Consider the following 72089-nt stretch of genomic DNA (forward strand, 5'->3'; position numbering starts at 1 on the left):
AGAAAATCCGATAGATAAAATTAGAGCACCAATAACTAATTTTACTTGGGAATCTCATATTAAAATACTATCAGTTCTCTAAGAAAATTTTTAACTTGGAAAACTACTTGGGGATCCCGACTTGAAATATTTTAAAGTATTACTAGATCCTCAAGACATTTCTAACTTAGGGAACTACTTGAGGCTCCCGGCTTAAAATATTATTAGATTCCTAAGAAAATTTCTAACTTGGTGAACTACTTAGGACTCCTTTTTAAATATTTTATTGATCTTTCATAAATTTGTCCTTTGAGAAACTATAAATTTCTAGGACTAATAAAACATTTAGATCCTAACATAATTAGTTCTCACACACCCACATAATCATGATTTTATCCTCAAAATTTCTAACAATCAAATAATTAAAACGTGTGCACTTATATATTTATTTTGCAGATATGGATCAAGACTCAGCTCATCGTCATGATTTTCTTGAGACCACCAACGCTTTTGATTATGAAGAAAGAGCACGAGCATTATTTATCTATTTTGTCTTTTGTCAATAACTTCTTAGGAATCGATATCTTATGGAAAGCTTTTGCATTGTAGACCTCTAAAGAATTTATCTTCTTGAACCAAGTATTTTCTAGAGATCTATGTTTTTCATATAAAGATCTCTCATTTTCTTTCCTTTGGATAACTTATGGATGAACATCTTTTGGTTTCTTTCATATCGTTATACTTTAAAAGCTTTAACAAAAAATCCTAGCTCTTTAGCCTAAAATTTTTTTGAGCCAAACTTGAAGTAACTTCTTGTATAATATTAATCATTATTGAACTAAATTGTTACTATAGTTCTTCAATTGCTTTATTTTGACATTCCATAATCTCCTCAATATGTTTATAGACCAGTTTTGCTTCAATCCTAAAAGTATCAGCCAAAGAAGGAATATTAGCATTAGAAATACTCACTCAAGATAAAAATTCATTTTTTCCTCTCACAACAGGTCTTGTTAGAGCGGATAGGGCCTCATGATCATGATTTTCTTCGTGAGAGACAAGATATAAAGCAAAGCCCTATTCATAAGGAACATTCAAACTATCTCCTACTGTTATAGGCACAAATTTCAAGTCTTGAGACCTATCAATATAAATTTTTTTAAAAATATTTTTGGATGTTGATGACATTCTTTAGGATGCATCCCACTGAGCATATGCCAAAAATATGTTTGAAGAAACGTAATGTACAACATACCACATATGTATGTACATGAATCGTTTATAATTATTATGCCTTATATTGACTTCCTCATTAGATTTTGTGAATTCCTAAACTCTCTTGATAGTTTACTAGATCTTCAGCAATACCATAAGAATAAATTGTGAAATAACATAAATAATTGTAGATAAATAAACTGAAGAATTTGAAATTAATTTGCTAAAAATTTGTATAAACAACTTATGTTTGAATAATACATGAACAAATAAATACAAGGAATTGAAATTCAATCGGTAGTTTGTGGTTTGCTGGAAGCTAAAGAAATATTTGCAGAAAATTTGTATTTGAATAGGCTTAAATGTAGCAATGTTGTTGATGTTAATGTTCAATGATTGTTTCCCTCTTTGTTGGGTTTACTTCTGCTTTTTATAGGATCTCCAAGGTCCACTTTTTTGAGGATATGCTATTGTCTGTAGATATAACTATAGAGCCTTATTAAAGTACAAAGTGGAGATAATTATGGACAACTTCTTCCACCATTTCTTTCACCTGCTAGATTCATCAATTGTTTACTTTAATTATTAACTAATTAATTAATTTAATTAATCAATTAAATTAATGAGTTTATTATGTGCTTATGATCTTAAGTCTTTATTACTAGGCTTGTGTCCGAAAATAATTATAGGCCAAACAGAGTGATATGTAGTTTAAATAATAAAATTTATTTTATGCATGTTATTTATTTAATGATAAAGTATAGGTTCTTGATATGGTACATTTATGTACCGATACATTAGCAGGTAAAGAGGTAATCAACGGGTAAATCTTTTTTGTGTTTTCTACAGTTTAACTTTTATGTATTTCATCTTATATCAAAATTACTATTTTAGTTTTTATGTTTATTTGAAACAGAATATAAAAGAAGAAAAAGAGAATTAGTAGGATAAACTATCAACTAAAAAATAATATAAGTGGCTTAAACAATAAAGATATATAAGAAGTGGACCAATAATTTTATATAATCAATTCTAAATACTTAATTTTTGTGTTTTTACTTAGGCATTAAGATTTTCATTAGAATATACGATTACTTATAATAACATTAACGTGAATCATTGAATTGCTTTTTCTTTTTTTAGTATGATATAAGTATTTCTATTAATTTTAAATGGTTAAAACCATTTATGATTTATTTTATACTTTCACTTAAACTATGTTAATTTGACTAAAATATTATATACATCTTTACAATTTATGAGTTGTATTTTAATTTGAGTTAAGTCTATATTTAATTGGCTTTTGAATTATAAACATGTTTGTTTCTTTTTTAAAAAAATTTAAGCAAACTTATTCTAATTTTAAAATTATGAAATTTTATTATAGTAAATTACTAAAATTTTTAAATTTAATAATCATTTTTTTTGTTATGTGAATAATAATGAATTCAAAATATTGAAATTCACGTACACTAATTATTGAAATTTACTGAGAAAATATATCAATTATAAATTTTAAGATAAAAAAGAAAATTAAAATTTTATTAATTAAAAACTAAAAATTAAAATTAGGTATAATAAATGAAAAAAATAAAACTTTAAATTCATTTAAATTAACATTAAATTAAATAAGATATTATGGGCAATAAATAAAGCAACAGAATATTAAGATGTATAAAACTAATGCAAAATAAATAAAATTTTTAGTTTAATAATAAACATAACCATTCCTAAATTGAATTATAAACAAGTATTGAAAAGTTTATGACGATTATTTAAAAAAATAATAATTTATAAAAAATTAAGTTTAGAATGTACTTCTATAAATTATACTTTAATTTATACTTCTGTTATAAAAAACATTTTTTAAATAATTGTAATTCTATTGTAAATGTGTTGTTAAGAAAATAATCAAGACTTTGTTAATTTTCATTACACTAGTACTTTAATTATTTGATATAAAACATATATAAAAATAACACAAAATGGATTGAAAAGTTATTAACTATAAAATTTATTATGGTCATTAGTAATAAAATATTGCATCAATATTAGTAATCATCGTATCCTAATATTTGTTTGATAGAGTCAAATTATCTTTATTTCAGTGTCTCAAACATTCTATATTAGTATGCTGATCACTATAATCTTAAATAATCTTGGTATCTTAATTTTTATATCTTGGTGTCATAACTTTTATGTGTTAGTGTTTTTAGCTTTTAAATTGTACAAATTAAATCTTTTCTTTGGACACTATTTCTTTTTCTTATAATTTAGGAACATCCCAATAAGTCTTTATATTGTTGCTTTTTTACATTTTGATTAACTAAGAAACTTTAGCCTTTTGACTTGGAAATGAAAAAGTAGTATAACTTTTGACATGGGTAAGGTAGAGAAAGATAAATGTAACTAGTTAAATAAGTTACCAAGTCATAAATTTAATGGCTAAAATTTCTTTAAATAAAATGAATGGCTGAGATTGCATTGTACCTGTATATATATGTACCGCAGTGTGACCCAAAATATAGTATATTAAAGATAGTTATAAGATTTTTTTATATATCTTAGAATCCTTTTATAGTTATATTTTTTATAGATTAAACTGATTTGATACTATGAAAAAGCTATTAACTTATCTTAATTATTATAAGTGATATAGAGTTGAAGTATGCATTATTTTATTATAACTAATAAATAAATTATGTTAAAATAAAAGTTATACACTGAGAAAAAAAGAGACATAATTTCAAGAAAATACTAATTCTAAAACTAATACTTACCTAAGAGAATAAGGACTAAGAATGCAATGATAGAAAAATACTAAAAAATAGTTTCTCCTTGTTGAGTTTCTTTTGTCTTTCCTTATTGAGAGTGTGTTTCTATTATTTTCCTTTTTATTAGGGTTGTTTTTTCATCTTTATTTACTCCTTTTCATAAAGCAATGGAACAAGAGTTTCAAGGTCTATCACTTTCTGGTGAGGAAGATGACGAGTTGGTTTTGGATGTGGGCGGGCAAGCTAATATTGTTCAGTCCCTTGAGTTTTTTTTGGTTGGTCATTGTTTTCATAGAAAATATATTAATTTCAATGTAATGAAGCACAAGGTGGTTGGTTTATGGAGACCTAGTAAAGGGACGAGTGCTAAAGAAATTAATCAGTATCTGTTCCCTTTCCAATTCTTCCATTTGATCGATTTGAAAAGGAATTTTAGACACCGGCCCTAGGATATTTGATAATCATCTTGGTTGTTCGTAAGTTATCACAAGCTGAAGGCCTTACTGGAATTTAACTTTTTCATGCAGCTTTTTAGATTTAAGTCCATGACCTACCCATTGGCTTTAAGTCTGAGCAGGTAGGTAAACAACTAGGCAATTTCATGGGTTCTTTTCTTAAATATCATTTATAATAATTAATAATGTCTAAGGAGTTACATGAGGATTAAGGTGGAGCTGGATGTAAGAAACATTTGAAACGTTAGAAATGGATTAAAAAGCCTCAAGGTGATTAGGTTTTAGTTAGCTTTAAGTATGAGAGGCTGACTACATTTTATTTTCTTTAAGGTGTTCTTAGACAATCAGATAAATTCGGTTCACATTCTGTTCACTACTGCAGCGACTAAAATCAAGCTGTTCTTAGATAATCAGATAAATTCTTTCACATTCTGTTCACTACTGCAGCGACTAAAATCAAGCTAGAATGTGGCTTATGGTTGAAGGCGCCAAGTAGAAGTATTGGTTAGGGAAGGGAGAGAAGGTTGAAGGAAGGTTTAGTTTCTTTGAAATTTGATTTGCAGAAAAACACTAATAGGGCTAGCTTTTCAGGATTAGATATAACTTCCTTTAGAAAGTCTACATTTTTAGAAGATTAGTGTTTTCACTCATGATACACTTCACGTAACTTAGGTAGTTATATGTTCCTATCAGAATATAACTACCTCTTCTAAAATGAGCCTTAGTAAAGATGTTGTGGGTTTAGAATAAGAGGGTCTCGAGTTACTTGAAGATAAGAAACGGAGGAGGGCTGGGCTCGATGCTAAGCGGGGCCGAACGCTGATGATTAAAGCTTCCACTAATGGCATTCAACATGCTATTATAGGTTTGTAGCAGACAGTTTTCCTCATGATAATGGTATAAATGCTTCTTCTAATTCTATTGATGTAACGATGACACCTGATCACCAGCCTTGCCAAGAACCATGGAATTCATTAGCTGGAACTGCTGGGATCTAGGTAATTATTAGGCAGTTCATTCTTGATACGAATTGGTTTCCTCTCACAAAGAAGATTATATTTTTAGGTGAAATAGTTAATTCTAATCAAATGGAGGAGATTACATTTAAGTTAGGTTTTGATGGTTTATTTTATGTTGATAGGAAAGGTAGGGGTGGCGGGCTTGCGTTTCTCTAGCATAAGACTGTTGTTGTTTCAATAATTAGTTTTTCTGATCGTTTTATTAACATGGAGGTTCATGAAGAAGATGGTGGCACTTAGAGACTTGTTAGTTTTATGGGTTTATCGATCGAACTTGTAGAGTGGATTTTTGGAATATGTTACGAGTGATGCCCTCTAAATCTTCCCTTCCTTGGGCTATTATTGGTGACTTTAATGATATTCTACATGTATCCAGAAAGGTTGCTCGTGTTCCTCATCCTAAAAATCTTATTCATGGGTTTAAGAGTGCTATTTTGGATTGTGATTAATCGACGTTCCTTTAGTGGGTCACCAACGTACTCGGAAAAGAGGAAGGCACGTTGATAATTTTGTGGCAGAAAGATTATATCATGCTTTGATGTCTTCATCTTTGCTCAACTCTTGAGAAAGTTAAACTTGACAATTTTGACAAAAAATATGAATTGTATTTGATTATGTGAAATTGATGCATTTTAGAGATTTTGGTGATAATTTGGAGCTTTAATTATACTTGGTTGAAAATTCGGATGCTTGCTTTACACATTAAATAGGTTAATTATTTGAATTAATTATTTAATTATATTTTCTAATGCCCCTTTGAGATGGAAATATGTAAAATACCCAATTGACATGATGGTTTTGTGGTTTGTATGTTTGAATTGAATTTTAATTATTGGTTGCATTAATTTAGGATTTATGTTCAATTTTTGAAAAATCATGAATTAGGATTAATTGTTATTTGATAGATAATTGTGATGCGTTAATACATAAATATATATATGTTTAGATGATATGCATAATGGATTTATTAAATATTGAGGATTAAAGCTTGAATTGATGGTTTAATATTGATTTTTGTTCTCAGGACATAAAGCTGAAAATTTAGGTTATTATTAAAATTCAAAATTCAAATTAGAAAACTCATATGGGGACTTACAGAGAATTCTAACAGCTAGTTTTTGGATATATTGTAGGCTGATTCATATATTTTAAGTAAGGCTACATGGGTGAGTCTAAGTTTCGCGATTTTGTATTTTTTGGTTGTTATTGCTCCCATGCCACCTGCCCTAGGTCGTAATCCGAGTGGAAATATTGCTCATTTATATATTCTTGATCATTTTATTTAGGAATGACTCTCATATCCTAGGAAACCATTATGGGCCTTTATAGGGCCAAAATATTACCATTGTTGAAAAAAATAAATGTTATAATATTTATTTATCTAAAATTATTTATAATTTCCTTTTGTAGCACTCATAAATGTGAATGATGATGAATGTTTATCAAAATTTATTATATGTTAGTGGAAACTGGTTCATTATGATTATGCACCAATTGATGCATGAATGATCAATGTGTAATATACACTTGCACTCTTCTTTATAGGGATGGGAATAAAATTATGATTTCTAATTCCCTTCTAATAATATGGTTTGAATAGATGATTGAGAGTTAACAATTACCTAGAGAGTCGGGTTGACAATGCTTGGTGTGAAATAGAGGTTCTTATGACTCAAAAAGTAATGAATGCTTGTAAGTTCTGCATGTCAACTAAGGTGAGTAATATAATATGTATGCTTGTGTGTTAGTCCTTTAGTCCCTTGAATTTCATGTCTATTATGTGTGTGACGACAAAATAAGCATGCATTATGATTGTGAGATAGGTGAAGTGTATGGTGTGTTATTATAAGATACGTATTTACAAGGACCTAGTCGATGAGGAAATCATCAGATCCACTAGTATGATTGAAAACTTAAGAATGTATGAGGCACGTTAATAAATCCAGATGTGATGGAAGGTACCACAAGAACTAGGACGAGCCTGGACAGGTGGCAAACACTTCTTGGTGAACCATACATAGTAACTAGAGAATCAAACATCGAGCTTTTAGGGTGACATGCACCTTTGTAAGTAGATCCTTAATTAAAGCTTAAAAAGTAGCGTGAGCAATATGTACGTTCTTTTTATTTTTATTGCCTTATGCATTAAAGCATCATAAGAATTGGAAAGAATGTGCTTGTATATTATTTAATATATATTGTGTGAATGTGTTATATGCTAATGCTAGTGTATATATGTTATATTGATAACTCAGCGAGGTCTAACTCCCCTCAATTATTTTTCCATATTAGCTCATGACTAGCAAGATGTGGTGCTAAACATTCTCTTCGTGGCACTCTTGATGGTCTAAAAATTTGATAGTCTTTGTACTCTTAGATTCACATTACTATTTTTTTTATGTAAATAAACTTTAAGTTGTGGTATTGGATAATAATTATGGTGTGAATTGTTAATAATTAGAGTTATATTTTCTTAGATAATTATGATTGCCTTTTACTCTGGAGCCTTATATATATGAGTTGAGATTAATTTTGTGAATGAATTATTGATGAGTAAAAATGACTTGGATAAAAAACGTTGGTACTAATAAGTTAATTGAGATTAGTGGTCTCCTAAACCCTAAGGGTTTAGTTGTATAGTGATGAAAGTATTATGTTTTGAATATATTTTATTAGGCTTGCTATAGGAACTGATAGCCATGTTCTTATTACTCAATTTTAGTCACTCCATTATGTAAGGTCGATGACAAGATCGTAATAAGTCTGGTAGAGTGAACTCTTAGTGCTAAAGGAAAGAAACTCTGAAAGGCATCGGTAGACTGTAAGAAGACTAGAATGGACCGACATAACAAAAAAAATCCTCAAAATCCCCTAGAGACCCAAGATCGAAGCCTAAAAAACTTAGTCAAGACTTAAAGCTCTGAGTGGACTGCCTCACCTCTCATGGGCTAAGTCTAGGACCGCGTGGGCTTAGCTAAGTCCATATGGCCTTAGCTATGGCCATATTGGCTTAGGCCCTAGCTAAGCCTATGTGGGCTTAACCTCCAGAAAGTTATCAACTTTCGAAACTGTGTCTTTTAGCAGTTATACACGTATAGAGACACATTCTATCATCCTATAAATCCTCTTAACTACCAAATAAAAATACACACTAAAACCTTAAATAATTCCTACTTTCTACATATATAGCCATCTTTTTCTCTGCAAAGAAATCCTAACCACTTCAACAAAAGAGAAAGCAATAAGCAAACCATAAAGCCATTATCTTTAGCAACCACTAGCCTTACTAACCTAAAGAAAACCCTAAAAGCCTAAGCCTAAACCCTTTTTACAAGAAAAACATACCTTCCTACCTATCAAGCTTTAACCAATAACCTCAAAATTTTTTGAAGTCCCTTCAAGCCCCTTCCTTTAAGCACCTCCAGCAACCAAAAACACTCAACCTTCATCAATACATCACTTTCCTTTGCAAAACACCTCATGTTTCCATTATTATCCACTTTACGCCCACCTTCAAAAATAGACATCCAAAGAAATACTCCCCCTCTTTGGTGCCTAGGAGTTCTTCCCCTCAAAGTCTCCTTTTTCTTTGATTCTTTAAGAGGTATACCCTAAGGCCAAAACTTGGATCTATACTTGCTTTTGATTATATTTCATTTGTTTTCCATCTTATCTTTAGTATTTTGTTATTTTTGGGAGGTTTTTGGCCTAGGAAAAGACAAAATACATAAGCTTTGAAACTTCTATAAGCTTGCCCCATGCAGGGTAAGCCTCTAGAAGCTTCAAAGCTTCCATTGTTTGGGTACTTTGGGTGCTTTTTGGGTTAAATCATGCATTTTTAAGGTATTATGTGACATTTTAAGCATGTTAATCTTCTATTTAGTATGTCTTTGGGATATATTAATGGTTTGAAGCATGCTTTAAGTTAATTTTAATATAAATGTGTTAGTATGCCTTCATTAGCTTAAATCTTGTTTTGTTTGTATGATTAGGAACATGCTTAGTGTAACGCCTGCATTTTCTCATCATCCATGTTATGTGCATTTACATTTAATCATTGGGCATATGATGGTATATCAATGATATTTTTATTTTATGAGAACATATATATATTAATTATAAGTAGAGAATAAGAAGCATGATATTAGATTATTAATTTAGATAAGTTGATTAAGTACTTGGGTTATGTGTATTAAGCCTTAAGACTTAATTGAACCAATAGTTGAAGGCTGGGTAAATAGATTGGACTTAAAAGATACAATTAAAAGTTAGTACCTATATATGGTTAGTAAGAATTAATTTAGGGTGATAAAAATAGTTTAGTAGGTGGTGGCATTAAGAGAGGAATATTGGAAATTGGAACCATGAGTAAGCTCATTTTACCTCTTCATTTCTCTAAAATTCGTACATGGCCAAAAACACAAAATTTGGAATAAGAGAGAGGAGTGAAATACCTAGAAAAACTTAAGATTAAGATAGGATTTTGCCAACTATTGAAGGAGCCAAGCTAAAGCTAAAGGATTTAAGCATATTAACAACCCAAAAGGTGAAATTGGTAAGTTGTTACTTGAGTGTTATTAATTTGTCATTAGGGTTCTTGATTACAAATTGGAAAAACTTCATTTGATGGTCTCATTGATTAATTAAAGGTCTGATTATCATGAATTAGTAGAGTATTGAATGATTGCATAAAGATTAAGCTTGATTTAAGTTTAAGTATGTTAAGATAGAAAACTGTCAAAATTCCAGCAACCTTGATGTTCTGTATGTTAGGCATAACATGGGTTATATAAGTCCAAATTAAGCTTAATTGGTGTCTATGGAAATTTTAAAGAGTCCTCTATAACTTTGTAGTTTTATGATTTTACTATTTTTGCCGTTTTGGTTGCTTAAATTGAGCAAACAGATTGCTGCTCGGGTACAACTAGCTGTATGACCCTTGCTCAGTAATTTGAAAATAATTAAATCTATAGAAGTCGGAATTGAGTAATTCTTCTTGGACATGAAACTAGACGCATAAATGGATATGTCTATTTAATATGAGATTTTTGTATTAAGCCAATTTTGCCCAGCAATAAATATACCTTGGTACTAAATTCTGTCTAGAAAACAGAAATGTTGGAGATTAGTTTTATGCAATTTATTGATGTTAATTTGAGTTAAATTGGTATTTAACTAGATGGGAAATGTTTATAGGATATTAAAACAGTAATTAAGAGTCTTAGAGGAAGAGTTAGACCTATGAATTAGAGAGGGGATGATCTTGTAATGCATTAGAACTCGCATTTACATGAATATTTGTAATATGCATGAAATGTGAATTGATGAATGTGTTGACAGGTACTCAAAGGCCTGGAAAGGAAGTTGTGGAGAAAGGAGGTTCTTATATGCTAAAGGAATAAGTATATTTTGAGTAAGTAAATAGTTAATATTTGCTATGTTCATAGATTTAATCAAATGTTCCGCAAATGGTTGCGCTTTGCTTAATATTGTTTATGTTTGAATGACCGAGATGGAAATGATTGGTGTTGAGTGGAACAATTGTTATTGCTGAAATATGATATAAGTGAAATGATTGAATTGTGATGTTAAGTGCATATGTGCATGTGAATGGTGGATTCCCCTGTGAAAAAAACATATATATATATAAAGCCTTGGGAGGCTAAAGCCTAGAGAGGCTATAAAAGTGTATAATGTGAGATGAGGCGGAGCAGCTTACGTGTGTGATATGTGAGGATGAGGCGGAGCAGCACATTAAAGGGGATCCACAAGCCGTGAGAACTAACCATAATTGTTGAATTGTATTTCTTCTATGATGGTTGTAATGAATTGAGTAGAATGGTATGACTTTATACCTAAACTATGAATATCATGGAAAGTTATGTGATTGGGTGGAAATTGTATTAAGTGTATGTGATATAGATTATGTTAATTATTTATTTACTGAGCTGGAGGCTCACCCCTCTCCAAAATTTTTCTTTTCAGGTTTGTAAATAGTAGTGCATCCGTTGGTTGTATGCGAAGTTTAGCTTTTAGCAGCCTGTCAAGTTGGGCCAGTTTGTGAAGTCTCCTCCCGATGCATTTTTGTATGCGCTATATGATATATATGGAAGTATGCCTTATAAGGCATAAGAAGATGTTTGTAATACTTGTTAAATGATGTTTAAGTATAATCATATGTTTATATGTTAATAACCTTGTGTCTGGATTCTTAACAACCTACATATTGACCTATCTACCTGTAGTATATATTCTACGACGCTTGTATGCTTCCTGGCTAATGTTTATTGGTTAACATGTGATGGGGGTGTTACACTTAGGGCTAAATGAGTATATTTATTTTTTGTTTATTAGAAAACGATTAGGTTCTTAGTTATGTATGAAAAGTTAGCATTTTTAGTATTAAAGTTGTAATTTTTTGGTATGTTTAATGCTTTAATCAACATCATAAGTGTTTAATGTTTTAATATCATGATTAAAAGCATAATTAGGATTAAATAAATGAGTTTATTTTCTATTTTGTTTCTAAAATGATTTAGCTTTAAGTTTTATATACGAAGTTGTATTTTTTTTTTATTTGAGCGCTTTAAGTGTTAGAGTTACTTAATTAGGTGTTTAGTGTATTAATTGCTATTTTAGTGCTAAGCTAACTTGATTTGTTCATAGTACAAGTTTGGCCAGTTAGATTTGGCCTAATCCTCCCTATTGAGGTTTCCTTAGATTTGGGTTAATTTACGCTTAAACTTGTTTATGTGTGTTTGTGTGCAGTTAATATTAATTAGGGTGTTAGAAGTAATTAATCCCCCTTTATTCATTAATTTGGTTTATATCCCCTATTTCCATCTTCCCTTTTCTTAGACTGGTTTAATTATGTTAGTATGGTTAGATTTCACCTTACATGCTAAACATAAACTAGATTAGGTTAATTGATTACCTCACTGACCTACTAAAATGAATTAATTACTGGCCTACTAAAATGAATTAACTTACCAATGTGAGTTCCGACATTATCCATTTTCTTTTGCTTTATTAACATAAGGTAAAATGAACCAACACTAAATATAAATTAAAAACTGGTTCATCTTTGGTCACCTTCACATGTTGGATAAAATCTATACTATCAATGTACCTCCCTTGGTTTAGTGGCACCAATGTGCCTTTTCCTTTAAGGTAGATGCATTCTAGGTAGTCTCCTCTTCTCTTCACCTATAGCTTTCTAAATAAAGATAAAAAATGTTTTCATAATAAAACGGGTAGCAACTAAGCTAGGTTAATTTGACTAGAAAAACAAAAAGCCATAGAGTCCTAATGGAGGCTAGAATTTGTGTTTGGGCTATTAGAGTGCCTAACCCCACTCTAATGTATACCTAACTTTCTAAACTTAAATCTCTATGCTTAAGGGATAGGGAATCTTAATCTCTTTGCAACGAATCCAAGTGACTTCCTATCTTAGTTTTCCTTAGCCCTCTTATTTCTTAATTTTTCTAGGTGTCGAAAAGATGATCTAAACCTATATTATAATTATTAGAAGATGTTCAGGCCTGTAATAAATCATTGCTTTGTTCTTAAGAAAAAGATACAATAGCGTACTCATGAAAAGACCATCGGGCTACATGGCAATCTGATTATGATTACTTCATAGAAAAATGCATTTCAAAACCATTCCTTAGAATTCTCTACTTTTTTTTTTTGTTTTTTATGTTTTCCTTTTTGATTTCTTGCAATTGCAACTTTTGCCGAGTTGTGAGTTTATTTGTAATTTTTCTTTCTATTATTAGTACTTTATGACTGTAGAACTCAATTTCTAACATTGAATTTTGTTATTTTATCATTTTATTGTGTTTGGATTTAACATTATAAATTTTTTAACTTAAGTTGTATTTCTTTTTTGTTATGTTATTTTGTAATATAAAACTTTATTTTCTTTATATATATAGTTCTAATATATATAACTTAAATGACATAGTATTGATAAGACTAAATATATTAAAATGTCAATAAAACTAAAATATAAATTTTTTTTAATATAAATCTAGCTACTACATGCTAAGTGGTCTCTGAAGCAGTAGATAAACAGAGACTCCTTGCGACCACACATAATTGGAAGTAACATTAGAGATTATTTGGTTAGCGACCACTTCTAAGTGGTCTCTAAATTAGCCACCCTTTAGCAACCACAAGACATGGTCTCTAAATTAGCTACCATACAACTGTATTCGCTAAGTGGTAGCTAACTAGTCCCCGAGTAGTCTCCCACATATATAAATTAATGACCAAGATGAGACTAGATAGAGACCACACCCGCGGTAGCTAAATAGCAACCACATCATGTGGTGGCTATTTTTAGAGATCACACTCATTGTAGTAGCTATTTTTGTTAGCAACGAGATTTTTAGCGACAACCATGTGGTTTGTAAGTGGTCGCTATATTAATTTAGTGACCATATCTGGTGGTCCCTAAAGTTGTATTTTTGTAGTACAACTTTCATTCAATAAAATATGTTTGCTTTCAAATTCATTATATGTTGTTTTATTTTTTCTAAGTTACATTTCATGTGATGAATTTAGAATAAAAAGAATAAGTCTTAAAAAAGCAAAAAAAGAATCATAGAAAGAGCAAAATCATGTCTAAATATTACACAAAAAGCAAACACTAAGGATAATTCAACAGTTAAATACATCATGACAATTGGCAAATCCAATTATTAACACTTGATAGTCTCATATCTTTATCATGCCACACTTGTACTAAAAAATATCCTGCTTAAGAATCCTAGACTTACAAAACCTTAGCCTGAGTAACCTAAAAAATAAATAATTTAAGACACGCTAGAAATGCTTCTTGCTTAATATCAAGGCATGATAAGGTTAACAATAATAGAACTCGCTAGTTCAACCCTTAAAGGGCGACCTACGGAAAATTTAGAGTAGCTCGTTGGGTTAAAAACCTTTAGAAGGCAACCTAAGCAAAAATAAGAGTATTCTATAAAAGAAACCCATAAGATGTATTCAAGACCAATTTTACTATCATATGCTCACTTTCTAAGTCCACTCATGCTTATTCCTAATTCAAAACTGTAAAACTTTTTTTTAAAAGAGCATCCACAACTGAAATCTCCTTTCAAAACAAACCTTATGCCCTGCTATACATGCTTATCCATGTTTATTAGAAAATTCTCTTTTAAAGTTCTTCCTTTATTTATGTCAGGATACAATCTGTGGGTCTGTGACCGGCACTAGGGAATGGGTAGGCTTAAGACCACCAAATTCCATAATAAGCCTGACAAGACTCTAACTCAATCAAATTAAAATTCGGATTCAATCCAAAGTACTGATTCACAATTAACCTTAACTGTCAATTCCTACATATTTAATTTGGTCTACTAGCATAATTAGGCAAAACCTGAACTTACATAAAATTACAACTGATAAGTCTAAAATTTCTACTGCGGAGAATCTAAAATTTTACAAGTCAAACATACCAAAATTAATTACATCAACTCGATGATGAAGGAGTCGGGTTGCTAGATAAGAACTGCGGGAAGACTAACAATCACCTAAAAAATAGTGAAATTGAGACTATCAATCTCGAGAGTGAGTTAAAATCATATATCCCCAAAATAAATATAAACACTTTAATAAAATATTTGCTTAATTTAAAATAAAAATACATGTCATGTTATGCTTCTGCAAAATAAAATAAAATAAAATAAATTTTTATTTCGTGCCACGGGACGGAGTACCTGAGTAGAACCCTAATCCTATCACTAACATCTCGACTCTCTCATTCCAACAGAACTGGCGCCTAGAGAGCGAAGCTCGACCAGGGTCCTTAACTCCAGTCCGGTCACTTAATTATCACTATCAGTCTTAGCCTTTCGGGTCTCTTACTCCAATAAGACTGACGCCCAAAGAGCGAAGCTCGACCAAGGTCCTTAAGTCTAGTCTGGTCACTTAGGTTTCCAAATAAGCCGGTGCCTAGATAGCAATGCTCAACCAGGGACCTTTACTCCAGTAAACTCACTCTACTCAACCCAAAGAGCAATGCTCGACTAGGGCAAGTCCTAAATTTACCTTTTTAAATTTACCCTTTTACCCTTTTATTATTAGTCTCGGATTCATACCGGTGCACACGCGGTCCTGATGCAACCCATCAAGTGACATGTTCTACTGCCGCCCTATCCCGAGTCAACTCACAATCAATAAAATCATAATGCAGAAAATGAAACTTATACAAATAGCGATTAAATAAATGATTAAAATATTAAATTATGTAATCAGAATTATTTCATAAATTCTTGGCATGACACATATAAACAGACATATGACTTTAACTCACAGCTTTGACGACCTCTTAGCTCTGCTCCGATGCCTCGGGTGGAGCGAGCCGAACTAACGGATTATCTAATCACGAAAAATAATTTAATCAATAACATTGAAATATTTGACAATTAACCCTAGGTCTAGACTCCTAGGACTAATTATCTAAGAATCTCAACTCGGAAGAATCCTACTGAAAATTCGGTAGATTCTTTCCTAAATTACGGACATTTACCCCCCGTATAACGGGTCCAGGACCTGCTAGAAAACACTTCAAATATACAACGATTAATTAACGAGAGTCGATCTACCAAAACTGCATTAATTTTCCCGACTTCGCAACACAACACAAACACAACTATTGGCAGACAGTCCGAAAAACTTTTTGTTTAACTAATAAACTTCACATAGTTTTTCTAATAATCAACACCATAATTAAACACATAAATTTTATTAATGAATTCTAAAATCAACAGGCCATAGAATTACCGAGATGCTTGATCGCTCGGTCGACTTGCCTCCAATCACCGGTGTCCGATCGACGATCCGAACGCACCAACGGACTTGAAATAACATGTTGATGACGATCCCAGCTCCCGATCTTCGGATTCAACTGATAGGCTATTTACATAGCTACAATCTAAGGCAGTGAACCAATCGATGCAGACTAGCACAAATGGTGAGTATCAATTCTCAGGAAAGGGTGATCCTAGACCTACTGTAGCGTCTTATATTATCTAACATAAACAAATCAACGAAGTGTTATGCTATGATTAAATATGAAAAAACAATTAATTAAATGTCAAATTATCTGAAAGGATTTAGGAAAACTCTCGAAGGAAGAAGCAAACATTAAGGGACCTAAGTTAATTGGATTTTAGTGAAGATAGAGATCAAATTGATTATCAATTGCAATTACCCGTGGACGAAGTCTTAACTGAATTCGGTCTCCCTCTCGAGATAACCGAATTCCTAAACCTAATAACCTAAAGTTGGAATCTCTTCTTAATGATCGATTATTCGATTAGTATTAAGGTTTAACCCGCCTCTATTAAGCTTTGTTAATTCTTAATCAGATTAGTCAATTACCCTTATCTCTAAGTGATTATTAACTAGTTCTTGCTATTCAAATTTTTGATTACTAAACGAATCTTTCAATTACATGAAGCAATCTAAACACCACAATTCATGACGTCTCATGAATAAAGTGACTTCTCATTAATAATTGAAGCAAGAAGAATCAAGAATTAACAATCAAAATATCATAACATCAAAATCAAACCAACAACATAGGAACCCCAATTGGGTTTAACAATTTAGATACTCATACTAATAAGCATCACAAAATAAGGAATAAAATCAGAAAAGTAAATTAAAGGCATGTACAACCTTCTTCTTCAAGTTGGATGAGAAACCCTAATTTTCCAATTCAAAATAGCAAACCCTAATTTGCCTCTTGAATGCTCGTAAATCTTGTCTTGATCTTCAAATTGATGTTGAAACAAGTGTAACCATTCCTTCAATTGATGAAGTTGATTTCCCAAAGTTGAGAATTGAGGCCTGGAAACAAATGATTTAAGTTCGTATAATGGAAATCAAGTCAGAAAATCAAACCCCAATTCACCAAATCGTTTTTGCCTATATAGTCCCTTCAGCACGGCCATGGTCAAGCCTGTGCTGATCAGCACGAGCGGAGTCCAGGCCATGCTGAACCTATGCATTCAGCTCTGTTGACCTTTTCTAGGCCGTGCCCTAGCCAGTGCTGAGCCACCACGGGCCGTGGTGGAGGCCGTGGTGGCTACGAAAACTGTGCCAAAATGGCACTCTTGGAGGGCAGCTACTTGACAATTCAGCACGGCAGAAGTCCAGGCCGTGCTCAACCTTGGAGTGCTAGTCCTTGCTCAATTTGATGGATTCTGGTCCGTAATTGTACGTATTTCCCTCGATTATTAATAATGTCCTTCGATAATGACCTGAAACATCAAAGGAACCAAAAGACAGGTGATTCTAGCATAAAACGAGATAATTATGCACAAGAATGTAAACAATTGGGCATGTAAATATGTATAATATGATGCCTATCAAATCACCCCACACTTAAGCTTTTGCTTGTCCTCAAGCAATCAAATAACTCAATACATGCACAAGCAACAATCACCCCTCAGAATCCATGCTAAAGTTCACAACTCAACCCTATTCAACATATAAAGAATGAAACTCAAGTAACTAACAAGTTATACACCTTTAAGAAAGAACTATAATGATATCATCTCGAAACACAACTTACATAACAAATCAGCATTAAAGACTAAGAACCATTGTCTCACAGGTATCTCTCAAATCACTCACAGTGTTTACAGGTAAATAAGAAAATTCCCTCAATGCAGCTGCACAAAACCTGTTTACCATAAGCTTGCTCATAAATCTCATCTTCGCTACCGCGAATAATTGAATACTAAAATCAAAGGGTCTTTTCAAGGGTTGTAATGAGCCTGAGGTAAAGGTACGATTATTTAGATAGAAGTGTAAAGTATACTGAAAAATTATGCACTTAATTGAACTGAATGCTTCAGGAACTGAGTGCTAAACAATAATAGTATTCACTAGGCCTTATTTGAAGTAAAGGATGCTCACAAGAGTTAGATTCAGAAGAGCTAAAAGCTAAGAAATAAGTAATAATTTTTTTCTTTCTTTTTTTTTTCTCTCTATATATTTCTTCTCTTTTTTTTGATATATACTATGTATATATATTACAACAGCTTATATAGGGACTGCTGTGGTTATTGACATAAACAATAAGAATAAATATCCAATTTGGATTGAAAGGAGCATCAAAGAATGACTGAAAAGATTAAGTGAATTAAAAACAATGTTAGGCACTATGATCCCATAAATGAAGAAACATAACACATAATTACTCAGCAAATAGGGTGAAAGGAAAGACAGGTGTAAAGAATGGTGTATGTGTAGTGATTAGGTGTGAATCATGAAGAAAAGGTTACGGCTCAAACTGGCTGACTAATGGAAACAGAGGGTAGGCTTTTGCCTAGATGTGGTGAAATCCTAAGTTGCCCAAATCATCTAATGGTATTCAAAAATTCATGTAACCGCAACAAGCATTATAGAGCAAGTTCTAGAAACGAAAGTAAGTACAACGCACACTCAAACAAGAAAATTCATGAGCATAATGTGCGATGGATGCTCAATTTTTGGTTCAAAAACTCACGTTTGAAGTGGCTAAAATTTTGCAATTGGTTCCGAGACTTATCAATTGAATCATCACATAAATTGAATACGAGATTGACATAATCAAAGTTCACAGTCAAAGGTTGTAAATTCGCAAGGAACTCAAGTAACACCGGTTTAACCCGGCCAAATTGACATGTTGAATACAGTGAAATTGCTTTCAAGAACAGAAGATAAAGAGGGATAATCAAGTACTAGTGTGTGAATAAAGTCATGAATTATGAAAGAATAAACTAAACTTGAATGTCATGAAAATCCTAGGTCCTAACATCCTAAGAATGGTACATTATCATTGCTTTTAAACGATTAAGGGATACCCACCCCACACTCGAGTATAACACTTTCCCCAGTGTTAGAAATTAAAACTGGTTATAGCACATAACTAGCGCATCATAATCCTTGAAGATCATACTTAGTGTTCATTTCGAAATGGCTAAGCATAATGTTCTACTAAAATAAATTAACATGAAAGGAAAAATGAAAAGAAATAACATAAAATCAAACATGTAAAAAGACAAGAAAATAAAATAAAATAAAATAAAATAAAGGAGGGAAAATAAAAAGAAAAAGGAAAAAGAAAAATAGCACAAGTTTTTGTTTCATTGCTGGTAGTCTGCTGATGGCGTATCCTCACTGGTTGGATTTGTTGGAAGATGAGGAGTAGGGGAAGTGATAAGCATCATACTACACATGTTTTCATGCCCAATTGTTTACATTTTTATGCATGATTATCCCGTTTTATGCTAGAATCACCTGTCTTTTGTTTCCTTTCTTGTTTCAGGTCATTTTCGAAGGACACCATCAATAATCGAGGGAAATACGTGTGATTACGGACCAAAATCCATCAAATTGGGTGAGAACTAGCACCCTGAGGGTTGAGCACGGCTGGACTCGTGCTGAATTACCAAGAGGCTATCCCCAATTGTGCCATTTCAGCACGACCGTAGCCACCACGGCCTCCAAAGACGGCCTATGGTGGCTCGGCAGCACGGCTTGGAAGGAGTCAAGACAACAGACTGACGGATTCAAGACCGCTCGGACTCCGTACTGAATCAACTATATGGGCAATTTTGAGTTCTTTTGGAAAGGGACAATTTTTGGACTCAATTCCAAGACACACACTTAATTAATTATTTCCTATACCTCAATTGTAGACCTTGAGAGATCAATTTCATCAATTGAAGGAGGGATTTCACTTGTTCCAACATCGAATTGAAGATCAAGACAAACTTTGGGAGCATTCAAGAGGCAACTAGGGTTTGAGATTTCGAATTTGCAAATTTAGGGTTTCTCATTCAGCTTGAAAGAGAAGGGTGTACATGCCTTTAATTTGTTTTTCCTTATTTTGTTCCCTAATTGCTTTAACCATGAACATGAGTAGCTAGATCTTTTGAATCCATTAGGGTTCACCTTTGTTGATGGATTATGCTTAATTGTTAGTTTTTATAATTGTCATTCTTGCAATCTTCTTGCTATTCAAAGAATAAAAGTTTGATTCAGTTTAATTTGAGACGTTGGATTAATTGTTTATTAGGTTGTTTCTTGACATTGAGAAATGCTTGTTACAACTGGACATTGAATAGTAAGAACCGGTAGTTAACACTTAGAGATAAGGTTGATTTACTCACGGATTAAGAACTAATAACTCTTAATAGTTTTAAATCATACTTAATGCTAATCTGTAGTAATCCGATAGGAAGAGATTCCATTAGGTTAGTGCAGGTTTAGGAATCCGGTAAGCTCGAGACAAGAACCGGGATTCAATTCAGGATTTAGGCACGGGTAAGCAAGATCCGCAATCCATAAAATCCATCTTTAGAATTCCAACACTTAGGCTCCCTTTTGGGTTTGTTTCTCTCTTTGCAATTGTCTTTTGATTATCCATTGTTCTTCATTTACTTATTTGCACTCATAACCATTAGCTGGTACGTTAGAACTTTCACACCCTATTTCAGACTAGATAACATAGCAAATAGTAGTAACTCTAGGTTCACCCGATCTCCAGGGATACGACCTTGATACTCACTAGTGCTAAGGCTGCATCTGAGGTTTACTTGCCAGTGTAGGTTGCATAAAGAGCCCATCAAGTTTTTAGCGTCGTTGCCGGGGAAAAACAGTAACGGTGAACTAGAGTGAATTGCTTTTGTGTTCATTTAGTCATTATTTGTTTATTCATTTATTCTTTATTTATTTTTTATTATTATTTATTATTTATTATTATATTATTTTTGTTGATTGGTGGTTGTGTGGACTTTCGGTTTCAGGTAGTTTATGATCAGGAGCTCAAACTCGAATCTTATAGAGCCTCTATCTGATCCAGAACGATCCCTTAGACTCTTAAGGAAGAGGTTGCAATTAGAAGAGGAGGAGATTGAGGTTGAGGTACCTGTGGATAGACTAGACATGATGGAAAACCATGACCCCCAGGCCAATGACGATCAGAGGACGATGTACGAGTTTGCTCGACCATCTTTAGATGGGACGAAAACGAGTATAGTCAGACCTGCTGTAGCAGCCAATAATTTTGAGATAAAGGCCAATGTTATCCAGATGATCCAGCAAAGCGTGCAATTGGGAGGATTGCCCAGCGAGGATCCCAATGCACATATCTTCAACTTTTTGGAGATTTGTGAAACATTCAAGATAAATGGAACAACCGATGATACCATTAAGCTGAGATTGTTTCCATTTTCCTTGAGGGATAGAGGAAAGAGATGGCTGCAATCTCTTCCACAACAGACGATCACTACCTGGAAGGCGTTGGCTGAAAAATTTTTATATAAGTATTTTCCTCCTGCTAAAATTGCTAAACTTAGAAATGACATCTTCTTTTGTGCAGTTTGATGATGAAAGCATGTACGATGCATGGGAGAGGTTTAAGGATCTTTTGAGATGCTGGCCACATCACGGATTGCCAGTGTGGATGCAGGTTCAGACCTTCTACACCGGGTTAAACCTTGCAACGAGGCAGATGGTGGATGCTGTAGCAGGTGGGGTGCTAAATAGTAAGACGCTCGAGCAGGCTCAGAACCTGATAGAGGAAATGGCCATGAACAACTATCAGTGGCAATCCTCTAGGAGCCGACTAGGAAGACAGGGAGTGGTCAACCAAGTGGACTCTACAGCAACCTTGGCAGCTCAAGTGGAGCTTCTAGCCAAGAAGATCGACCAACTCCAAATGCCGGTTCATGCAGCGAATGTTGGCTGCGAGTTTTATGGTGGCCCGCATTACAGTGCGAACTGTACTACAGGAGGTATGTTTGCTTCATCCTCTACTACTTTTCCATCTAATTCTGCTATGTCTTCTGATGTTGAACAGGTTAATTATATGGGGAATGCCCTAAGGCAGCAGAACAATCCTTACAGCAATACATACAACCCTGGGTGGCGCAATCATCCCAACTTCAGTTGGAGGAACAATAATGCTCAGGGTCCACCTGGTTTTCAGAGACTTCATTAGCAGCCGCAGCAACATTCAGCTGGGCTTGCACAAGCTCCTCCTTTACCAGAGAAGAAGTCAAATTTAGAGGAGCTTATGATGAAGTTTGTGACGTCTACGGAGATGAGGTTCCAAAGAACCGATAGTGCACTTAGGAACCAAGAGCCTCGATTCGTAACTGGAGACCCAGATTGGCCAAATCTCTAAGATGTTGTCCGAGAGGCGGTAAGGAGCTCCGAGCACCATTGAGTCTAACCCGAGGGAGCACGTGAACGCCATCACTTTGCGCTCGTGTAAGTTAGCTCCTTCTAAGCCCTGTTTTGATGACGCCACTATTGATGTGCGAGTTAAGGCAAGCAATAAGGTTAGGGAACCTGAGGGACAAAAGGTGAAATCAATTCTAGTCAGGGAATATCAACCTATGATTCCTTATCCTGCTAGAGCTAAACAAGTAGAGGCGAAAGAGCAGTTCAGTAAGTTTTTAGATATTTTTAGACAACTGCATATTAACTTTCCTTTTATTGATGCATTGGAGCAGATGCCGAAGTATGCTAAGTTCTTAAAGGACATACTTAGCGGAAAAGGAAGTTGGAGGAGGTCGCCTATGTTCGACTTAATGAGGAGTGCTCGGTGTTTCAGAGCAAGTTGCCAGAGAAACGTCACGATCCAGGGAGTTTCACTATTCCCTACACTTTAGGTAATTTATGTATTGATGATGCATTAGCTGATTTGGGGGCTAGCATAAATGTCATGCCCACTAGTTTGTTCAATAAGCTAGGTTTGGGGGAGGCAAAATCCACTAGGATGTGCATTCAATTAGTCGACCGCCTGTTAAGCTTCCTAGGGAATTGTGGAAAATGTGCTAGTTAAGATAGATAAGTTCATATTCCCTGTGGACTTTGTGGTTTTGGATATGGACAATGAGCATGGTGTACCATTAATTTTGGGGAGACCTTTCCTTGCCACGGTAGAGCTAAAATAGACGTGATTTGAGGGGAAGTTAAAACTTAATGTAGGGACGACGTGTCACTTTTAGTTTACCCTCATTTGATAGTTCTTCCACCGACCATGTTCATGCCATTTGTTGTATTGATGGAATTGATCTTGCATGTAATACACAACCACAAGATGTACAAATGGATGATGCTATACATGTTTCTTCCCCTACTAGTATGTGTTATTTATCCGAAAAAATAACTTGTATCAATATGAGACTTTGTACGTGATAGACCCAAGAAGGGTAGTTGCAAGTTTGTTTTGACAGTCACTTAGCCGGAATTCGGAGTGGATGAATGGACATCCCAAATCGGTCCAGAGCACCCCTTGGTCATCTACGCACACATCGGACCTTTTCATTGCGCTTTATATGCCTCGAGCCCCAACTTACATTGAGCATACCTTCTTAATTTGCCCGCGATGCGGGAATGCCGATCCGTAGTCCGACTAGACGACTCGAACAAAAGAAGCACCTTCGGAGGCATTCCGAATCTATTTTGCTTTCTGAAGTTTTGGACATTTTTTTTATTTTATTTTATGTAGTCATTTGCAGTTAGATATTTCAGTCTATTTTTAGTAAGTTTGATTTTGAGGAGATGCTATCTTATTGAACCTTTTACTAGATGTTGCTTGGAATGTGTTTATTCTTGAATTTTGCAGGAGTTAGCCTACTTGATGCTCGTACGTAATTTTGAGGACTAACATATTTTGAAGTGTTAAAGTACACATCAAGGGCAGTATCTAGTAGACTTTCTAGTTTTTATCTCTTTTTGTCGTCTTGTTTTTCTCTTAGTTTTCTAATTTCTTTTATGGACTCCCATAATTAGCTTCATTTTACGTATTTTATTCCTTTTATTTTGGAGTGCCTACCTTGTTTACACTGAGGACAGTGTTTTTCACAAGTGTGGGGTAGGTACCGTAGATCTGTGCAGTTAATGATTTTCTCCTTTGAATGGATTCCCTTATAACTTTTATCGAACCTTGTTGGAAGAAGGCAATGAACGAATCTCTTAATTACAATCCAGTCAGGTAAAACTAGTATTTTTCCTTAAATTCTTCCATTTTACTTTATCTTAGATATAGAACACTGTTAATATTGTTGCTTATTATTGTGATTGACTGTTTAAACTTTGGGTTGAGAATTCATGTAATTTTAACCCACTCAAATGGTGAGATTTTGAGCCAATTGGTGCATCACTATTATGCTCCCTTTTCTTTCATTAGTGAGCATTGTACAGAATCTCTGTTTCTAGAACTTGCTTTACGATATCTTTTAAGATTACATGAATTGTCAATAATCGTGAGATGATTTGGGCACTTAGGATTTACACAATTTGGCCAAAAAGCCTAACCCTGTTTTTTCCTTAGTGAACCAATTTTGAGCCTTAGCCATTCCTTTCGTGACAATAATAACAGTGACACTCATTGTATCACTTCTATTCATTCGACCATTCTTTCTACCATTGTTGCTGGAAATTATATAAGTTATGCTGCATTTTACTTTGGATCAATCTGCATTCATATATTTCACTAAGTTGCTAGATTTTTCATAGATGCTCCCTTCAATTATTGTATGTGTCAATAACCAACAACTCCTACATAAGCTGTTGTAATATATATACATAGTATATATATAATTATATAAAAAAAAGAAGAAGAAGAAAGTATTAATTCAGTTCATTTCGAGCATCATCTTATTTTTAGAGCAACTTAGTGTTCATTTTGGTACAACACTTGATCCTTCGTTACTTTCTTGCATTACTTGCTTAACTTCCAGCAACTTGTAGCCTACTTTCCATATTTATACGTACCCTACCTTAACCCCATTACAACCTGGCTCAAGACCCTTTGATCATGATTATTGATTATTTCGTAGTAGTGGAGATTGGATCTATAAGCAAGCCTATGGTAAGCACTTTTTTCTGTATTTTGCGTTGAGAGCTTGGCGATCTTCTTTCACCTATATACACTTGTGTGTTTTGAGTGACATCTTGTGAGGCATGGTTCTCAATTTCTCAATTTAGATGGTTTATCATTTTAACTTTAGCAACTTTATTAAGTTTGTTCTCTCTCTTAAGGATTTAGTGATTTGGGGATTTTGGGAAAAATCATTATGGAGTTTTGAAATTTATTTTGAGCTAACCTCCTGCAATGCATTTGATTGAGTTATTTGGTATCTATTTGAGGAGTGAGTTGTTGATTGCTTGAGGACAAGCAAAAGTTTAAGTGTGGGGTAATTTGATAAGCATCATACTACACATGTTTTCATGCACGATTGTTTACATTTTTATGCATGATTATCCCGTTTTATGCTAGAATCACCTGTCTTTTGTTTCCTTTCTCGAGTCATTTCGAAGGACACCATCAATAATCAAGGGAAATCACGTGTGATTACGGACCAAAATTCATCAAATTGGGTGAGAACTAGCACCCGAGGGTTGAGCACGGCTCGCTGAATTACCAAGAGGCTATCCCCAATTATGCCATTTCAATAAGACTTAGTAGCCACCACGGCCTCCAAACACGGCCTGTGGTGGCTCGACACGGCTTGGAAGGAGTCAGACAACAGACTACGATTCAAGATCGACTCCGTGTTGAATCATCACTGACTCCTACTGGCCGAATCAACTATATGGGCAATTTTGAGTTCTTTTGGAAGGGGACGATTTTTGGACTCAATTCCAAGACACACACTTAATTAATTGTTTCCTATACCTCAATTGTAGACCTTGAGAGATCAATTTCATCAATTGAAGGAGGGATTTCACTTGTTCCAACATCGAATTGAAGATCAAGACAAACTTTGGGAGCATTCAAGAAGCAACTAGGGTTTGAGATTTCGAATTTGCAAATTTAGGGTTTCTCATTCAGCTTGAAAGAGAAGGGTGTACATGCCTTTAATTTGTTTTTCCTTATTTTTTCCCTAATTGCTTTAACCATGAACATGAGTAGCTAGATCTTTTGAATCCATTAGGGTTCACCTTTGTTGATGGATTATGCTTAATTGTTAGTTTTTATAATTGTCATTCTTGCAATCTTCTTGCTATTCAGTAATAAAAGTTTGATTCAGTTAATTTGAGACGTTGGATTAATTGTTTATTAGGTTGTTTCTTAACATTGAGAAATGCTTGTTACAACTGGACATTGAATAGTAAGAACTGGTAGTTAACACTTAGAGATAAGGTTGATTTACTCGCCGGATTAAGAACTAATAACTTTTAATAGTTTTAAATCATACTTAATGCTAATCTGTAGTAATCCGATAGGAAGAGATTCCATTAGGTTAGTGCAGGTTTAGGAATCCAGTAAGCTCGAGATAGGAACCGGGATTCAATTCAGGATTTAGGCACGGGTAAGCAAGATCGGCAATCCATAAAATCCATCTTTAGAATTCCATCACTTAGGCTCCCTTTTGGGTTTGTTTCTCTCTTTGCAATTGTCTTTTGATTATCCATTGTTCTTCATTTACTTATTTGCACTCATAACCATTAGCTGGTATGTTAGAACTTTCACACCCTATTTCAGACTAGATAACATAGCAAACAGTAGTAACTCTAGGTTCACCCGATCTCCAGGGATACGACCTTGATACTCACTAGTGCTAGGCTGCATCGGTAGGTTCACTGCCTTAGGTGTAGGTTGCATAAAGAGCCCATCAGGAAGTCGCTGAAGGAGGGGGCGATGGTGGCACAGGGTTCATGAAGCATCCTGCCAGATCGAACTCTATATCATCGATGAACCACTGATTTTGTGCTCTAGCGTCAATCATCTTTTTCATCTGCTCCACTATTAAGTCTATCTGGGTGGCCTGCCTCTCCAACCCTGTCATAAGCTGCTGGAGCATATTGTTGAAACCGCGAAACTGTGCCCTAGTCTCCTCTTAAAACTGCTCAAACTCCTTTCTCTGCTGCGCAAACTCAGTATAGTGCTGCTGCTATACATCGCAGACTTGATCTAGTCGGTCAGCCAAAGCACTAATCTAAGCACTCGATGTCCCTGCAGAATAAGAGGATGAGGCTCCAGATGTAGGCATAAACACTCTAGCTGGGTTAGGAATCCTAACATTCAGAATCCCAGCCGGATCTTGGGCTCCTCTAGCCGCTGCCTCTCTAGCCTCCCTAACTATTGTGTTCACAAGCCTGTATACCATGTGGATGTCGAGTAGCCGTGATCATCTGCATGTTGATCATCTGTCTAATCCCTAGTGGTGTCATGTCACCAATCTTTGAAAGCTCTGACAGACAGTCGTCCAATACATCCAGTCTCTTGGCTAACCTAGTTACATACGGGCCAAAACAACAATGCATCTTCTTCTGGGCGTCTACTATAAATGAATGGATTTGTCGAGCTAACAAATATCCCAAGTTAAGCTTCTTCTGATGTTGCATAGCCTAGAGGATGAAGACATCAGTCTGTGTTACCGCTCCAAAGCTATCTCCTCTACCTGTAATGGTGTAAGCTAATAAGGTATGGAGATAGCAGAGATGATCCGGAAGGCTAGACACCTTAGACCTGTTGGGGTAGTACGATTCCGGCCTAAGTACCAGTTAGTCCCATATGGTGTCGTACTATATTGGGTTGATGTAGAGACATCCTTGATATTCCTCCCCGAGATCTCCTGAATTGTGGGACTAACATTGAGAACTCCCTTCCCCCAAGTCTGAAGTAAACTGCATTAGGCTGATGCCAGTTTGTGATCTATTGCTATAGGAAGAAGGTGCTGAGGAATTCAATCGTAAGCTCACGGTAGGTTGGCTCAATGATGTCGAAGAATTGCGCATATGGCAGAGTTTCAAACAGAATGCACACATCCTGAACCAATCCCACTCTTTCCAAGGATACAAAGTCTATGCAACGACCTGCCATCACTTGCTTCCATCCCATGACTTGGAATCAACTTTCGTTATCTGCATTAAGGAATGTCCATAATGGATGACGACCAGGTGCAGGTGGATTCGTAGCTGGTGCTCTTCGGGCTAAGACTAGTTACTGTTGCGGTGGAGGTGTTGGTTCTGGTGTTGGCGAAGTGGAAGAAGATGTTCCTTCACTACGCGAGCGCTTGCTGGTAGTGATGTGTTTCAGTTTTTTTCTTCGTGATTGATTGCGGTCCCTCATATTACCTAATGCAATGAATCATTAGTTATTCGAACAAAAAATTAAGTTAATCAGAAATTCTACCGAAAATTAAATAGCATAATGGCTATAATTCGACTAATAGAAAACTTTAGACTTAACAAAAGACTAAAGCCTCAAATCTCCTGCATAAACTAATTAACAAATACATTCCAGCCAACTTTATCGTGCACCAACTAACGCAACTTTATGCTAACAATTGTTCATAATAAAATGCCATAGATAAACTTTATTTCTGCCAAACCCCACACTTATTATTTCATAATCGAATTTACAACAAAAATAGCAACTAATATGAATTAAATCTAGCTGAGCATATGGAAACAGTGTAACAAAGTAAAACTACCAAAACATACTAGCATGTCTTAAATAAAGTATATGCATAAAAGAACAACCAAATTAAAACAAATAAAAGCAAAAAGTGAAGAGATTTACTTGAAATTGCTGAGAAAGGTAAGAAGAATTAGAGAAATGGAAGAAAACAACACCTTGGAGCTTAGAAAGGGGGTAGGAAAATTTTTGAAAGCTCCCCTTTTTATAGGCATGGTGGTCAGCACGGGCGAGGGCAAGGCCGTGCTGATCAGGACTCTGCCCGTGCTGAGCCCTAAAGCTTCATTATTGCACCATTTGGCACGGATGGGGGCACGGGTCGATCAAGACTACCGGTGTCATACCCGTGCCTTGTCAGGCCGAACGGCTAAAATCCCTCATTCTACATGTGTTTTCTTATCATGGGCTTGACTCCAGCCGTGCTGATGAGCACGGCCTGGTGTTGCAGCCCGTGATGGCCACGAAAACCGTGGTGAAAGGGTGGATGCCGGGCTTTCCTTCGCCATCTCGAGTCGCCAAACTCCCTACCTGCATTTGACAGATATACGCACACATTTAGGCCATAAATCAAGTAAATAAGTCAAGCGGGGAAGTCCGTCTTCACCAGTTGCCAAAATTTCGACTTAAATTAGTCAAACCCTAGATTCATACAACTATGTTTAATTATTAAGTAAGTGTTCTAACTACCATCACCCATGCAAACGACTGACAAAACAAAAAAAATGTTAATAAAAGCATAAATCAAAATTTTGGGGTGCCTCCCAAAAAGCGCTTCTTTTTGGTTAAGTCCTTAGTTGGACTCTGCAGCAGCATCCTTGCCCCATTGGCAAATTGAGAAGGTGGGTGCATTGTAAGCTGGGGCCCGAGGCATATAACCGTAAGGAGGTGGTCCAATGGGTGCAGTAGATGACCAAGGAGGTGCTCTCCATGCCGAGTTGGGATGTCCAGTCATCCACTCCCAATCTTGTCTAAATGACCTATCATAAACAAATTTGCAACTACCCTTCTCGGGTGTATCATAGCATGAAGTTTCAAATTGATGCAAGTTGTTTTCTTTAAAAGAATGACACACATCAACAGGCAAAGAAGCATGCAGAGCAGAATCTATTAGTATATCTTGTGTTGGTTTATCACATGCAAAACTAATCCCGTCAATAGCGCAAATGGCATGAACATGATTAGCGGGAGGACTCTCGAATGGGGAGTAAACTGAAAGTAACACACTCATCCCCTACATTAAGCTCTAACTTTCCCTCGAATACATCTATTTTGGCTCTAGCTGTGGCAAGGAAAGGTCTCCCTAAAATCAAAGGCACACCATGCTCATTATCCACATCCATAACCATAAAGTCCATAGGAAATATGAATTTATCTACCTTGACTAGCACATTCTCTACAATCCCCCTAGGAAGCTTAACAAAATGATCAGCTAATTGAATACACATCCTAGTGGGTTTTGCTTCCCCTAAACCTAGCTTATTAAACGTACTTGTGGGCATTACATTTATGCTAGCGCCTAAATCAGCTAATGCGTCATCAACACACAAGTTACCCAAAGTGCAAGGAATAGTAAAACAACCTGGGTCGTGACGTTTCTCTAGTAACTTGCTCTGAAACACTACTGAGCACTCTTCATTAAGCTTTACGAATGCTACCTCTTCCAGTTTGCTTTTGTTGCTAAGTATGTCCTTCAAGAATTTTGCATACTTCGACATTTGCTTTAATATATTAACAAAAGGCAAGTTAATATGTAGTTGTCTAAAAATATCCAAAAGCTTACTGAACTACTCTTGTGCTTCTACTTGCTTCAGTCTAGCAAGACAAGGAATCTTGGGTTGATACTCCCTGACTGGGATTGGTTGTAACTTTTGCCTCTCAAGTTCCTTAACCTTACTGCTCGCCTCGATCTGCACATCAATAGTAGCATCATCAACAACAGGCTTAGAAGGAGCTGAAACTAACTTACCTGAATGCAAAGTGATGGCATTCACGTGCTCCATCGGGTTAGATTTAGTGGTGCTGGGGGGGCTCCTTGTTGCCTTTCGGACAACATCTTAGAAATCTGCCCAATTTGATTTTCCAAGTTCTGAATGGATGCTTGCTGATTTCTAAGAGCATTGTCAGTCTGCTGGAACCTCGTTTCAGTCAACGTGACAAACTTCATCATCAGCTCCTCCAAGTTAGATTTCTTCCTACCGGTGGAGGAAGCTCGTGGTCCAACAGGTCACGCGTGGTGGTTGGCCGATGCGCCTCTAAAAACCCAGTGGACCCCGGTATTATTGTTACGCCAACTAAAATTGGGGTGGTTTCTCCACCCAGGATTGTATGTGCTGCTATAAGGGTTGTTCTATTGTCCGGGTGCATTCCGCATGTAATTAACCTGTTCATGGTCAGCAGAAACATTAGATGAAATAGAGGAACTAGCAAACATACTGATACAAACTCGAACCAGATACGTTCAAATACCAAGATGAGCAATGGTGAGAAACTCAAACTGATAAATGCTCTCCCTATTTATGAGGAAGCACCCTTACCAATAAGTTCGAATTGTCGCCCCAAAATCTAACTTGAAAGTTTGCAATTGATTATGGAACTAACAAACTTAGCAATAGAACTACTAAGCCCTTTAGTTATAAATAGATGAAGAATGTTCAAACAACCCAAGAAACTAATAAAAATTTAATTGAATGATCAAACATGTAGATGTGAAACTAAATCAAACAAGTTAATTTAATCTCAAGAAATTCAATAAGGAGCACCTTAAAGAATAAGAGTTAACAACTCAAATAAAACTTCATTCAGAAATATATATTGATCTTATTGTTTTAGCCGAAATACGTAGCTCTATTTATAGGGTTTTGAAGTGATTCTAAACCCTAAAAGGACTAAGAGATAAGGAATAAAAATCAAATCCTAAAAGACTCCTAATATGCAGCTAATCTTATCCCTATAAGGAAGGATAAGATAAAGAGTAATCTAACCCTAATTAAAATCCTAAATTCATGGGAGGAAGTTCTCTTTATCCAATACTTCCAAAAATAGAGGAAATTAACTAAGAAATGGGTCCATTACGAAATTATCTTGAAAAATTCAAAGCTCTTTTTGTAGGCAGCTTATAAATTGTAAGGCGTGGTCACGGCTTATGGAAGATGAGCTTCTGCCCCCTTTCTGCGCAGCTCACAGGTTGTAAGGCGTGGTCACGCCTTATTGAAGATGAGCTTCTTCCCCAATTGCTCATTAATAGCAATTAGTGTCACTATCTTCAAGGCATTGTTATCATCATCAAAAGCATCAAAAGCACCATCATTAGCCATCTTCAAAACATGCTCCAAGTAAGAATTTAAGGCTTGCTTGAACTTCTTACTCCTTGCTCATGTCATTGGTCCTCCATAGGCTAGTGGATCCATGCTAGTTGACTTAGATGCATCCTTGGTTGCATCACATATCTCCCGCATTACAGTTTGCACCGTAATGCAGGCCATTGCAAAACTCGCAGCTTATTTGGGCTGCTTGAACTGGCATCTGAAGCTGGTCTATTTTCTTAGTCAAAAGCTCCACTTGAGCTGCCAAGGCTATTGTGGAGTCTAACTGGTTGACCATTCCTTATTTGACCGGCCGACTCCTAGAGGATTGACACTGGTAGTTGTTCATGGCCATCTCCTCTATCAGATTCTACGCCTGCTCTAGCGTCTTGCTGTTCAAAGCTCCACTTACTGCAGCGTCCACCATTTGCCTCGTAGCAAGGTTCAAACCGCTGTAAAAGGTCTGAACCTGCATCCATATCAGTAGACTGTGGTGTGGACTGCATCTCAACAAGTCCTTATACCTCTCCCAGGCGTCATACATGCTCTCATCATCCATCTGCACAAAAGAAGAAATGTCATTTCTTAATATAGCAGTTTTAGCTGGAGGAAAATACTTGTAAAGAAATTTTTCAGCCAAAAATGTCCAGGTCGTAATAGTGTGCGGTGGAAAGGACTGCAACCATCTCTTTGCTCTATCCCTTAAAGAAAATGGAAATAATCTCAGCCGGATGGCATCATCGGTAGTTCCATTTATCTTGAAAGTGTCGCATATCTCCAAAAAGTTGGCTATATGGGCATTGGGATCCTCGCTTGGCAGCCCCCTAAACTGTACACTTTGCTATACCATCTGGATCACCTTTGGCTTTATCTCGAAATTGTTAGTTGCCACCGCCGATCTGAATATACTTGTTTGTGTCCCATCCAATGATGGTCTAGCAAACTCGTTCATCGTTCTATTGGCGTCCGCCGCGACATTTCTGTTATGATTCTCCATCTCTTATGGTCTATCAACAGGTACCTCAACCTCAATCTCCTCCTTTTCTAATTGCAAACGCTTCCTTAAAAGTCTAAAAGATCATTTTGGATCAGACAGAGGCTCTATGAGATCAGAGCTTGAGCTCCTGATCATAAACTACCTACAAATGGAATGTAGTGACTGAAGAACAAAAGTAGTTAAAACAATGAAAGAATAAAATAAAACAAAATAAAGACAGAAAAATAAATATGGCTAAACTAACAAAAACACAAGTTCGTTCTAGTTCACACAAAAAGTTTCCTCGGCAACGGCGCCAAAAACTTGATAGGCTATTTACGTAGCTACAATCTGAGGCAGTGAATCTATCGATGCAGACTAGCACAAATGGTGAGTATCAAGGTTGTATTCTTGGGAAAGGGTGATCGTAGACCTACTGTAGCGTCTTATGTTATCTAACCTAAACAAATCAATGAAGTGTTATGCTATGATTAAATATGAACAAACAATTAATTAAATGTCAAATTATCTGAAAGGATTTAGGAAAACTCTCGAAGGAAAAAGCTAACCCTAGGGAACCTAAGTTAATTGGATTTTAGTGAAGATAGAGATTAAATTGATTATCAATTGCAATTACCCATGGACGAAGTCTTAACTGAATTCGGTCTCCCTCTCGAGATAACCGAATTTCTAAACCTAATAACCTAAAGTTGGAATCTCTTCCTAACAATCAATTATTCGATTAGTATTAAGGTTTAACCCACCTTTATTAAGCTTTGTTAATTCTTAATCCGGCTAGTCAATTACCCTTATCTCTAAGTGATTATTAACTAGTTCTTGCTATTCAAATTTCCGATTACTAAATGAATCTCTTAATTACATAAAGCAATCTAAATACCACAATTCACGACGTCTCATGAATAAAATGACTTCTCATTAATAATGAAAGCAAGAAGAATCAAGAATTAACAATCAAAATCTCATAACATTAAAATCAATCCAACAACATAGGAATCCCAATTGGGTTTAACAATTTAGCTACTCATACTAATAAGCATCACAAAATAAGGAATAAAATCAGAAAAGTAAATTAAAGGCATGAACACCCTTCTTCTTCAAGTTGGATGAGAAACCCTAATTTTTCAATTCAGAATAGCAAACCCTAATTTGCCTCTTGAATGCTCCCAAATCTTGTCTTGATCTTCAAATTGATGTTGAAACAAGTGTAATCCTACCTTTAATTGATGAAGTTGATCTCCCAAAGGTTAGAACTGAGGTCTTGAAACAAATGATTTAAGTTCGTATAATGGAAATCAAGTCAGAAAATCAAACCCTAATTCACCAAATCATTTTTGCCTATATAGTCCCTTCAGCACGGCCGTGGCCAAGCCTGTGTTGATTAGCACGGGCGGAGTCCAGGCCATGCTGAACCAATGCATTCAGCTCTATTGACCTCTTCCAGGCCGTGCCCTAGCCGGTGCTGAGCCACCACGGGCCGTTGTGGAGGCCGTGGTGGCTACGGAAACCGTGCCAAAATAGCACTCTTGGAGGGCAGCTAGTTGACAATTCAGCACGGCCGGAGTCCAGGCCGTGCTCAACCTCAGAATGCTAGTCCTTGCTCAATTTGATGGATTTTGGTTCGTAATTGCGTGTATTTCCCTCGATTATTGATAATGTCCTTCGATAATGACCTGAAACGTGAAAGGAACTAAAAGACAAGTGATTCTAGCATAAAACGAGATAATTATGCATAAAAATGTAAACAATTGGGCATGTAAATATGTATAATATGATGCCTATCACCGACCCCCGATCATCCGGAGAGATTTACGGACGATCTCGATCGTTGATTTTCAAACTGAGTCCGATCGCCACGAAACCGGTGCCATTGGAAAGCTTGAGGTGAAGGGAGTCCGGATATGCCTTCCGATCAGCTAAAGCTCGTCGAAGCTCACCGGAAAAGCTAGAAACTCGGCTACCACCTATATTCTCTCTCCACCGCAAACTTCCAACTCCGGCCACCAAAAGCGACACCACCACCGCTAAAATAAAGCTCAGGCCGAGGGGAGTCGATCGCTACCCGACTCGGCCGCCAAAGCCGCCGGAAACGCCCGGAATGGCATCCGAAAACCATTGCAGCTTTCCTCCTCGCGATTGCCGCTATCGTCATTGGGCCACGCCACCACTCTCCGGCCTACTGCGCCCACCACTTCACAAGACCCCGACCGGCCACCACCGGCTGGACAACGCAGCCGCTCCTCTCCCTTCTTCCCCGATTCTCCTCTTCCCCTTTCTTTTCTTCTTTCTTTTCCTTTCTTTCCTTATCAGCATTTAGTCCGTGAACTTTTCATCTTTACCGATTAGTCCCTCAACTTCTTTAATTACTAACAATTTCGTCCTACAAAATTTTTGATTGACCCTCCAACTTTTATTTAGCTTTTCAATTAAGCCCCTAACTATTTAATTTGGGCCAAACTAGAATTATTGAAAATATATAATTACTTATTTACCCTTGCTTTTAAATGTGAAATTACCAAAATACCCTTACCGACACACTTAATTATAAAAATACTAACCATACAAATTTTCATTAAACCCCATATATTAATAAAATTATACTTTTAGTCCTTATTTCAAAATTAATTATTAATTTAATCCTAACCTTTAATTACTTAATTAATCAATTTTGCTAACTATTATCCAATCAAAATTAGCACCATTTGCTAATTCAAATTTTCCATTTCCCCAATAATTCTTTTATAAAAATATTCTTTACTAATTCTTTCAAAAATTTCAAATGTAATACTTAATTCATATCATATTAAAGGAAAAAATTAAGTGAACACAAATAATTTATTTTCCAAAGAATTTACTTAATTAATTTCTTAAAAAAAATCAACTAATTAGATACAAAAAATAACTCCCTTATTTTATCTAGCATTGAAATTATATTTTAAATCATCCCAATTAAATTAAATAAAAATTAAAGTAAAACTAAATTAAATAAAAACTCGTTTATTAATTATTACTAATATTATTATTATTAAAAGAAAAATTTCGGGTATTACAATTTATTTACACTTCAAAATTTAATTCCTTCTTCCAATAAGCCACTTTCATAATGCACCTACCAAAAAAGTTTATTCATCCTTCACCACTTCAAAACTGCAAGTAAGAGTCAAAAAAGAAACTTCTAGAATTTTCCAAAAGGCCATTCCGAGAAAGCATTCTCTCTTTATGCAAGGGTCATGTGGAAAAAAAATGAAAGTAAGATTGCTAGGTTGAAAATCCATAAAGAACAGTCGAGAAAAAAATTTAGAGAAAAATCAACTAGGTTGAAAATCCAAGGGCAGCCTTAAGAAAAAAATTAAGGCACATAAATAGACATTCTTCCATAAAATGTAACATTAAGGCCTTTGTTGTGCTACAAGATCATACAAAGTGGCAAAGACATAATTTCTCATGCTTACCTTAGAAATATAGACATTCTTATCTCAAAATTCTAAATACATAACCACAAAAGGTTGATGCCTTTAGTCTATTATAAGAGAGTCATACATTGCGTACATACATACAACTAATCAACATACCATGCATATAGTCAAATCCATGAGTTAGGGTCCTGATTCATATATAACATGTTATTTCATATTCAATCATTAGAAATCATCAAAGCCAAACTATTAAGTCCACAGCTATCTTCTTAGTCCATCTTGTTAACGATTCTCACCAATAGATACAACTAAAGAGTACTTTATAGTCATAAACGTTTACAAAGCCAAAACCTTAGTATCACTAAGAAGACCCCTTTAATTCTCCAACTTGTAAATCCTAAAACATTACCGAAGGCAATAAGTCTCCCGAAGTTAAGCCATATCCTAATGTATAGAGCTTACTAAAGTAAGTTTTTTAAATTAAAATTTCATCTTAGGCAATAAACTAGCCTTCAAACATCTTCATCTTACAACTTCAACCTCACTAGTGACACTCATCAACTTTAAAATATCTCAAGCTTTACCAGAGTTAAAATAAATCTTGTATAAGTTGCTTAAAAGTCATTAAGTTCCTTACAAAGTTCAATTTTAACCTTAAGCACCGGTGTGAAGTCTAGACTAAAGCTGAAGAATTTCTACAAGCCTAACTTAAAAACATTAGCATCTCTTGAAGTCTACCCTCCATAACATGCATCCCATAATTTAGTAGTGTTACAAGTAAGGTACCTCCTAGCATACCCTTTCCTATAAGTGAAATCACCACATTTAGAGAAGCCTCAACTAATAGTAACTTACTACTTTTATCACATTAAAGATTAGGGTTGAATTCTCATAAAAATATATTAAATTAGGTTTCGATTCTTCTTGACTAAGGTCATACTCTCATAAAACTATCCGTTTAGGCTTTGTTCCTTCTTGACTAAGGTTAAGCTCTCATAAAAGCTGTTAGAGTGTGGTCCAGTTCTTCTTGATTAAGGTTAAACTCTCACAAAACTTATTTGAATAAGATCTTATTCTTCTTGATTAGGGCTAAGCTCTCATAAAACTTATTAAATTAGGGTATGATTCTTTCTACTATGTTCAAACTCTTACAAAACTTATTGGACCAGGATTTGGTTCATCTTGACTAGGCTAAGCTCTCATAAAACCTATTGGAATATGGTATAATTTATTTTGACTAGGGTCAAATCCTTATAAAACTTGTCAGATTAAGGTACCTTCAGCTTCATCAAACAAAGATGGGTTCACTAAAGTATGTTTAATCCTTAAATTCAAAGGTAAAGGTCTATTTCAATAAACTAGGGTTTAGTTGTGGGGATGTAAACCTCTAAAAGGCTCTCTAAATGTAGACCTTTAAAAGCCTGAATCATGAGAATATCCAAAAAGCACCACTTTTTAACCATTTAAAATCTCAAATCTAAATATTCAATCCACCTTTTGAAAGCTTTAAATGTTTGAGCTTAGCACACCTACTATGCTCATGCATGGCCTTTGTGCTCAAGCCCACCTTTCTAAATAGTCTCCTAGAGACACCTATGCTTAGGATTTCAACTTCATCAAATAAAGATAGGTATACTAAAGTATGTTTAGTTCTTAAATTCAAAGGTAAAGGTCTACTTCAATAAATTGGGGTTTAGTTCTAGGAATGCAACCTCCAAAAGCCTCTCTAAATGTAGACCTTTCAAAGCCTTAATCATGAGAAAATCCAAAAAGCGTCACTCTTTAACCATTTAGAATCTCAAATCCAAATAATTAATTCACCTTTTAAAAGCTCTCAATGCTTGAGCTTAGCACACCCACCATGCTTATGCATGGCCCTCGTGCTCAAGCACACCTTTCTAAAGAGTCTCTTAGAAATACCTATGCTTAGGCATAGGCTTATGCTGAGGCATATTTCGTACTCCAGTTGTGACACCTATAAAGGATATCAGACATACATTGTATGCAAAGACTGATGCATAACATATTTCTTAACTACTAACTTCTAACTCAAAAATTAATATGTATAATAAAAACTATTTATATGAGTCATACATGTCACACAACAAAAAGCTCACAACATCAAATAGTACACTTTTTTTTTATATACACATAAAATGCTCCAGTTTTATACATGATAATGAAATCCACTAATACCATACATATCTCATGCATTTCTCATATCTATATGATATGCATGTTATAAAAATAAATGCAAATGCATTAGGTGGGCATTACATTTTCTTCCCACCTTAAAGAATTTCGTCCTCAAAATTAAAGTGACGCACCATTCTCAAAAAATAAGTAAGGGTATTGAACTCTCATGTCTTTTTCCACTTCCCATGTAGCTTCTTTTGGTGAATGTCGACTCCATTTAACCTTTACTATTGGAATTTCTTTGTTACGTAACTTCTTTACCTGCCTATCAAGAATTCCAATAGGCTCTTCTTTATAACTTAAATCTTCAGTTAACTATATTTCTGACTCTTGTACTATATGACTAGGATCAGATCTGTATCTTCTTAACATGGAAACATGGAACACGTCATGTATCTACGATAATTCCTGTGGAAGTGCTAACCGATAAGCTAAGGGACCAACTCTTTCCAATATCTCATAAGGGCCAATGTACCTCGGACTTAATTTTCCTTGCTTACCAAACCGTATAATGCCCTTCCATGGTGACACTCTCAAAAATACTTTTTCACCCACTTCATACTCCATCTCTCTTCTATGCTTGTCCACATAACTCTTTTGTCTGTCTTGTGCAGCCTTTAAGCATTTTTTGACTATTTGAATCTTGTCTACAGTTTCTTATATCAATTCAGAACCTTCTAATTATTGTAACCCATCCATATCCCAACAAACAGGACTTCTACATCTTCTGCCATATAGAGCTTCATATGGAGCCATACCGATACTCGAATGATAACTGTTATTATAAGCAAATTCAATCAATGGTAAGTGCTCATCCTAATTCCCTTTAAATTCAAGCATACAAGCTCTTAACATATCTTCTAATGTTTGAATTATCCTCTCCGATTGTCCATCTGTCTAGGGGTGAAATGCTGTACTGAAATGTAATTTTGTCCCTAAAGCTTTTTACAAACTTCCCCAACAATGAGATGTAAACCGTGGATCTCTTTCTGACACAATTGATGTTGGCACTCCATGTAATCTTACAATTTCTGACACATATATTCCTGCCAATTTGTCTAGTGAATCACTTTGTTGCACAAGTAGAAAATGAGCTGATTTCGTAAGTCGATCAACAATTACCCATATGGCATCATGCTTCCTGAAGGTTCGAGGCAATCCCAGAATAAAATCCATCGTTCTTTTTTCCTATTTCCACTATGGAATAGACAATGGATGAAGCTTACCAGCTGGTGTCTGATGTTCAGCTTTTACTTGTTGACATGTCAAATATTTTGCTACACATTCAGCTGTATCTTTCTTCATTGTAGGCCACCAATAAAAAGATCGTAAATCCTTGTACATTTTAGTACTTCCCGGATGCATTGCGTATGGTGCATAATGGGCTTCATTTAGAAGTTCTTCTTTCAATTCTCTTATATATGGAACACAAATATGTCCATTAATTAATAGCATCCCATCGTTTCTCAACGCAAAATGTTCATTCATTCCTTGTTGTACTTTATCCTTCATTTTTCTTAAATATGGATCACTCATCTGCCTTTCTTGAATTTTACTGTCCAATAAAGGCTTGACATGCATACTTGCAAGAAGTATATCATCTCGAAGTGCAATTTCTACATGCAATGTTCTAAGCTCTATTAATGATTGTACTGCATGACAAGTCATTCCAGCACTTCTCTCAATGGTTTTCCTACTCAAAGCATCAGCAACTTTGTTGGCTTTTCCCGGATGGTAATCTATAGTACAATCATAATCCTTTAACAACTCCATCCACCTTCTTTGTCTTAAGTTTAACTCTTTTTGTGTTGGGATATATTTCAGACTTTTATGGTCAGTGAAAATTTGAAATGTTTCTCCATACAAATAATGCCTCCAGATTTTTAGAGCATGCATAATTGCTCCCAATTCTAGATCATGAGTCAGATAATTCAGTTCATGACTCCTTAACTGTCGAGAAGCATAAGCAATGACTTTTCCATTTTGCATTAACACACACCCCAATCCCTATTGTGATGCATCTGTAAAAATTACATATCCACCACTTCCTGATGGTAAGGTTAGAACCGGTGTAGAAATAAGTCTTTTCTTCAATTCTTTAAAACTTTTCTCACATTTAGCATCCCATTTAAATATGACATTCTTCTTCAGCAAGTTTGTTAATGGTTACAATGATTGAAAATCCTTCAACAAATCTCCTATAATATCTAGCTAATCCTAAAAAACTTCGTACCTCTGATACATTTTTAGGGGATTCCCATTCCTTTACGGTTGTGATCTTCGAAGAATCAGGTTGTACACCATTTTTGGAAACAATATGCCCCAAAAATGCAATTTCTTCTAGCGAGAACTCACATTTATTAAATTTAGCATAAAGCTGCTTTTCTCTCAAAATCTGCAACACTATTCTCAAATGTTCTTCATTATGTTCTCGAGTTTCATAATAAATCAATATATCATCGATAAACACAATGACAAACGATCTAGATACCTCTGAAATATTTTGTTCATTAAAGACATAAAAGCAGCAGGTGCATTTGTTAGTCCAAATAGCATCACAATAAATCCATAATGCCCATATCGTGTTCTAAATGCAGTCTTTGGTATGTGTGCCTCTGCAATTCTCAATTGCCAATATCCAGACCTTAAATCAATCTTGGAGAATACAATTGCTCCTTTTAACTGGTCTAATAAGTCATCAATCCGTGGCAAAGGATATTTGTTCTTTATGGTAAAATGATTTAACTGCCTGTAATCAATACACAATCTTAAATTGCCATCCTTTTTTTTACAAATAATACTGGAGCTCCCCAGGGTGATGTACTTGGTCTAATAAACCCCTTTTCTAACAATTTGCGATAATTCCTGTGGAAGTGCTAACCGATAAGCTAAGGGACCTACTCTTTCCAATATCTCATAAGGGCCAATGTACCTCGGACTTAATTTTCCTTGCTTGCCAAACCGTATAATGCCCTTCCATGGTGACACTCTCAAAAATACTTTTTCACCCACTTCATACTCCATCTCTCTTTTATGCTTGTCCACATAACTCTTTTGTCTGTCTTGTGCAGCCTTTAAGCATTTTTTGAATATTTGAATCTTGTCTATAGTTTCTTGTATCAATTCAGGACCTTCTAATTGTCGTAACCCATTCATATCCCAACAAACAGGACTTCTACATCTTCTGCCATATGGAGCCATACCGATACTCGAATGATAACTGTTATTATAAGCAAATTCAATCAATGGTAAGTGCTTATCCCAATTCCCTTTAAATTCAAGCATACAAGCTCTTAACATATCTTCTAATGTTTGAATTGTCCTCTCTGATTGTCCATCTGTTTGGGGGTGAAATGCTGTACTGAAATGTAATTTTGTCCCTAAAGCTCTTTGCAAACTTCCCTAAAAATGAGATGTAAACCGTGGATCTCTGTCTGACACAATTGATGTTGGCACTCCATGTAATCTTACAATTTTTGACACATATATTCCTGCCAATTTGTCTAGTGAATCACTTTGTTGCACAGGTAGAAAATGAGCTGATTTCGTAAGTCGATCAACAATTACCCATATGGCATCATGCTTCCTGAAGGTTCGAGGCAATCCTAGAACAAAATCCATCGTTATTTTTTCCCATTTCCACTCTGGGATAGACAATGGATGAAGCTTACCAGCTGGTGCCTGATGTTCAGCTTTTACTTGTTGACATGTCAAACATTTTGCTACACATTCAGCTGTATCTTTCTTCATTGTAGGCCACCAATAAAAAGATCGTAAATCCCTGTACATTTTAGTACTTCCCGGATGCATTGCGTATGGTGCATAATGGGCTTCATTTAGAATTTCTTCTTTCAATTCTCTTATATTTGGAACACAAATACGTCCATTAATTAACAACATCCTATCATTTCTCAACGCAAACTGTTCATTCATTCCTTGTTGTACTTTATCCTTCATTTTTCTTAAATATGGATCACTTATCTGCTTTTCTTGAATTTTACTGTCCAATAAAAACTTGACATGCATACTTGCAAGAAGTATATCACCCCGAAGTACAATTTCTACATGCAATGTTCTAAGCTCTATTAATGATTGTACTGCATGACAAGTCATTCCAGCACTTCTCATAATGGTTTTCCTACTCAAAGCATCAGCAACTTTGTTGGCTTTTCTCGGATGGTAATCTATAGTACAATCATAATCCTTTAAGAACTCCATCCACCTTCTTTGTCTTAAGTTTAACTCTTTTTGTGTTGGGATATATTTCAGACTTTTATGGTCAGTGAAAATCTGAAATGTTTCTCCATACAGATAATGCCTCCAGATTTTTAGAGCATGCACAATTGCTGCCAATTCTAGATCATGAGTCGGATAATTCAGTTCATGACTCCTTAACTATTGAGAAGCATAAGCAATGACTTTTCCATTTTGCATTAACACACACCCCAATCCCTGTTGTGATGCATCTGTAAAAATTACATATCCACCACTTCCTGATGGTAAGGTTAGAACCGGTGCAGAAATAAGTCTTTTCTTCAATTCTTTAAAACTTTTCTCACATTTAGAATCCCATTTAAATATGACATTCTTCTTCAGTAAGTTTGTTAATGGTTTAGCAATGATTGAAAATCCTTAAACAAATCTCCTATAATATCTAGCTAATCCTAAAAAACTTCGTACCTCTGATACATTTTTAGGGGATTCCCACTCCTTTACGGCTGCGATCTTCGAAGAATCAGTTGTACACCATTTCGGAACAAATGCCCCAAAATGCAATTTCTTCTAGCAAGAACTCACATTTATTAAATTTAGCATAAAGCTGCTGTTCTCTCAAAATCTGCAACACTATTCTCAAATGTTCTTCATTATGTTCTCGAGTTTCATAATAAATCAATATATCATCGATAAACACAATGACAAACGATCTAGATACCTCTGAAATATTTTGTTCATTAAAGACATAAAAGCAGCAGGTGCATTTGTTAGTCCAAATAGCATCACAATAAATCCATAATGCCCATATCGTGTTCTAAATGCGCCTTTGGTATGTGTGCTCGCAATTCTCAATTGCCAATATCCGGACCTTAAATCAATCTTGGAGAATACAATTGCTCCTTTTAACTGGTCTAATAAGTCATCAATCCGTGGCAAAGGATATTTGTTCTTTATGGTAAAATGATTTAACTGCCTGTAATCAATACACAATCTTAAATTGCCATCCTTTTTTTTTACAAATAATACTGGAGCTCCCCAGGGTGATGTACTTGGTCTAATAAACCCCTTTTCTAATAATTCTTCCAGTTGCTTCTTTAATTCTTTCAACTCCAAGGGTGCAATTGATATTGGTGCTTCTCCAGGTATAGTTTCTATCTCAAAGTCTGTCTCTCGATGTGGAGGTAAACCCAGTAGTTCTTCTGGAAATACATCTGCAAATTTCTTCACTGCTGGAATATTCATTACTCCTGGACTAACTTTAGATACATCCACCACATTAGCCAAATAAGCTTCACAACCCTTTTTGATTAAATGGAAAGCAGTAGTAGCCGAAATTAAACAAGTTGAAACAATATTTCTTTCACCCATAAAAACTATTTTTCTCTGTTTTGAGGTCTCAATAACCACTTCTTTTGTGTGACAATCTACTATAGCATGATTCTTAGATAGCCAATCCATTCCTAAAATAACATCAAATTCCTTAAGTTTTATCAGTACTAGATCTGCATACAGTGTGTTCCCATTTATGATCACAGGACAAGTTTTGACAATCTTATCTACAATTACAGTACCCCCAGCAGGCATTGATACACAAATGTTATACCTCAAGGTTTCTATATCGTTGTGGTTTTTGAATGCAAATTCATATGAAATGAATGAACATGTTGATCCTGGATCAATTAACGTATAAGCATCAAAACCATAAATAGAGATTTTACCACACGTTTCAGAAGGTGCTTCCTGTCTTGTCACTGCATACACTCTAGCTTGGGGCAGTGATTGCTGAGGTTGGCCTATCTGTCCAGCCTGTACCATGTTAGAACCTCCTCATCCTATTCCTCTACCTCTTCCTCTACTTACTCCTCCCTGAGTCATATTTTCACCTATGCTGCTCTATCCTGAAACTTGACTTTCACTAGCTCGATTTTTACTCTAACAATCTCTGGCTATATGCCCCGGCTTACCACAGTAAAAATAAAGTATCTGCCTTGGTCCCCAACACTCCCCACTGTGAAACCTATTACATCTAGCACATGGTGAACTGTATCCTCGACTAACTGAAACACCTCCCTCACCTCTCTTACTCTCTACCCTACTCCGTCAGTAACCACTTGCCCTTCTACTCGATATCACTTAGAAAGCACTTACTCATATTTCACGGCTAACCCCTCTCCCATAATATCTACTCCCTTGAGACCCAGAACCTCTAAAAGAAATGTCTCTTCCTTTCCTTTCTAAACCACCATATTCATTTATCATCTTTCTTTTCTTAGCTGTCATTGCATCTTTCTCAATCAAACATTCTTCTACCCTCAATGCAGCCTCTAATAAAGTACTGTAACTTGGTGGCTTCAAGAAAATCTTTTCCCGAATATCCATTCTCAATCCTTTTTCAAACCGTCTTTATTTTGCATCCTCTGTAGCCACTTTTTCTAACGCATATTTTGATAATCGAGAGAATTGCATTTCATATTCTGATACTATCATGTATCGCTGTTCCAAGCTCAAAAACTCCAATTTCTTTCGATCTCTGTACATTGGTGGTGTGTATTTATTTGCAAATTCCCTAAGGAAGTCATCCCAAGTTAAGGTCATAGGTCTATTTTTACTTCCTGGAATCAGATCCCACCAATCTAAAGCTGATCTTCTCAACAAAGATACAACATATTTCAACTTTTCCTCTAGTGTTCAATCTAGCCTGTCCAGCACCTTGTCTGTCTCTCGTAACCATTCTTCTGCTATCTCAGGATCAGTGATCCCCTTAAATTCTGTAGCTCCTTGTTTTCTCAGCCTATCGTAAGTTTTACCTTTAGCCTCTGTTTCTCTAACTTCTGCCATTGGTTGCATTATTGGTTGTTGGATTGGCTGAGTGGCTACCCGATTAACTATTTGCTACAAAGACTTAAGAAATTGCCGCATTACCAGTGGCAATTCCTGAGCTGGTTGTGGTGGTACATTTATATGCTCAACTCCATGCACAGACTCAGACTCACTTAGGTCTGCAGGATTCTCGATCGGCCCCTCTCCACTCATCCTATTAAAAATATAAACACTTATTTTTAATTCTTACATTCATATGCATCCCTAACATGTATATGCATTCATGCTTTTAAATGCCTTTATAATTCTATCCCAATGAATTTTAAACAGTGCTCTGATACCACTAAATGTGACATCTGTAAAAGATGTCAGACATACATTGTATGCACACGACCAATCATATATATTTTTATTTTCATGGATCCCCATATATTTTTATTTTTATTTTCGTGAATTCCATATCGCACACAGCCTTGCCCATTCACAAGTAGCATTGCGTCCTTACAATCATCCAACCATAATTCTTATATATATATATATATATATATATATATACCATTTAAATAACTAACATCTCCATAATATATAAGAAACCATAATAATACCTATGAGATACCAAAAACATACCATATTCCGACATGGCAGATTTAATAGTGTGCATTAAAAAATACACCAAGAATTTCACATCAGGAATTCCAAAACCATATTCTCTAGATAAGTAATATTATGAGTCTAGATTAATTTGAAACTGATTTTACATCAAATGGATGTGTATAGTATAGAAAGAGAAACATAAAAAACATTCTACCATAGTTAAGCTGTTAATAAAATTAAGCAACAAAAAGTATGATCCAGATTGGCCATTAAAACAGCAAAATCATGCTTCCTCTATTTCTATAACATTTGTAAATTACATTTCAAATTTTCTATAGTAATAAGTAGCACTCCATTTGGAGTTATAAAACTCCAGATATGGCTAAATCAAATATACTGTTCACATTATAACAGGACACTCGAATTCACCATTCAACATTCATATAGAACATTAAGTTATTCACTTACCTTTATTGCTCCCTCCCTTTGCTTGAGCTTACTTGGGTGTCACCCTCATTCCAAATTGGTTTAGCTGAAATAGATCATAATTCACTTATTTTTAAACACCCAAAGTTAATAGAATTTCATATAGCATGATAACATCACTAAACTCTCTACATATGTGTGGCTGCCAACTATGACAGAATTAATAGGGTGAATTTAAAAATCCACCAAAACTTCTATACAATAAATTTCATAATGAAACTTTCCAGATCACTAACCTTATGTGTCTAATATAATTTAAAACTGATTTTGTTTCAATTGGAGGTGTATAGAGAAATATCCCTACAAAACAATCCACCTTACTCAGACCAAAGATGGAAACTGAACAATAAAATGTATTCTCTTATTATACTAACATAGAGTCTGATTCAGATCGAGCTAAACAAATAAAAGTTTTAGATGACTCTTTAACGTTTCTATACCATTAAAGAACACTCAATTTAAAGCTTCTTAGCTCAAGATATGATCAAAACAATAAGACTGAAAAACTAGGTCTTTAGAACTCGAATTCTATGTCTTCTAAACCCTAACTCAATTCAACAAAATATTAAAATTACTTACCAAATAAACCTCTAAAGCCTTTTTAGATGAAGATTAAGATAAAAAATGGATTCTAAACTCCAAATTCCATTTAAAAATTCAGTTTTATTTTTTTGAAGAAGAAGAAGAAGAAAGAAAGAAGAAGAAGAAGAAGAAGGAAGAAGAACTACCACCTTTTCTTTCTTCTTCCCATTTTCTATCATATTAATAATTTTTTTTTAGGTTCAATTAACCCCTTATTTTTTTTCCATTAATCAACTCAATCCCTTAACTTTCTAATTCTTATTATGCACTTAATTGTAACATTTATAATATTCCTCTATTTAACATTAGCACTAATACCATACATATCTCATGCATTTCTCATATCTATATGATATGCATGTTATAAAAATAAATACAAATGCATTGGGTGGGCATTACACCAGAACACCTTATGCTTTGACAAATCCTTTTAGAATATCCTAAACAACTTGTCCCATGCATACCTACCCTAGGAATCAGAAACATTTTTGCTCATGCACATCGTATAAAGAAGAATCCTAAAGACATACCTCTTATATACACCCTTAGCTCTTGTCAATAAGATGATCATAAAATTTAGCTTCACAATATTCCCTATCATCAAAAATCCAAACGACCTTTTCTTAAGTCCAAGCGATCTTTTTGTAGGCGTTTGCTAGGTACAAATAAGTAACTTTGATAATTGACAACTATGAATAGTTGATCTTTACACATGCAAAATGTAAGGATCCCTCAATGGCAAAGTCCTCGAACACAAATCTTAACCAAACCAAAAGTAACCAAGCCCAAATTTCCCAATACTTAAGACATCTCAAACACACCCTAAAAACTAATAAAAATTACCTAAAGAAGTCCCTAAAATCACTAAAAGGGCTTAAAAAATATATCCACATGTGCCCTTGGTTGGCAAAACCACTAGACCCCTAATGAAACCCCTATGACCCTGGTGATTTTTGTACAGGCTGGGTGATTTCATTAGGGCGTCAAGTGTTTTACCAACTTCTATAATGTCTGAAACACCTCCAGCTATCAACTATAAATAAAGATTGCTTATTTCATTTTGCAAAATACCAAGTTCTCATACAAACTCTTATAATTAGGATCCAAACCTTCTCTTTCTCTCTCCCTCCATCCATTCTTACCTTAGTTGTTTGAACAAAACCTTAGAAAATTTCTTCAAATAGTTAGCTACCTCACTCTAGCTACCAATATTTAAGATGCAAAAAGAAAAAAGCAAAAAACAAAGAGCAATCAATAAAAAGCAAGAAGAAAGTACTAAGATCCAAGTCCACAATTAACAAAGGATGCTCAATACCCTTCAACTACTGAACAAGCAAAGGCATCTCCAATCCCCCAACCTATAACCAAGGTGGAAGTAAGGGTAGGCAAGAAATTTCTTTCTAACACTCAAGTATAATCATTAAAACCTTTTTAACCAAAACCCACTCCATTTCTATAAACTAAACCTTATTAAGTGTATGCATAGTTTTTAATTCCTAATCTGTGGGATATGTAAGCATGCTGATGTATCAAATCTACTAATAAACCTAAGTATTTAGACCGTCTTCACCCTATGCTAATGCTTTTATGGAAGTCTTGCAATATTTGATTATAAAAATTAACTAAAGTTTTCTTGAAGTCATGAATCCATTCTGTTATATGAGGCCACACTTTATAAAAATGGTAAAATGGAGTTCCACAATAAGTTTTTCTTCTTTTCCTTAAAATTAAAGGTGATAACTCCTTTCAAAAATACAAAATCTTAGGGAAAATTCTATATTATGTTGGTAATTGATACTAAACATAAGAAAAGGTGCAATAGAAGTAAGACAAATCTTTTTCTCAATTCTTAGCAAAGATCTCATTGATGAAAGTAATCATAACAATACAAAACAAGCAAAAAGTGAAGAAGACTTACAAAGGGAGTTCAACCAATTATCGAAACTTCTTTTTCTTGGTTGATTCTTGATTCATTAAGGATGAATGATGCACTTTAAATCTACTCAAGCGATTAGCCTCTTTTGGTGATCCACACAAGCTTTCAAGCAAAGATATATTAAAACAACCTTTTAGAGATAAAGTAGAGATATAGGAGATTGAATGCTAGCTCCAAGCAAGGGAATGAATCAATTAATCTTAATGATTGATTCACCTAGGGTATATACCACCCCATGCATCTCTTTTTATATATTCAAATTAAAGTCCTTAAAAATTTAGAAATACTACAAAACGCTAACCTACTTTAAGTTAGGCTTTATGTTCCTAAATGGACTTTAATTAATATAATAACTAACTCATGGATATTAGAACCCATCGTAGGCCGATTACCATGCATCTCTTTTTATATATTTGGCCTTCAAATTAAATTCCTTAAAAGTTTAGAAATACTACAAAATGCTAACCTACTTTAAGTTAAGCTTTATGTTCCTAAATGGACTTTAATTAATATAATAACTAATTCATAGATATTAAAATCCATCATAGGCTGATTATGCAAGGCCAATTAACTCTTAATTAATTAACCTTTAATTTGGCCTAAAAGGTTCCTAACATATTGGCAATTAATATAGATTATGACTTAAACTCCTTTTAATTTAATGTTAACTCACTAATTAACTTAATCCATATACATAAATAAATATTGATATCTAGCAATGCATCATGACCATCCAAATATATAGGAATGATTACAGTTCTTTAATCAACCTTTGTAAGGAACAATCTACACCAATGTAATTCAATCCTTTCAAAGTCCTTTTATCCTAATTGATTCATAGAGTATGGATGCAAGTGTCAACTCTATAATTGAATCAACAATATTTGTTCTTGATGATTGCATATGACATTTTAAATAATATCTATAGAAAAATTTAATAATCTTCATTTATACATTGGCCAAAAATTTCTATGTTAAAGCATATAAAGAAACATCAAGATAAGGTCCCAATAACATATTATCTTGGTCAATGAATTCTTTTTAATAAATTATTATCTTCATATAACTCTTACTAATACCTAATGGATGTCCCTTAAGTACCCCATAGATAGAAGGACATAAGAAAGTATCAAAGTAAAGTAATCCTCATTTAAGATAATATATTGTTACCTCAAGTCTCAGGATCACATCTTACACAATTGTCACTAGGGTATTGTCCATAGAAACTTGGGGTGAATTCTATATGGACTACTTAATATGAGCATGTTCAATGAATGTAACAAGCATTCATATGCTTATATAAGAATCCATATTCCTCAACTTTATGAGGCAGATTGCTTACTTCATAGGTAAGTGATAACACAATATGATAGTCTCAAGCGTTTCATCATTATAAACTCTCTTTATAAATTCTCATACTTTAAGTTTATATTCCAAGGTGTTCATCTTAAACAATCTAGATTATACCTTGATAATGCCATAAAAAATCATAAGATTAAAAGTTGAACAATGCCTTTAGTATAATTGTATGCCATTAATATGATGCCGAAATTAACACAGATCATTTGACAACTCATTATTTTTAGGGCATACTCTAATAATCTCACACTTGGACTAAAGCACTATCAAAGCTAATCATCATGGTATCTAATATCGAACTCTTTTTTATGATGCTCATGTTCTTGCTAGGTCAAATGACCTTTTTTGGGGATTAACTTTGTTATCTTCAATGGATATTTGTTTTATCTTATAGTTTACTAGTAAGTCGTTTATTGGTGTGGCTCCAATATAATATTTTGGATCACAAATGAGACTTTGATTCTTTGAAAATGGCTCTATTGTCTATCTAACTCTTCAACAATACTTAAGAACCACATCAAATTCTTGAAAAAGAATTTTAAAGATCCAAGTATTTCTCATATGTTACTTTAAACATGATGAGGTTTATTGAGTCTAAAAGTTATAAGAATTATAACCTTTTAGAACTCTTTCCAAAACACATGCTTTCCTTTTAAAGTGAATTGAATATACCTTGTGATTTTATTCTATGTGATTCATAATCAATATTTAGAATAATGACATGACATATATACATAATATAATATTATGTGATAAGCTATTTGTGTAGCTACAATCTAAGGCAGTGAACTTATTGATGCAGTCTAGCACTAATGGCGAGTATCAAGGTCGTATACCTCGGGAAGGTGAAAGCCCAGAGTTACTACTTTGTTATCTGTTATATTAGCCTAAAATGAATGATGAATAATTTCTAAATTTCCTAATAATTACAAGCTGAGTTCTAAGTGAGATGCAGGAATGAATGGATAAATGTAACAATCAAGACAAGAAAGCAAACCCAAAAGGGAACCTAGACTAGTTGGCAATCAAACAAAAGATAAAGGATTGATGAGTCCAATTATGCTACTCGTGAATGAATTCTTAATTGAATTCGGTTTCCCTATCGAGATAACCGAATTCCTAAACTCAAGAACCTAAAGTTGGAATCTCTTCTTAACGATTCATTCTTTGTTAATTCTTAATCCGGCTGGTTAATTATCCTTATCTCTAAGTGATTATTAATCAGTTCTTGCTATTCAAAATTCCAATTGCCAAATGGTCTTCTCAATCATATAAAGCAATCTAAACAAATTCACAACGTCTCATGAATAATGCATTATCTTATTAATACTGAAAGCAAGAAGGATACAAAACTAAACTCAAACAATCCAACAATTTAATATTAAGCCAACAAAGTAAAGAAATCCCAACGGATTTAATAGATCTAGCTACACATGTTCATGTTTAAAACAACTAGGAAATCAATTACAATGAAAGAATAAAAAAAATGAAACATGTACACCCTTTTCTCTTGAATTGGATGAACAGCCCCAAATCTGAATCTGCACTACAATTGATCTCCCCAATTGCCTCTCGATTTGCTCCACTACTGTTTTGCACTCGGAACCTTGCGATTCCGGGGTTCTCACTCTCTGCAACTCTCTCCCGAACTCAGTACTCTGCAAAGGCCGAACCAGTCGCCAAAACTCTCCTCCTCCTTACTTGCCCTAGCTCAAGCAATCGCTTTCCTTATATACTTGTCCTAGCACGGCCGTGGTCAAGGCCGTGCTGACCCAAGCTATGCTGAACCTTTGGATCTCATAAGTTAGTCCTAGTATGGCCGTGATTCTGGGGTTCTCACTCTCTGCAACTCTCTCCCGAACTCAGTACTCTGCAAAGGCCGAACCAGCCGCCAAAACTGTCCTCCTTCTTGCTTGCCCTAGCTCAAGAAATTGCTTTCCTTATATACTTGTCCCAGCATGGCTGTGGTCATGGCTGTGCTAGTCAGCATGGTCAGAGTCCAGGCCGTGCTGAACCTTCGGATCTCGTAAGTTAGTCCCAGCATGGCCGTGGTCATGGCCATTGATGTGCGTAAAATACACACATCTAAATGGGGTTTTTAAGATTGATTTTATGGACATTTGGATGTGAATTGGTCTCAACACTCACCCTATACATATGTTTGTGTGTATTAGGTCCAAAAGAGGTCAAAGGATGATAAAAGAAAGAATTGGAGCATAATTGGACGTCAAAGCTGCCGAAACGAGCTAAGTATGCCCATGTGAAAGGTTAACACGGCCGTGTTGGATTCAACACTGGCCGTGTTACCAACACGGCCACCAACACGACCATGTTAGATGCGTCAAATATGAAAGAAAAAGAAGCTTTTAGGGAGCACGGCCACAGAGAGTAACACGGCCGAAATACGTGTCCCAACACGGCCGGGGACACTAGTGTTGGAAGCGAGGGGTATTAATTAAAAGAACGAAGAGAGGAAAGGAGGAGGCGGCTAGGGTTAGAACATCCCAAACCCTAATTTTTCTTTCCCTAAGGGTTTTCTGAGCTGAAACTAAGAGAAAAGGAGACTTGGATCAAGGTTTCAATCGGATTCCCTTTAAAGATCAAAGATTGGGCGAGGTTCGTTGATTGATTTTCAAATCGAGCAAGAGGAACAAGAATCGATTTAATTGGAGCAAAAGGATTTGGGGCTGTTTACTGTCATCCAAGGGTGTAATAGAGTTTTCTCTACCTTTGCTCATTGTTGTAATTGAATTCTTGTGTATTTTGATAATGAACATGATTAGCTAGATTGATTAAATCCATTAGGATTTCTTTACTATGTTGGCTTAGTATTATATTGTTGGATTGTGTTGGATTAGTTTTGTATTCTTCTTGCTTTCAGTATTAATAAGATAATGCATTATTCATGAGACGTTGTGAATTGTGTGTTTAGATTGCTTTGTGTGATTGAGAAGTCCATTTGGCAATTGGAATTTTGAATAGCAAGAACTGGTTAATAATCGCTTAGAGATAAGGATAATTAACTAGCCGGATTAAGAATTAACAAAGCTTAATAGAGGCGGATTAAAGCTTAATGCTAATTTAAGAATCAATCGTTAGGAAAAGATTCCAACTTTAGGTTATTAGACTTAGGAATTCGGTTATCTCGAGAGAGAAACTGAACTTGGTTAAGAATTCATCCACGGGTAGCATAATTAGACTCACCAATCCTTTATCTTTTGTTTGATTGCCAACTAGTTTAGATTCCCTTTTGGTTTGTCTTCTTGTCTTGATTATTTTGTTTATCAATCACTCTTGCATATCCCTTAGGACTTAGCTTGTAGCTATTAGTTAGTTTAGAAATTATTTATCGCTAATTTTAGGTTAATATAATAAAGAACAAAGGAGTAACTCTGGGCTTTCACTTTCCCGATGAATACAACCTTGATACTCGCCATTAGTGCTAGACTGCATCGATAGGTACACTGCCTTAGATTGTAGCTAACACGAGTGGCACACATCAAGTTTTTGGCGCCGTTGCCGGGGAATGTTTGAAAACTAGAGTGAAATTTGCTATTTGTTAATTTAGCCATTTTTTTTATTTGTATTTATTTTTATTTTGTTTGTACATATTTATTTAGTTAAGTTTATGATTCATATAGTGGATGATAAGGAGGTTCAATGTTAAATTCAAACTCTTTGTATGACACGTTGGAAAATGGGATCAGGAACCAAGAGAGTGCTAAAAATTGGGATACCCGTGCATCTTTAGAAGCTCGAGTGGAATCGTTTTGCAGGGCTACCGATCAACTCTCCACTCCTATCCTTTCATCTCAAGTTTTTTGTGAATTTTGTTGCGGTTTACATTTGAGTAATGATTGTCCATTGTGTAGTGATTTTACTCCTTATTCTTATAACTATGAACAGGTGAATTATACGGGCAATTGGCCAAATGACTCGTATGGAAGCACCTATAATCAAGAGTGGAGGTCATTCACCCTATGGATGGAGCTTAGATGGCCCAGAACCACCAGAATCTCAGCAACCACATCAGCAGCCTAATCTTGCACCTTCAACTCAAGATGAAGAGTTAGTGTCGGAGGAGCTGATGATGAGGTTCATTAAAAGTCTTGATGATAGATTCCAACAAACAGAGAGGATACTTGAAGATCAACAAGCCTCGATTAACAACATAGAGCATCAAGTAGGCTTAATCTTCAAGTTACTAGCTGAAGAGCAATTGGGAACTCCATCAAATGCTACTGAATCCGAGGAACATTTGAGCGCCGTCACTTTGCGTTCAGGTGAGAATTTTTCTAGTTTATCTATTATGTTTGACGATGATGCTTATGTGCAGGATGACTCTTTGAACGTGGAGATAGAACTAGAAAAGGAAGAGGCGAATATGATCCCTCTGAAAGACTATCAACAGGAATACACAGTTGATGATGCTGAGTTACAGTTAGAGGAATTTTTGGTGGATTTTCCACAAGTCCCTTCGATGATGGAAGATGAGCACGAGTTATCCAATGAAGAAGTCTTGGAGGAGCTCGAGTTTCTTCTAGCAAGTGAACCAAGCCAAGGACTAGAGAAAACCATCGATGTTCCTGAAGAAATTGCCCAACCGTTGATCGTTCCGATTGTTGAAACTCCAGCTTTCAAATTGGAAGAGCCCCTAGAGCATCATGACTACGTGCAATTATACAAGGAGCGAGTTTTGCCCATCATACTGGCAGCTTGCTTGATAGTCGGGAAGAGGAAGTAGACGATTATCCCTTTAAGTAGATACTTGAAGCCATTTCATTAGAAGAAGGATGGATGGTTGTTGATCACGCCCGTATGCTTTTCACCATGAGTCCAGCTAAGAAGACTCATCACATAAAAAAGAAGCACTTTTGGGAGGCACCCCAAATTTTATTTTATTTCTCTTTCATTTTTAATTTTTTTTACCCTTTCATTTTGAAACATTTTATTAGTTTTAGTCTTCATATTTTATTTAATTTTTATTTCAGTTTCGATTTTAATTCCTTATTTTATTATTTGCGACCACTCCTCTACCACGTAGCTACCTGATATCCCTAATGATGCAACTCTTTTCACTCCGGAGCCATAGTCAGGCCAGTATTAGTTCTTTTCCCTTTTGCATTTCTTATATTTTGTACACTGAGGACAGTGTGTCCTTCAAGTGTGGGGTGGGTGATATTTATCCCATCTTAATTATTTGTTAATTCTTTGTGCAATTTCTTTGTAAAATTTTGAAAATTTTTCACTTTGTTTCGATGCTCTTACTGTTGACTTGCTTTTGAAATCCTGTTTATGTCCATGTGATCGGGTAAAACCGATAGTGTTGAGTTTTGCGGAAGAATGTAAGATAATTAGTTTGAGTTTTGCACTAAGTTGCTTTGGTTTATTTAATTATGTTTTGATGATTTTTGTTTAGAACCTACTCAAAAAGCACACTTCTGAGAAATTGAGCCTAAATTGTAAGCATACACTTTATATGCTTGTATTTATTTCTTGTTGAGAGTGCCAATTACTGTCTTTACTTTTAGAACTTGCTCGGTAATGCTTATGAGGGCCACAAGGAGAGTTTAACACTTTGGTATGATAGAGGCACTTAGGTTTTTCATTCTAGCCAAATAGCCTTCATTCGTTTATTGATTCTGTTGATAACCCCCTCTTTCACCATTTTCTATCATATTTCATTGCCACTTAGTTTTATTCTGCTTTGGGTTATGATCCTGCACATGAGTTATTTTTATTGGGAATTTTTGTCTTGGGAATAGTATGGAATCTTATAGCAGCTTTCTTCAATTAAAAAAAAAAATTCACTCTATTATGTGAATGTTCTTCCCTTATGAAAAAAAAAGAAAAAAAAAAGAGAAATAAAAGAATAAGAGGGAAAGGTGATGAAAAGAAAGAAATTAAGTGAGCTAAATATTTTGACTTAATTCCTATTTCCCACCTTGGACTACTATCCATTGTTTACCCCTTGTGATTATTGTGACTTGTGTGCAGGTCATGTATTTCATTGCAGAACACCATAGGTTCAACTCTGTCCAAATTTACCTACCCTTACCTAATCCCCATTACAACCCTTATAATGACCTTTTGACATGGCTGTTGACTCTCCATAAGTGGTAGGAGTAGGATTTAAGAGCAAGCATATAGTAAGTAAGGCAGTAGTTGATGCATTGAACGATTAAACACTACCCTTTAAACACTTTAATGATTTAGAGTGAATCTGGTGAGGAGTTGGTTCTGAATAATTTCGTTGAGACAGTATTGTGTGAATTATTGGCATCTTGGTTGTGATACTTGAATTGATTACTTCTTTTCTTTTTGTTTGACTTACGCTTGCTAAGGATATGTGCAGGAGCTCTCTAGCTTGTCTGTCAGTTTAAGTATTGTTCCTTAGTGCTTTATTTTCCTTATTTTACTTTTGATTGCTTGAGGACAAGCAATGAGCTAAGTGTGGGGTTATTTGATGTGCGTAAAATACACACATCTAAATGGGGTTTTTAAGATTGATTTTATGGACATTTGGATGTGAATTGGTCTCAACACTCACCCTATACGTATGTTTGTGTGTATTAGGTCCAAAAAAGGCCAAAGGATGATAAAGGAAAGAATTGGAGCATAATTGGACGTCAAAGCTGCCGAAACGAGCTAAGTACGCCCATGCGGAAGGTTAACACGGCCGTGTTGGATTCAACACTGGTAACACGGCCACCAACACGGCCGTATTGGATGCGTCAAACATGAAAGAAAAAGAAGCTTCTAGGGAGCACGGCCACAGAGAGTAACACGGCCAGGAACACCAGCCCGTGTCCCCAACAGGGCCAGGGACACGGCCGTGTTGGAGGCGACAAGGGGTATTAATTAAAAGAACGAAGAGAGGAAAAGGAGGAGGAGGCTAGGGTTAGAACGTCCCAAACCCTAATTTGTCTTTCCCTAAGGGTTTTCTGAGCTAAAACCAAGAGAAAAGGAGACTTGGATCAAGGTTTCAATCAGATTCCCTTCAAGGATCAAAGATTGGGCGAGGTTCGTTGATTAATTTTCAAATCGAGCAAGAGGAACAAGAATCGATTCAATTGGAGCAAAAGGATTTGGGGCTGTTTACTCTTATCCAAGGGTGTAATCAGGTTTTCTCTACCTTTGCTCATTGTTGTAATTGAATTTTTGTGTATTTTGATAATGAACATTATTAGCTAGATTGATTAAATCCATTGGGATTTCTTTACTATGTTGGCTTAGTATTATATTGTTGGATTGTGTTGGATTAGTTTTGTATTCTTCTTGCTTTTAGTATTAATAAGATAATGCATTATTCATGAGACGTTGTGAATTGTGTGTTTAGATTGCTTTGTGTGATTGAGAAGTCCATTTGGCAATTGGAATTTTGAATAGCAAGAATTGGTTAATAATCGCTTAGAGATAAGGATAATTAACTAGCCGGATTAAGAATTAACAAAGCTTAATAGAGGCGGATTAAAGCTTAATGCTAATTTAAGAATCAATTGTTAGGAAGAGATTCCAACTTTAGGTTATTAGATTTAGAAATTCGGTTATCTCGAGAGAGAAACCGAACTCGGTTAAGAATTCGTCCATGGGTAGCATAATTAGACTCACCAATCCTTTATCTTTTGTTTGATTGCCAACTAGTTTAGATTCCCTTTGGGTTTGTCTTCTTGTCTTGATTATTTTGTTTATCAATCACTCTTGCATCTCCCTTAGGACTTAGCTTGTAGCTATTAGTTAGTTTAGAAATTATTTATCGCTAATTTTAGGTTAATATAACAAAGAACAAAGGAGTAACTCTGGGCTTTCACTTTCCCGAGGAATACGACCTTGATACTTGCCATTAGTGCTAGATTGCATCGATAGGTACACTACCTTAGATTGTAGCTAACACGAGTAGCACACATCAGCCTGTGCTGAACCTTTGGATCTCGCAAGTTAGGTTTTTTTCTTGGCCGTGCCTCCGCCGGTACTGAGCCACCACGGGCCGTGCTGGAGGTCGTGATAGCCTCGGAAACCATGCCCAAAATGCCATATTTGAGGATCAAAGGCTAATGGTTGGTCACAGCCAGAGTCCAGGCCATGCTGATCAACACTGGCTTGACCTAGGCCATTCTCAATGTTTGACATGCGAGCCCTTGTCCAATTTTGATGAATTCCCGTCCATTTTCGCATGTATTGATCTATAATTGCTCAAACATTGATGATGGTCCTATAAATTCTCCTGAAATGCAAAAGAAAACAAAACATGGGTGATCTTGGAATAAAAGCATAATAATTGCTAAGAAAATACATAATAATATGCAAGCAAATATATGTAAAACTATACGCATCATTATGCTTTCACATAAATCACTCTATTAATAACCTCTTTCTCAATGAGTGTTTGTAGCACATATCTTTAGGAAGATATATGTCATAAGACATAAGAATCTTTCTTTGATTCTTCCATGTTAAACTCCTTTAACACATATGTTTATGTACTCAAAGTTTAGAAAATTTATGCAATTTAAAGCATCTATCTATATAAATCTCAATCTTAGAACTAAAACTGCATTTTCTAACTTTTTATGGATTTTATAAGTCTCAGTAGACTCATAATAAATGATTTGTCACTTTCTCCTTATCTATATGTACAAAGCATATAATATTAGAAAATATTTACTATACTCCCATTAACCCTTTCATATACACTTGTTTATTCCAACTCCTAAGGATATCAAACTCTTTTGAATATCAGTAAAATTGAATAGATCAATTTCCTGAGGCTTGTAAGTTCTTTTGAACTTTTGAATTTATCATACTTTATTATTTGGGACTACTAAATTCAAAGATTCTTTAGATTGTCTTACATCTTAAGAATATTCCTTTTAGTAATTTCACTTTGAATTTTATATTTTCTTAATCAAAGTATATAACTTGCATAAGCAAAATTCTATATGGATTGTTTCTTATAGTTACATTAGATATGTAGCTTATTAAGTTTTTTTGCTCAACTTTAGTGCAAAGATTTTCATATTAGTTTTTTCTCAAAAAACTCTCTTGCACCTAATGGATCTTATCCACTTAGATGGGTCCACCATAGTCTTTCACTTGGTTAAACAATATGGTACCAAAAATAGAATTTTCGCTTAATACCAACTCTAAGAATTAATGTCAAACATTAGTTCTTAACGTAGTAGTGTCATGACCAATGAGATATATTTACATATTCCATAAGAGATCTCCATTTCTTATGGATATGTTGTATCTTACTACGTACTCAAAACTGTATATATGATTAGCCTAAGGTTATGCATCTTATGCTAACAATGTTTAAGATATGCTGCATTTTAATATTAATTTATTTATCTTAATTTCTATCAAGATCTATCAAACTCCCACTGCTTCTTACAAAACTCCTTTTCTAAGAAGATAACATGTCCTAAACAAACACTTTTAAGAGTATGAAGCGTTGATATCCTAAGACCCTTTTGGATATGTTACAAACTTAATTTATTAGATTAAGCTTTCTAGCTTGATCTAATTATGCATGTTTCTCTTAAACATCATATACTAGTTTATATCCTATATAGACATAATTTATGATCTTATCATAAATAGAGCAAAACGAAATTAATCATTATAAGAGTATATATCCTATGAGAAGTTTTGCAATACTCTTTATTGATCTAACAATATCTCAGAAAGTTAGATTTCATCTTCTAGGAAACATTATCGATTGGAATATTTGCAAGTTATAAACATTCTAAAGTAAAAATTTACATAATCCTATAAGTAATGATCTAGGTATAATCTTTTGAACAATTCGAAAGACTACGTCTTTGTGTTTTATCTATTACTCAAGTATTCATATCACATATGATTATTTAAGTAACTTAAATAAAAATAAGCATACATTCTATGCACATACTTAGGGATTCGACACATGTGTCTTACTAAAAGATAACTCGATTATGATATTAATTTAATAAGATTCATATTCTTATTCATTTTAATAACAATGACATAATCCTCATGTTTAATTATGATTACTTTAACTTTTTCACATTAGAATTTTTTTTTCTTACTTCACACAACCTTTTATATGAAATTCTAAGCATAAATAATTTAATTGAACAAGGAAAAATTGCATATTATTATTTAATGAAACAATAACAACAATTGTTCTAGAAAAATATTTAAATTACAATTATTAAATTGTAAGTCAAGAAAGAAACTATAAAGATATCATGAGAATATATACTTAAAGCATCATCTTATATTTAAAGAAAATGTTTGATGAGCAATCAAGAACTTAAAAGTACGAGACCTCAAAGCAATTTTTCCAATGCAAGATGGCCGAAGGTGAATCTATAAATGCACATGGATAAAAGATGTTTAGATATTGAACATCTGGGATGTTTTGATTTTTTGATAGACCATGAATTAAGTGACTTAATTTTACAATCTATACGTGATAGTTATTCGCAGTTTGTCATGGACTTTCATATGAACAAGTTAGATACTTTGTTATCCAAACTTATTAATTTGTCAAAGACTCTAGAGGGACTATAAAGAAGTAAAAGAGAGTTGTTTTAATGGTAGAATCTTCCAAGGCTACTAAGAGTATGTCTAAGAAGAAAAAGCAAAGAAAACATAGAAGTCCAAGAAAGCCTTAAAGGCTAATGGAGGTGTCACAAGGGTAAAAGAAAGTGATACCATTATAGAAAGGAAGGACATTGTAGGAGAAACTATAAGGTTTATCTCGCTACTCTGAAGAACAAGGAGCAAAAACAAGCTTCTAATTCTGAAAAGAAAGAATAGAGTAGCTTAAAGACAATTGTTGCCATTTAGTTTAGTTAAAGAAAAAGGAAAAGAATCATTCATCTAAAACTTGCTCTTATATACATAATCATTCTAAGAATGCAAAAGGAACCAAGCCTTAAGAAAAGAGACACTTAAGCAAAAGAAAATCTAGTCATAATATCAAATATCACTATTACATGAGGAATGGGCACATAAGCATATTTTGTTATATTAGGAAGGTACAACTCCAACTAGGAGAAACCTTCTTGACTAACCCTAAAGGACCCAAAATAGTTTGGGTACCTAAAAGAGAGAAAACTTAATCTTATTTTTGTAGGTATGCTTCAAGTCAACCTTGAAAGAAGGAGATTAGCATGTAGATAGTGGTTGCTAAAGGCAGATAATGGGAAATGCCAACCTCTTCTCTCACTTGAAGAAGATTGATAGAGCAAAGGTAACTTTTGGAAACAATGCTAAAGATAAGATTCTAGGCATTGGGTCCATTAGTAAGAAAGACTCTCCTCTCACTTATAATGTTCTTCTTGTTGATGGTTTGAAGTATAACTTGATGAGTGTAAGTCAATTGTGCGATAAAGGTAACAAAGTCACATTTGACTCTAAAGGTTGCTAAGTCACTTCCTTAGGGAATAATAAGGAAATCTTTAGAGGAGAAAGGTTTGGCAATACTTACATAATTAACCTACACAAAATTGCTAATGAACCTTTTGAGTATCTTATGTCAATTAGTGAAGATTCTTGGCTTTGGCATAGACAGCTTGGACATGCAAGCATAGAGCTCCTTCATAGACTAAAGAAGGATGATTGTGATTAGATTGCCCAAAGAGAAGTTCATAAAGGACAAGATTTATGGACCTTATCAAATGGGAAAACAACACAAAGCCTCTTTCAAAGCAAAGAACACACTGAGTACATTTAGACCTCTAACTTATTCACATGGATTTGCTTGGTGCTACTAGAGTTGCTAGCTTATGAGGAAAACATTATGAATATGTACTTGTAGATGATTAGTCTAGATTTACTTGGGTTAGTTTCTTATCTCATAAGAAGTATGCCTTTAAAGCTCTCAAAAGTTTTGCAAAAAGAGTTCAAAATGAAAAGGGCTTGTGTATTTCTAGAATAAGAAGTGACCACAGAAAAGAATTCAAAAATATTTTATTTGAATCTTTTTGGGATGAAAATGGAATTTCACATGACTTTTTTTCCGTAGAACACCAAAACAAAATGGTGTTTGTAGAAAGGAAAAATAGATTTACTATAGAGATGGCTAGAATAATGCACAATGAGAATAGTTTACCTACTTACTTTTTGGCCGAAGCTGTCAATACATCATGTTATTTGATTAATAGAGTTTTCAAAAGACCAATTTTGAATAAAACATCTTATAAGCTATGTGTAGGGGGTGGTTTCGGGCATGCAGCCAAGTGTCTTTAGCGACTACAGCACTGTAATGCTTTTCAACCTAATCGGATACATGCTAATTAATCATTGAAACTAGCGCGAAGATGGGAGTCATCACTCGGGTAATCACCAGGACATTTTTATTAATGAGTAGTGTTTCTTAGATTCTATAAGGAAGCTATGCCATAAAGTCTAGAGATGGATCCAGAAGCCAAGTTCGTTATTTATGTATATTAGTCTTTAATTTTATTGTTTAGCAAAGTATTCCATATAAATGCAAACAATTTATACACAGGCATGCTAAAACAACAAACGATACACCTAAGTCTAGCCCATCTTATTCAACCCTAATCCATGTTTAAGTTGTTGATCTAGTTTACTAACCAATTATGTGTAAGGCCCACCTAGTCTATCTTGATTGCATGTTATGCTCTTTGAATTCCAGCCTTTAAGCCTAATGCACTACTTGTTATGAGAAGGCCCATTCATTATGATTTCAACCCTAAGTAAGTTCAAACCCTACTTTACAGAAGCCAATCAAAACCCTAAATCTTATAGATTAACAACAGGCAATCAAAATAGAAGAATCATTTTTTAACCAATTCAATTACTTAATCATATTAATAAGTAGATTTAAATATTAACCCTATAGCATGTTTCTAATCAAATCTAAAACCTAATTGGCAAAACATCAGAGCTCAAAAAGATCCTAAGTTCTTGATATCATATTCAAAACCCTATTATTGTGCATATTAATGAAAGGAACTAATATAATCATATTTATCGTAAATCAAAACATTAATCATGTTTCTAAAAATAAATAATATAACACAAAAAGGAATGAAAAAACTGATTTTTATGATGAATGCAGATGTATGGTGGAAGGAACCCTCAGGTTGTCACGTGGATGTTTGATTTATAAGTCTCAAGCGATGAGGATGTAATTGAATAAATAACTGGATAGGAATCCAGAGCTCGATCTAGCTTTGTGAAATCTTCTGTTCATTGAAAAAAAGTTTCCAAAAACACTCTTTCTTAAGTGACTTGTTTCCTAATACGACTCTTTCTTCAGTGGCTTGGATTCTCAAATGATGACTATGATCGATAGTACTTTTCTTTCTATTTTCTTTTGATTTTCTCTCTATTTTTTTTGTTTCTCAGTGTTTCTCCCCTCTTAATTTTAGCTGTCAGTCAAATTTTAGTTCTTGATTCCTCCCTTTTAAACCCAAAACACCTCTTTTTATTTTTAGAGGTAAGGTTTCAAAGGACCCTAAAGAAAGTAATAGATTTTTAGGAAATATCGATAAATATCCAATTTATTTATTTAAAATTTAAATAATTATCAAAATAACAGTGATTATCGTCAAGGAAACCTTCTAGAATCGGTATCTAGAGGTAAAATCATTCGAAAAACTGATGTCGAGTGCCAAGATTCAATCGGCTCTATCAAAAGCTGATTGGCTCTATGTAGATCCAACTGGCTCTATATAGACCCGACTGGCTCTATCTAGGACTTTCAAATTTTACAGTTTAGTCCCTAATTTTATAAAAATTATCGTTTTGACCCTCAAACTTAATTTTTCTGATAATTAGGTCCAAATTGATTTCAAAAAGATAATTCCAGGTGGATTAACATCAAACCTAGCCTCGAATTCGACTGTCCTTCTCCTCCTTAGACTTGAGAAAGCATTAACTCTCATCATAAGGTTTTCCATTTTTCCCTCAATATTTGGATCCAAAAAAGGGGTGATAACAGTTGCCCCTGATTTGTTAAAATTTATGAGCAGTTAAATAAATTAAGACAATTCATAGACATCAAAGATATAATAAAAGGATATGTGAGTTGTAGAAGCCACACTTCATAAGTTCGAACTTTAATTGATGATTCAATGTGGGGCCACGCCTGCTTGGGTTGAGGACTTTGCCTGCTAAGCCTTCACTCCATATCCATAATCACAAAGTCCACAGGAAATATGAACTTATCTACCTTGACTAGCACATTCTCCACAATCCCCCTAGGAAGCTTAACAGAACGGTTAGCTAATTGAATGCACATCCTAGTGGGTTTTGCCTCCCCCATACCTAGCTTATTGAACAAACTAGTGGGCATGACATTTATGCTAGCCCCCAAATCAGCTAATGCATCATCAACACACAAGTTACCCAAAGTGCAAGAAATAGTGAAACTCCCTGGATCGTGACGTTTCTTTGGCAACTTGCTCTAAAACATTGCTGAGCACTCTTCGTTAAGCTTAACATAAGCTACCTCCTCCAACTTCCTTTTTCTACTAAGTATGTCCTTTAAGAATTTGGCATACTTTGGCATCTGCTTCAATGAGTCAATAAAAGGCAAGTTAATACGCAGTTGTCTAAAAATATCCAAAAACTTACTGAACTGCTCTTGCACTTCTGCTTGTTTGAGTCTAGCAGGATAAGGAATCTTAGGCTGATATTCCCTGACTGGGATCAATTTCACCTTTTGTCCCTCAGGCTCCTTAACCTTACTGCTCGCCTTAACTTGCACATCAATAGTGGAGTCGTCAAAAACAAGCTTAGAAGGAGCTGAAACTAACTTACCTAAATGCAAAGTGATGGCATTCACATGCTCCCTCGGGTTAGACTCAGTGGTGCTAAGGAGCATTCCTTGTTGCCTCTTAGACAACATTTTAGAGATTTGGCCAATCTGAGTCTCCAAGTTCTGAATCGAGGCCTGCTGATTCCTTAGTGCACTATCAATTTGCTGGAACCTCATCTCCGTAGTCGTCATAAACATCATCATAAGCTCCTCAAAATTTGACTTCTTTTCTGGTGGAGGGGGAGCTTGTGCAGGCCCAGCTGGCTGTTGTTGCGGCTCCTGATGAAGTCTCTGAAAACTTGGTGGACCCTGGGTATTACTGTTGCTCCAACTAAAGTTGGGATGATTGCGCCACCCAGGGTTGTATGTGTTGCTGTAAGGGTTGTTCTGCTACCTTGGGGCATTCCCCATATAATCAACCTGCTCAACATCAGATGACACAACAGAAATAGATGGAAAAGTAGAAGAGGATGAAGCAAACATACCTCCCGCAGTACAGTTCGCATTGTAGTGCGGGCCACCACAAAACTGGCAGTTAACATTCGCTGCATGAACCAACATCTAGAGTTGGTCAGTCTTCTTGGTTAGAAGCTCCACCTGAGCTGCCATGGCTACTGTAGAATCCACTTGGTTGACCACTCCTTGTCTTCCTGGTCGGCTCCTAGAGGATTACCATTGATAATTGTTCATGGCCAATTCCTCTATCAAGTTTTGAGCTTGCTCAGGCATCTTACTGTTTAGCGCCCCACCTGCTGCAGCATCCACCATCTGCCTCGTCGCAAGGTTCAACCTGCTGTAGAAGGTTTGAACCTGAATCCACATTGGCAATCCGTGATGTGGGCAGCATCTCAAAAGGTCCTTAAACCTCTCCCATGCATTGTACATGCTTTTATCATCAAACTGCACAAAATAAGATATATCATTTCTAAGTTTAGCAGTTTTAGCGGGAGGAAAATATTTATATAGAAATTTTTCGGCCAACGCCTTCCAAGTAGTAATCGTCTGCTGTGGAAGAGATTGCAACCATCTCTTTGCTCTATCCCTCAAGGAAAATGGAAACAATCTTAGCCGAATGGCATCATCAGTTGTTCCATTTATCTTGAATGTGTCATAAATCTCTAAAAAGTTGGAGATATGTGCATTAGGATCCTCGCTGGGCAATCCTCCAAACTGCACGCTCTGCTGGATCATCTGGATAACGTTGGCTTTTATCTCAAAATTGTTGGCCGCTACAGCAGGTCTAACTATACTAGTTTTCGTCCAATCCAAAGATGGTCGAGCAAACTCGTACATCATCCTCTAATCGTTATCGGCCTGGGGGTTGTGGTTCTCCATCACGATAGCTCTATGAACCTGAACTATAACTTTGATCTCCTCCTCAACTGCCTATAAATGTCGTCTCAATAATCTGAGGGAGCGCTCCAGGTCAGATAAGGGTTCTATGGGATCAGGGTTAGAGCTCTTGGCCATAAACTACCTAAAACCGATAATCCAAACAACCCCCAATCAACTAAAATAATAAAATAAAGAGTAAAGAATAAATAAATAAACAGATAATGACTAAATTAACACAAAAACAGTTCACTCTACTTCATCGTTACTTATCCCCGGCAACGGTGCCAAAAACTTGATGGGCTACTTATGCAACCTACACCTAAGGCAGTGATTCGGCCTAGCAGTAGTGAGTATCAAGGTCGTATCCCTGGAGATCGGGTGAACCTAGAGTTACTATTGTTCACTATGTTATCTAGTCTGAAATAGAGTGTGAGAAGTCTAAATTAATTAACTAATGATTATGAATGCAAATAAAGGAATAAACAGCAACTGACAATCAAAAGACAACCGCAACAAAAGAAGCAAACCTAAAAGGGACCAAAGTGATGGAACTCTAAAGGTTGATTTTATAAATTATCAATCTTGCTTACCCGTGCCTAAATCCTAAATCAAACTCGGTTCCTCTCTCGAGCTTACTGACTTCCTAAACCTGCACTAACCTAATGGAATCTCTTCCTATCAGATTATTACAGATTAGCATTAAGTGTGATTTAGATCTATTAAGAGTTGTTAATTCTTAATCCGGCGAGTGAATTAACCTTATCTCTAAGTGTTAACTACCAGTTCTTGCTATTCAATTTCCAGTTGTAACAAGCATTCTCAATGTCAAGAAACAACCCAAAAGACAATTAATTCAACATCTCAAATTAACTAAATCAAACTTTATTACTGAATAGCAAAAAGATTAGAAGAAAGGCAATTACAAATCTAACAACTAAGCATAATTCATCACAATAAAGATCCCAATGGGTTCAAAAGATCTAGCTACTCATGTTCATAGTTAAAGCAAAATAAGGAACAAATAAGGAAAAGAAAATTGAAGGCATGTACGACTTTCTCTTTCAAGTTGGATGAGAAACCCTAATTTTCGAATCCAAAATATCAAACCCTAATTTGCCTCTTAAATGCTCCCAAATGTTGTTTTGATCTTTAAATCGGTGTTGAAAACAGGTGTAATCCTCCCTCAATTGATGAATTTGATCTCCTAAGGTCGACAATTGAGGTCTAGAAAATAAGTGGATTGAGTGTATATTGGAATTAGGTCAGAGAAAATCAAGCCTTCTCTCACCAAATCAAACTTTTGCCTATATAGTCTCTTCAGCACGACCGTGGTCAAGCCTGTGCTAGTCAGCATAGGCGGTGTCCATGCCGTGCTGAACCTAAGGGTTCCGTTATGTTGACCTCTTTCAGGCCGTGCCTAAGCCGGTGCTGAGCCACCACGGGCCGTGGTGGAGGCTGTGGTGGCTACCAAAACCATGCCAAAAGGCACTATTGGAAGGCAACTAGTTGGCAATTCAGCACGGCCGGAGTCCAGGCTGTGCTCAACCCTCGGGGTGCTAGTCCTCGTCCAATTTAATGGATTCTGGTCCATAATCACGCGTATTTCCCTCGATTGTTGATAGTGTCCTTCGAAAATGACCTGAAACGAGAAAGGAAACAAAAGGCAGGTGATTCTAGCATAAAACGAGATAATCATGCATAAAAATGTAAACAATTGGGCATGAAAACATGTGTAGTATGATGCTTATCAGCAATTGTTGGTATCTTTGCTCAACCTACTAATATTCGGGTATTTCAGCCTCTAATAAAACTCTTAAAGACTTCAATTCTAACTCAACTAGTAGAACCCATTTATTTTCGTAAGCCATAGAGTATGGTGTTTGCCCAGTTAATGTTCGCTCGGTTGTCTGATATACCCAAAGCACAAAGGGTAATGGAGATGACTAATCCTTGTGATTCCATAACATCTTTGAAAGTATTTTCTTTAGATTCTTATTGGATGCTTCTACTGCTCCATTCGCTTGAGTTTTGTACAAAGAAGACCTATAATGCTCAATCTTATATTCCCCTAGCAGGTCTGCTATGTCACCCATGAATTGCACCTTGTTATCCATAACAATATAATGTGGGACTCTGTATCTACAAATCAGGTTCTTTTCAATGAATCTGACCATTTGTCTTGCCCTCATGGTGGTGAACGACTCGGCTTTAACCCATTTCAAAAAGTAGTCGATGGCTACGACTATGAACCAGTAGCCATTCGAAGGAGGCATTATTTCTCCAATAATGATGATTCCTCAAGCTGCAAAAGGCCAAATTGTGCAACTCAATTGGAGCCACGTGACTCAGGTCATTGTATAGCTGGCATTCTCAGCATTTTCTTACTAACGCTCTATAATCCTTCTTCATCGTCAACCAGTAATAACCTTGCCACATGATCTTCTTAGTTAATAAATTTTCACTCATATGAGGCTCGCATGCTCCTTTGTGTATCTCCTCTATCACTACCTGAGCTTCTGCTTTGGTTACACACTAGAGTTGTACACCTGATATTATTCTTCTATACAGGACTCCCTCGTGGATGATGTAATTTCATGTTTGGACTCGCAACGCATACCTTTCCTTGGTTGTCGTTTCTTCTAGATACTCCCTATTTTATATGAACTTCTTTAGATTGTAGAACCATGGCTTCTCTTCTGGTCCTATTTGGAGTTGTATTATTCGATTCCCTTGATAACAAGGTGCACTAACTTCATGATCACTAAAGGTTTCATTGACAGTTGTGAGGGATTAACCCACATAGACAACATAGTAGCTAGTGCATCCTCCATCTGATTCTCATCCCGAGGCAAGTGTATAAAGGAACACTTGGAGAAGTTCCAACTAAAGTCCTGAGATAGTTAACATACGGCTTCAACCTCTCTTCTTCTACTTCCCATTCCTCAAGGGCGTGTTGAATAACCAGTATCCCCATAAACTATTAAATGCTTAGCTTCTGCTACTATGGCCGCTTCTAATCTAAATAAACATGCTTCATACTCCGCCATGTTATTAGTCAATTTAAAATCCAATTTCTTAGGCATTAGTAATATCTCCCCTTCTAGGGTGATCAAAACTACTCCTAAGCCTGCACCTCTTGTGTTCCTAGCTCCATCGAAATACATCTTCCATTTTTAGATCTCAATTTCCCCTAGATTCTCATTAGGGAATTCTAGATCCCAAGGGTTGTTCCCTTCAATCGCATTATGGGCTAGAAACTCAGCCACAACCCTACTCTTGACTACCTTCTTACTGATGTACTCAATGTCAAATGCTGTTAGAAGCCCCAACCATCTAGCCAGCTTTCCTATAAGAGATGAAGTCTCGAATAAGCACTTCAAATGGTCTATTTTTGAAATTGCTTGCACCTTATAAGATTGGAAGTAGTGCTTCAACTTCCTTGTAGCCCATATCATGGCTAGGCAAGTCTATTCTATGAGATCGTACTTTGACTCGTAAGGTAGCAACTTCTTGCTAAAGTAATAGACCGCATGCTCTACATTGTTAGGCATGCACAGCTCTACCATTACCCACATAGCTTCTTCCTCCAAGCTAAGTATAGGATTAATGGCTTGAGTACCGATGGCTTCAACAGGTATTCCTTGATTTTGTCGAAAGCCTTATGATATTGTTCATCCAACACAATAGGCTGATGTTTCCTTAAAAGTTTGAAGATGGGATCACAGACCATCGTGAGCTTGGAATGAACCTGCTAACATTTTACAAATTGTCCTAGTAAACCTCTGACTTTTTTCTCTATCTTCGGCAATCGGCATCTCTTGAATGTCCTTGACCTTATCTAGGTTGATCTTAATACCATGCTGACTTACTATATGTCATAGCAACTTCCCTGATGTAACTCCAAACATGCTCTTGTTCGGGTTGAGTCTCAGGTTATACCTTTTCACTCGTCCTAAGAACTTATCTAGAGCATGAAAATGCTCTTCTGTTGTTTCATATTTTACCATCATATCATCAACATACACTTTCACCTCCTTTTCGCATCATATCATGAAACAAGGTAGTGGGGTTACTCTCTGCTAAGTTGCTCCTGCATTCTTTAGTCCAAATGGCATAACCTTGTACTAATATGTCCTCTACTTAGTGATGAATGATGTCTTCAACTTGTTCACTACTGCCATCATAATCTGATTGTTTTCGGAGAACCCATCCATGAAAGAATACATTGCGTTCAAAGCAATGCTATCGATTATCACATCTATGTGAGGAAAAGGAAAGTCGCCCTTCAAGTATGCTTTATTCAAGTCCTAGTAGTCCACCCACATTTGAACCTTACCATCCTTCTTCGGGACTAGAACAATATTTGCTAATCATTCAGGGTAGTCAACCACATTGAGGAAATTGGCTTTAACTTGCTTAACAACCTCTTCTCATATCTTCTCTACCCATTACGGCCTTAGTCTTCTCATCTTTTGCTTGACCAACTTGATGTGTGAATGAGTTAGGATATGGTGCTCTGCTATATTCCTGTCTAAACTTGGCATGTCGTCATAGGACCAAGCAAATACCTCTTTTCTTTTATTTGTTATTTTTTCAAACTCTCTCCTTTCTTCAAGAGTTATATCGTGGGCTATCAAAATATTCTGTGGATTTACATATGTGCCTAAATTAAATGAATCAATTTGTATAGAATTGATTTCAAACAAATAATTTCTATTTTGCTATTTTATTTTTATTATGCTAAATAGAATAGAACAAGGCCATCAGAGTTGATACCATCATTATACCATAGAATGATATTTGGTCTGAGTTAATAAGTCTATTTATCTATTTGTAATATAGAGATAGATGTAAGATCTAGCATGACCATTTGTGAAGTAAAAGAAAGACTCTTGACCCCATTAAATGGGAAATGGTGGTTATAAGTCATATAGAATCAATGGATACATGGAACAATCCCCCCATAGTGCATTTCTTTTTACAATTATTTTACTGATTTATGATTATCAAAATGCACACTACCATCAAGAAAAATATTACATAAGTAAGCAAAGTTATTCATATCATCGATCTTAAAAAGAAAGAAACTAGCGTCCTCATAAATGTCGGACGTTATTATATCACCGTCATAGAATACATAAATGATATTATTTTCAATTAGAGCAG

The 72089-nt window shown here is 35.3% G+C and overlaps 3 non-coding genes across 3 annotated transcripts; 2 read left to right on the forward strand and 1 right to left on the reverse strand.

The window, feature by feature from the left end:
- Positions 1 to 21816: 21816 nt before the first annotated feature.
- Positions 21817 to 21921, reverse strand: LOC112534311. Its single transcript, XR_003078607.1, has one exon. It is a non-coding gene; the product is annotated as a small nucleolar RNA R71 (small nucleolar RNA).
- Positions 21922 to 32693: 10772 nt separating this feature from the next.
- Positions 32694 to 32800, forward strand: LOC112534301. Its single transcript, XR_003078597.2, has one exon. It is a non-coding gene; the product is annotated as a small nucleolar RNA R71 (small nucleolar RNA).
- Positions 32801 to 66414: 33614 nt separating this feature from the next.
- Positions 66415 to 66521, forward strand: LOC112534299. The gene has a single exon (XR_003078596.1). It is a non-coding gene; the product is annotated as a small nucleolar RNA R71 (small nucleolar RNA).
- The last annotated feature ends 5568 nt before the right edge of the window (positions 66522 to 72089 follow it).

Source organism: Ricinus communis, chromosome 4 (genome assembly GCF_019578655.1).
Source record: "Ricinus communis isolate WT05 ecotype wild-type chromosome 4, ASM1957865v1, whole genome shotgun sequence".
NCBI lineage: Eukaryota > Viridiplantae > Streptophyta > Magnoliopsida > Malpighiales > Euphorbiaceae > Ricinus > Ricinus communis.